General features: G+C 55.9%; 3 protein-coding genes and 3 long non-coding RNA genes across 12 annotated transcripts in view; 3 read left to right on the top strand and 3 right to left on the bottom strand.

The window, feature by feature from the left end:
• The first annotated feature begins 11,576 nt into the window (after positions 1-11,576).
• On the top strand, positions 11,577-19,857 carry LOC140845631 (ral-GDS-related protein-like). Of its 2 annotated transcripts, XM_073220257.1 has the most exons (13): positions 11,577-11,794; positions 12,501-12,691; positions 13,683-13,849; positions 13,992-14,407; positions 15,135-15,350; positions 15,687-15,790; positions 16,275-16,344; positions 17,083-17,145; positions 17,489-17,557; positions 18,087-18,110; positions 18,434-18,555; positions 18,663-18,742; positions 19,108-19,857. In XM_073220257.1, the coding sequence occupies exons 1-12, from the start codon at positions 11,657-11,659 to the stop codon at positions 18,721-18,723; spliced, it is 1,641 nt and encodes a 546-aa protein (XP_073076358.1). In that variant the 5' UTR covers positions 11,577-11,656; the 3' UTR covers positions 18,724-18,742; positions 19,108-19,857. The 2 variants fall into 2 exon arrangements, with proteins under 2 accessions (XP_073076358.1, XP_073076357.1); XM_073220256.1 differs by lacking the exon at positions 19,108-19,857 and having other exon boundaries at positions 18,663-18,800.
• Positions 19,858-22,176: 2,319 nt separating this feature from the next.
• Positions 22,177-28,223, bottom strand: LOC140845630 (uncharacterized). The gene is made up of 2 exons (XR_012124474.1): positions 27,686-28,223; positions 22,177-22,847 (listed from the first exon to the last, which is right to left on the bottom strand). It is a non-coding gene; the product is annotated as an uncharacterized lncRNA (long non-coding RNA).
• Positions 28,224-32,793: 4,570 nt separating this feature from the next.
• Positions 32,794-41,098, top strand: LOC140845627 (ral-GDS-related protein-like). Of its 4 annotated transcripts, XM_073220254.1 has the most exons (13): positions 32,794-33,035; positions 33,742-33,932; positions 34,924-35,090; positions 35,233-35,648; positions 36,376-36,591; positions 36,928-37,031; positions 37,516-37,585; positions 38,324-38,386; positions 38,730-38,798; positions 39,328-39,351; positions 39,675-39,796; positions 39,904-39,983; positions 40,349-41,098. In XM_073220254.1, the coding sequence occupies exons 1-12, from the start codon at positions 32,898-32,900 to the stop codon at positions 39,962-39,964; spliced, it is 1,641 nt and encodes a 546-aa protein (XP_073076355.1). In that variant the 5' UTR covers positions 32,794-32,897; the 3' UTR covers positions 39,965-39,983; positions 40,349-41,098. The 4 variants fall into 4 exon arrangements, 3 of the variants coding, with proteins under 3 accessions (XP_073076355.1, XP_073076354.1, XP_073076353.1); XM_073220253.1 differs by lacking the exon at positions 40,349-41,098 and having other exon boundaries at positions 39,904-40,041; XR_012124472.1 differs by lacking the exons at positions 38,730-38,798; positions 39,328-39,351; positions 39,675-39,796; positions 39,904-39,983; positions 40,349-41,098 and having other exon boundaries at positions 36,928-37,585.
• A 2,319-nt stretch (positions 41,099-43,417) lies between these two features.
• LOC140845629 (uncharacterized) lies at positions 43,418-49,393 on the bottom strand. The gene is made up of 2 exons (XR_012124473.1): positions 48,937-49,393; positions 43,418-44,088 (listed from the first exon to the last, which is right to left on the bottom strand). It is a non-coding gene; the product is annotated as an uncharacterized lncRNA (long non-coding RNA).
• A 2,124-nt stretch (positions 49,394-51,517) lies between these two features.
• LOC140845626 (uncharacterized) lies at positions 51,518-54,158 on the bottom strand. Its single transcript, XR_012124471.1, has 2 exons — positions 53,579-54,158; positions 51,518-52,970 (listed from the first exon to the last, which is right to left on the bottom strand). It is a non-coding gene; the product is annotated as an uncharacterized lncRNA (long non-coding RNA).
• Positions 54,078-60,948, top strand: part of LOC140845624 (ral-GDS-related protein-like) — an 8,282-nt gene continuing 1,411 nt past the window's right edge. The window contains exons 1-11 of one of the 3 annotated variants that reach the window (XM_073220250.1): positions 54,078-54,295; positions 55,002-55,192; positions 56,184-56,350; positions 56,493-56,908; positions 57,636-57,851; positions 58,188-58,291; positions 58,776-58,845; positions 59,584-59,646; positions 59,990-60,058; positions 60,588-60,611; positions 60,935-60,948. The exon at positions 60,935-60,948 is cut by the window's right edge and continues 108 nt beyond it. In XM_073220250.1, coding sequence (XP_073076351.1) covers positions 54,158-54,295; positions 55,002-55,192; positions 56,184-56,350; positions 56,493-56,908; positions 57,636-57,851; positions 58,188-58,291; positions 58,776-58,845; positions 59,584-59,646; positions 59,990-60,058; positions 60,588-60,611; positions 60,935-60,948 — 1,472 coding nt within the window. In that variant the 5' untranslated portion in view covers positions 54,078-54,157. Of the gene's footprint in view, positions 54,296-55,001; positions 55,193-56,183; positions 56,351-56,492; positions 56,909-57,635; positions 57,852-58,187; positions 58,905-59,583; positions 59,647-59,989; positions 60,059-60,587; positions 60,612-60,934 lie in introns of those variants that run through there. The other 2 variants (XR_012124470.1, XM_073220249.1) reach the window with 2 other exon arrangements.

Here is a 60,948-nt window from a genome sequence, read left to right as displayed (position 1 = left end):
ACCTCGTGACTCCGGCACTCTGCCTTCTTAGGGAAGTCTGGGTGACGACCCACACTTCCCAAGAAATTCCGACTCGTATACGAGTTTCCGCAGACCACCAAGGATCATCGGGGACGCCCTTTGTCTCCTTGTGGTCTGCTTCCAGTCCGAGGATCTCCGTTCATCTTCCCCTGTTTGTCTCCTTCTCTGTCCTTTAGCCATGGGAGCCTCCTCATCCCTCCCTGAAAGTTCACCTCTTGAATGCCTGCTTAAGCATCTGGCTACCCTCTCCCTGACGCCTGATATAAAACCAAAACTTCTCCATAAATATTGCTCCCAAGATTGGCCGACATACCCCCTAGACAATAAAAACCAATGGCCTGCAGGGGGAACTCTTGATCCTAACATCACTCGCGATCTTTTTAACTACTGCCAGCGCCTGAAAAAATGGAAGGAGATTCCCTATATGAAAGCTTTCCGCCTCCTCCTCTCCCCGCCCCCTTCCAAGTTCTCCTAGCCTGCAAGCCGCCGCCCCCGCAGAAGCCTCCCGTTCACTCCCTTCCCCTTCTTCTCCTACAACAGCCCTTCTCCCTTCCTCCCCAACCATCTCCTCCCCCATCTCACCTCCTCCACCTTCATTCCCTGCAGATTAAGCCTGAGCCTTTCAGCCCCCCTTTAACTAGGTCCCAAGAGCCTCCTCCGTCTTTGCCCTCATCACCTGTTTCTCCCCTGTTAGGGACCACCTTTGTCTTCTCACATGTTTGTAGGGAGAATGGGAAAGCACCTTCCCCCATGTCTGAACGCAGCATGGGAAGGCACAAGCTAGAGAACAACCGGTGCAGTCCTTAGAAATTATCTGTCCACAAAAACATATCTTGCCAAGACTCCTCACTCTGAAAATAGGGAGACCTTGAAGATGTGTAGAAATACCGCCCCTGCTTCTAAATATGCCCTTCCCCCACTTGCAGATGTGGCAGGAATGGAGAACAAAGAACATTCTGTTTACGTATTCCATAAGCAATTAACTAGAGCCCTGCTGCAGCTCAGTTAGTAGAGCATGGGACTCTTAATTCAGAGTCATGAGTTCAAGCCCAACTAGAGCGGCAGAAGTAAGCAGCTGGGCTGCTAGCTGGCGACATGTGGGTCCGATTCTATCTTTCTTTATTTTCTTTGCCCCCCTTCTGCACTTCAGGACCTGCTCGACTAGGCACGGCTAGACCGCGTCACTCCCCCACAGACTGAGCCAGAACCCTTCAGTCCCCCTCAGACTCAGTCCCGAGAGCCTCCCAAAATTATCGCCCCCCTCCAGGAGGTAGCAGGATCCAAAGGCAGCGTGCGCGTTCACGTCCCTTTCTCCTTAAGAGATTTAGCCCAACTAGAGAAACGCCTAAGTTCCTTTTCCACTGATCCCATGACATACATCAGGGAGTTTCAATAGACCCTCCAGTCTTACAGCCTCACACATCATGACATTTTCATGCTCCTGGCCAATACTCTCCTCCCTGAAGAGCGTAGACGAGTTTAGGACTTCGCCCAAATGCAGGCTACTGAAACCCACAGGACTGACCCCACTTATCCCCCTGGCCCCACTGCTGTCCCCGAACAAGACCCACACAGAAATTATAACACCGCCATGAGTCTCCGCTCTTGAGATATTTTTGCCTCCTGCTTAATAGCAGGTCTGAAAAAGGGCAGCTTGTAAAGTAGTCAATTTTCAAAAGCTCCAAGACATAATTCAAAAGAGAGATGAAATCCCCTCCGAGTTCTTAGACAGACTCACTCAAGCCCTATTACAGTATACCAGCCTGGACCCAGAAACACCTGAAGGAAGACATGTCCTTATGACATACTTCCTAGCTCAAGGCTACCCCGACATTAAAGCTAAACTCAAAAAGTTAGAACAGGGCCCCGCTATCCCACAGACTGAGATCCTAACAGTGGCCTTTAAAGTCTTCCATAAGCGGGAGGAGGAGAAAGAATGCCGTAAACAAAAGGCTGATCAGGCCAATTTCCAGATGTTGGCCCAGCTGATAAAACCACAACCTGGGCGCCCCTCTACAAACAAGCCCCCCCAAGAGCTTGTTTCAAGTGCAGAAAAGAGGGACATTGGTCAAGGGCGTGCCCCTCCCCCAGATCTCCTACCACCCCATGCCCCAGATGCCACAAAAAGGGCCACTGCGGGTCTGATTGCCCAACCACCCGAAGGGGAGGCTGGACGAACAACCCCCATCCTAAGCCCGCTGTAGTGGGGCTGGCAGAAGAAGATTGATGGGGCCCGGGGGCTTCTCGCCCGACCATTTCCATCACCAAACAGGAGCCCAGGGTTACTCTAACAGTAGACGGTCACCCCATCTCCTTCCTCCTAGATACAGGAGCCACCTTCTCAGTCTTGTGAGAATACCGGGGCCCTACCACGCCAGCCATTACTCCTATAGTCAGAGTAGGAGGTAAACAGATTTTCCCATTAAACCCCCCACCCACCCTTTTATGCACAATCCAAGACAATCCCATACCTTTCTCCCACTCCTTCCTGGTTATGCTCCAGTGTCCCATCCCTTTACTAGGACGAGACATCCTTTCCCTCCTCCACGTTTCCATAACTATATCCACTCCCACAGCCCCCAGTACTCCCTTTCTGATGGCCCTCATAGCCGACGACCCCCCTCTACCCAATGAAAACTCCGGTTCTGCCCTCATACACCCTGTAAATCCCAAAGTTTGGGACATTACAAGCCCCTCCGTGGCCCTATGTCCCCCTGCCTCTATCAAATTATGTGACCCCTCTCAGTATATCTGTCAGGCCCAATACCCCCTAACCACTTCAGCCCTCATAGGCCTCCAACCCATCATTCAAGCAGACCCACTCACTCCCCATTTAATACCCCCATATTAGCTGTTAAAAAAACCAACGGATCTTTCCGCCTTGTCCAAGACCTTCGCCTCATCAACATAGCCATTGTCCCTATCCATCCCTTAGTTCCAAATCCATACAGCCTCAGCATCCCACTTCTCAGTCCTAGATCTCAAAGACCCATTTTTCTATCCCTCTAGACCCCTGCTCCCAAGATTTTTTCATCTTCACCTGGACGGACCCATACACAAGACATTCTAAACAACTCACTTGGTCAGTTTTGCCACAAAGCTTCCGAGATAGTCCCCATATTTTTAGACAGGTCCTAGCTCAGGACCTCAAACAGTTTCATCATGATCACTCCAAGTCCACCTTATAATACATAGACAATCTTCTACTCTGCAGTCTCTCGTGGGAACAGTCTCAACTTGACACTGCCTCCCTACTTAACTTTCTAGCTTCCAGAAGTTACCAAGTATCCCCCGTCAAAGCTCAAATCTCTTCCCCTCCTTTCACTTACCTCAGATTCCTTCTATCTCAACAAAGAAAGTCCATTACCTTAGACAGAAAATGGCTCCTCTCTGACCTGCCCATTCCCAAAACCAAGACAAAAATCCTTTCCTTTCTAGGCCCTTTCTAAGCCTAGCTAGATATTTTAGAACGTAGATCCCTAACTTCTCCCTGCACCCTGTTGGCAAGACCCCTATATAACCTCAGCAAGAGCCCCCCTAAAAAACCATTATCCTCCTCACCCCGACACTCCTTCATTAAGCTCTGTCAAGCCCTTGTGGAAGCCCCAGCTCTCCATCTCCCTGATTTGTCGAAGCCCTTCTCATTATACATTCATGAGAGGTCCAGTCAAGCTCTAGGAGTCCTAGGCCAATATTATGGCCCATCCTTTGCCCCAGTAGCTTATCTCTCCAAGCAATTAGACCCCACAGTTCGGGGATGAGCCCCCTGCCTACGAGCATTAGCCGCTAGACAGCTCTTGCAGGAAGAAGCTCATAAACTGACATTCAGGGCGCCCCTTACCATTCTGTCCCCACATCACCTAAAAGATCTCTTAACTTACAAAAGTTTACAGACTCTCCCTCCCTCCAGACTCCTGACCTTACTGTCCTCTTTCCTCCAAAATCCCGTTCACCCCCTTTGCCATCCATACCCGAATCATGACTTTTTCCTCCTTTACTGCTCTCTCGCCTTTTTTTCCTCATTCCTATTGTCTTCCCCACCACCCCAGCCTCCTTTGTATGGCGATTCAAAGTCAGACAGACTTACACACAGCATCAAACAAAAGTTACTGCCCTCATTGCCACACCAGACTGCCCTCTGAAAAGCTGCTCCGAGCCTTTATACCTCCACTTTCTTCCCTCCACCGAAGTGTTCACTAGCAGCTCCCCTTATTCTCCCTACCTCTGCTTCCTCTATGACCAAAAACAAGCCTATTGCAGGCGATGGCCAGACACCTACGGGAGATGTCCCTACTAGTCTTGCGCCATTCACTACATGGGTGACTTCCAGTACCCACAGTATTACTCCTCCAACCGTTTCATGAAATATCCCAACAGCTCATTCTCCTTATCAATCCCAGATCCCTGGGATCTCGATGGGCTGCCAGAGTCACAGCCTCAGTTTACTACAGAGAGTCCTCGACCCCCCACAGTACCCTTCATATCTCTCGAAAGAATGTTCCCTCTCATTCCCAGATCTCTCAAGTTGCATCAGATAGCAGACATTCCGAAAAAGTCATTATCCAAACTCTTGACGGCACCTCTTCATCTTCTTATCCCCACCCCTCTTCCCATTTCTCCTACTCTTCATTACAGCTCATTCAGGACACCACCATCTTTCTCAACCACACCCTTAACACCGCCAATTGTTTCTTGTGCGCATCACTACAGCGCCCACTGCTGGCCGCCGTGCCCCTTAATATTTCCAACTACTCCTTCCATGCAGAAAGACAACCCCTCTGCCCCCTGGCAGACATACCCCTATGGGAGCCAGAATACGCAGATAATCTCACCATCCACCACTGTGTAGGCCCAACTCCACCCCCCTCCAGCGCACTTCACTGCCTCTCTATCTACACCCCTACCTCCGGCTCTAAGACTTTTACGCAACCGGGACACTTCTTTTAGTGTAATAGCAGTCTTTTCAACTCACTGCCTCTCAACTCCGATACACCCTGCATTCTCGTCACCCTAATCCCACAGTTTACACTTTACAGCATGGCAGAATTCCTTGAGCTCCAACCTCCCTTGCCCTCGCGCACAAAAAGAGCTGCTTTCCTTCCCATCATGGTCAGTAGCTCTTTGATCACCTCAGCCATTGGGGCAGGGTTTTCAGGAGAAGCCTTGGGTCACTCTCTATAGGCAGTTAGAGATCTCAACGCGAAACTTGAGGGAGCCCTGACATCCACTGCCGATTCTCTAGCCTCTCTCCAAAGACAGGTCACTTCGCTAGCTAAAGTCACCCTTCAAAACCGGCAGGCCCTAGATCTGCTTACAGCCGAGAAGGGCGGCACCTGCGTCTTCCTCCGGGAAGAGTGCTGCTATTACATCAACGAATCTGGCATTGTAGAAACTGACATTACCAAACTCACCGCCCTTGCCTCCAGTCTCCACTCTGCTTCCAATTCCAACCCATTCTCTTCAATACTAACAAACCCCTCCTCACCTGGCTCTGGCCCATTGCAGGCCCCATAATAATCATTCTTCTCGCCTGTCTCTTCTTACCCTGTATAATAAAGTTCATCAAATCCCAAGTCGGAAAAATCTCTAATCAAGCTTTCAACCAGCTTTTACTCAGGAACTACCAGCTTCTGGCCACAGAAGATCCCTCACCCTCACGTGACCTCCTCACCACACGCTGAGATGGACCCCTCTCTCCACTGGAAACTGTTCCTGGAAACAATAGCCGCAGACGCCTGGCTCCTGACACCCATATCCTCTTGGCCAACCTATGGTTACAGGGAACCTTCATTGATTTCCAAACCTGAAGAAGTCCACATCTACTCGTCCTTACTGCAGGGAGTCCTATCAACCCTTTCCTCCCAATCCTCAAGCCCTCACTCCCTTCTCCGCCCGTTCAGCAGGAAGCAGCCAGAGAGAAAGCAACGTCCACAAACCCATAGAGGAGAAAGGGGGGAATGAAGGGTCCCCACCAGTAAGATGGCAAACTTCCGGCTTCTCTTCGGGGTCCTCAGTTCCCGCCGGCGCCACCTGAAGCCCAATCACCTCTTGCCCCCCTCCCAATCCCAGCACCTAGCCAACAGCCACCAGCCCCGTAGAAGTGACACCTCAATCAATCATGCCCCCTCCTATATAACCCAGCACCTTTCCCTAATAAAGCGGAACTCTCCGGTGAATTGCTGCTATGTGTCGCTCCTTTCCTTTCAATCCTGGTCCTTTTAACAAAAAGAGAGAGGTCCTGGGTCAGCCCTTCGTAAACATAGCTACTTGACTGGTGGTGGGAGGAAGAATTTCTTCTGTCCCTGCAGGTTCCCTTAGCTGGTCTAAGAAACAAATTGACATGAGACAGATTAACAGGAGAAAAAGGAACACAATTTAATTAAGTACATACATGGGAGCTATAGACATGTGTTCCATAGACAGGGTGTGGGTAAAATTGCAGTAGTTTCAGAATCTCTTGGCCTGGCTTTAGTGCATGTCCGTATCAACAGGGGTTTCCAAGGGGTGGAGAGAAGTAGTCCGTCTCCATCAGTGGGTAATCACGTGGGCGAGCGAGGGCTTATCTGGACCAGAGAGCTTGGTGGGAGTATTCGCTCTCTTCTACTGTATAACAGGAGAGACGCAGGGCAACTGCTTGTAGGCAATAAACGTCTTTTAAACATTTCTCCCTTTGCTGGATTTCGGTTTCAAAGGTGTTTTGCCCTGGGATCTCCCCTCCCTGGAGTTAACGCAGGGAGAATGAGGTCTGTGTGTCATCCTGAACCAAGGAGAAGGGGTGAGGGTCTGCGACCTCAAAGGGAAAGGGAAGTAATTCACAGGAATATAAAACAGGAAACGTCTGATAAACAAAATACTTGATGGGACACAGAAACAATGAGGGGGCACAATGGGGATTTTAACAGACTAAAATGATACCAGGGTCCTTGTTCCGGGACTCAAAGAATGAACTTCGTAAACACTCAAGGCAGGAAAGAAAGCCAGGGAGGCTTTTATTTAGAGAGAAAGAGAGGAAAGAGCTCCTGGGGTATGCAGTGGGGGGTCGGGAGAGTCCGCTGCCCCCTGCCTCTCCCGCCGGCTCACCGCGGGTGCCTCCCCTCGCCCAGCCCCTTCCTGGCCCCACCGTGACCACCTGCGGCTGCCGGGCCTCATGCCCCACCCCGACACGCGTCTGGTGGCTGGGGCTGGGGCGGGGGCACACCCGCCTTCAGCCTGCCAGCCCCGCCCAGAGGCAGAGCCAACCCCCGGATGGGCTGGCAGGTCCCCCACCCCGCAGGCAGGCCTTGGGCTCCCTCCGCAGCCTGGGAGCCCCTAAGCCCTGAGCTCCACTCGCCCCCACCTGCCGGCCAGCGAAGGCCTTAGACCCCCTGTCCCCCGGCTGCGCTTCCGGAGGCAGGGCTTTTCCCGTCATGGCCACGGTAGGGAGGTAGGGCAGGCCCGGCCCCACAGGAGGGGACCACCATCCCTGGGCCCCTGGGCGCGCCCGTCGTCTGAGGCTGGTGTCCGTGGCCCCGAGCCCCGCCCCCCACCCCAGGCACGGAGCGGGCCGACCGCCCCAGGCCACGTGCCGCCCTGGGCACCCTGCTGCCGCGCGTACCACGCTGCTCTCCCATAAACAGCAGGTGCCCTCTGCAAGTGCTGGGGCGCCTGTGCCAGAGACACGCAGAGCCAGAAGGACCGGACCGCGCGCTCACACCCATCTCCAGGGCGCCTGAAACCCCGAGCAAGAGTCCCCGCACAACGAGGCGCCTCGCACCCGTGGCTGCACGGGTGACTGCGTGTTACAGGGCCTGGCCGCCTTGCCTGGAAGCAGCCCGAGCGCGACCACGGTCTCGTGTGGAAGCTGCCTCTCCAGAAGAGCCTCGTGGTGTCTCGCGGGTTGCTCTGTTTGTGTGCGCATGCGTGCGTGTGTGTAGTTCATAGTAGACTTTTCTTTTTCTCATAAACATGAGTTGTGGGAAATGAAAGTGAAAGACAAATGTAGGTGGAAAACATGAGAAAGTGTACACTAAAATGACTAAAATTAAAAACCTGAATGTAAACGTGTTGAGAAAGATGTGGGGTAACTGGAGTGTTCTTAAGGAGCTGGTAAAAAATAGCTTGGCTACATGTTTAAAAGTTATGTACACCTACACAGCGGTTTCCATCTGAGGAGCTTATACAAGAGGAATAAAAACATGTTTATGCAAAAACTTATATACAAATGCATAATAGCTTTATTTGTAGTCCATCCACAGGGGAATGGATAAACCAACCATGGTCTCATACCCCAGGGGAATAGTCTTTAGCAATGAAAAGGTATGACTTTTTAATCCATGTGACAGCAGCCATACATCTCAAAATGATGGTGCTGGGTCAAAGGAGCCCAATGAAAATGAGGGCATAGAAAACTCTAGAAAACCCAAACTCCTCTGCAGGGACCTAAAGGGGATTTAAAGGAGACCAGGCATTGCCTGGGCATGGGGATGTGTTGGCTGATGGCAGGGAAGGAGGAATTGCAAAGGGGCCTGAGGACATTGGGGGGACGGGCATTCCTCATCTTGACTGTGGTGATGGTTCTGGAGGTGATAATCACGTCCTCAGTCCTTCCCTTGGAGTGTGTGCCATTGTTTCTATGTCAGCTGTACCTCAACTAAGCTAGAGGGCATGTGGGACAGGGAGAGAAAACATGAAGGTGGTATCAGAGTACTGGGGTATTGCATGGAGAGGGGCAGCATGGTGGGATCCATACACAGCCAGCTGCGTACCCAGCCTGCTGCACAAGGCAGTAGGCACTCGTCAACAGCATCGGCTAACAGGTTCCCAGCAGGAAGGGCCAGCGCTGGTACTCACAGCACAGAATGCACTGAAGGACTGGCAGGGGCAGGGCCAGGTCAGGCTGACTCCTGGGATCTGTAGCTCACCTGTTCACTAAACTGAAATCTCAGTGAGGCCCAAGTTGCCTTTGTGTTTTTCTTGTAGATTTCTGAAGTGGTAACAAGTGTAGCAGGAGCAGGGGGAGCAGGCTGGAAGGCAAAATGGAGGCACTGGGCTTGTAAGTACTGCCCCCTTGGCTCCTGAGGCCTCTGTGGACGGAGTGGGGCAGTAGGACTGGACATAAAGGCATCTGTGGGTCCCCTCTTCTCATTTCCCCAATTTGTTCGTGTGCTAGAAATGGGGGAGGGGCTCTCGAGAAAATTCTGCATGCGAGTATTAAATGCAAGGCTGTCAGCTCCAGGCAGTTGCAAGGAGACAGTCCCTGGCTGATTCTAACAGCATTATTTGCAAAATTTGAACACATAAAACAAGTCCACTGCAAGTCTGAACTTCAGATGGCAGTTCCTGTCTTGTCAGCTGCACTGATATTACAAGAAACGCTTACAGCGGTGTTTTTCAACTTGTGGCTACCTTCAGGAAATAAAGTCAGAAACTCTCCCTAAAGGCATTTCATGATCTGTTTTGCTGCTGCTTTTAAGGGTGGAGAAGAGGGAATGTAACAGGAATAAGTGAATTTGTAGTCAGAGTAGAAAGTGAATTTGTAGTAGAGGAAAAGGGGAACCAAACCTTTGTTCAGAACTGAACACTAACATTCACTGGAAAGTGAACTCAAGCAGCCCCACAAACTTTGTAACCACTAACAGGGGTGGGGGTGGGGCAGTTTATTCTTGTTCTCCACATTTTCTGAGTGTCAGGGTCAGAGATAAAGCTGAAAGCTGATTTTGTTCAAACCCAAGCATCCAGTCCCCAGGGACTGAGGACGAGCAGAAAAGAAAACAAAAAGCTAGTGAATCGGTAGAGGAATGTGTGCTTGGATCCCTGCAAGCTGCTGCTTCATGTGTCTGCACCCCAGTACCTCTCCCACGATTTCCCCTTGAAAAGCCCTGACTGCTTGTGTGTCAGGAGGACGGTGGTTCTCTAAGGCAGGAGCCTGCCACTCCCTCGTTTGATAGCAAGTCAATAAACGATTCTTTCCTTTCCTCAAAACCTTGTCACTGTGTTTTGTGATTTGACCTCAGGGACAAGGACTGGGTTTCGGTACCAGGAGCGGCCCCCCGACCAAGTGCCCGCAGTGCCGCTCCCTCGGTGTCAGGGCCCAAGGCCGAGCTGTCCTGGAGGAACGCAGAGCTCCCGGCTTCCTCCTCGCTAGCCACAGGGGACCGTGCCGGCAGGGAATTCGTGCTGTATGGTAGCTCGAGCACAAGCCTCTAGGATTCCCTCTAAAGTACACATTGAAAGCAGTATTGCCTTCTAGGAGAGGTTACAGATTGGAGTTAGCACCAAGGATTTGAAAGATGTCAGGGTGGTGATTTCCACATACCCATGTTGAAGTCACTCACTTGGCCTACTCCGAAACAGATGAATCTTGGAGATGCCAGTGCATGATTGTCAACGTAATCACAGTGGCTCAGGTTGCAGTTACTGCTGCACATGGGGCTTCATCACTTGATCCCAAAGCACCCAGTGTGTAACTATTGGTCAGGAAAATGCTCTTTGTTCTCTTCCTGTGAGTAAAGACCAGCAGGGCAGTCAGCTTTCAGCCGGCAAGGAGAGAAAACTATCTCAGAGGCATATCAGACCTCCTGACTTAGGTTGTCACTTAGTCAGAAGGAACCTTCATCTCCTTTTCCTTCCAGAAGATGTCACACTGGCCCATCCCATTGATGGCACTCTGCTGACTGGACCCAGTGATGAGGAAGTACAACTTGTCTAAGCATATTGATAGAACACACTCCTGTCAGAAGGTGGGAAATAAAACCAACAAAAATTCAGGGGCCTTTCTTCTTAGAGAAGTTTCTAGAAGTCTATTATGTGGACATGCCAAGCTTTCCCTTCTAAGGTGATGAATAAGGTGCTGTATCTGGCCCCTCCTCCCCTCCACACACACAAAGGGCACAGCACCTGGCAAGACCACCTTGGATTTCAGAGGCAGCATAGACTTTACTTTCAGTGTGCTACCCTGACCCATTCACTCATTGGTCTAAAAGCACCTAGTTTGAGAGCAGACTGGACCTTTGGAAGGTGGAAGGCAATAGATGGCAACAGCTGGATCTCCTCTCTTTCCTGCCCTTTCAAGGTGCACACCTGAAAATGGCCTAGCATGAGACTGACTTGCCAAAGATCACAAGGCCCGGAACCCAGCCTGACTTCCGTGGTGTTCCATGCTCCGTGCTAAGCCTGGTTGCCATTCTTCCATCTCTGAGTCTGTGCATCAGACACACGTGACAACAGCCCCCTGGGGATGTCCCTAGGGAGAAATGTCTGGCATGACCCTCCCTGTGCAGGTTGGGACACTGGGCAGCTCCTGGGAGGTGCTATGGCTTCAGCAGGACAGGGAACTGCTGACAAAAAGCGGCCTGAGCTCAGCTCTTGTCTCCTCAGAGCTGGGACCCTGGTGTCATTGCCAAAGAGCAAGGGGAGGGATCTGGTGGAGATCTGTGTACTCAAGCATGGCAAGGGCCAGGAGGGTGGGCAGTCAGCAGCCCAGACGGGCATGTGGGCCAGTCTGAATTCAGGGAGCGGCCCAGGAAATGGACCCTTGAAGAAGTGATGTCACTGAAGACACGCCCATTAGAACCTGAATTGTGACCCGGACGGAACCCAGCTCCTGGTCGCAGACCCCAGTCCTGCTCACTTGACCGGAGGCGCTCGACAGAGCAACATGCGGTCTTGTTGTGTGGAGCCTTCTGAAGGCGTGGGAGTCACGGAAGCCGAGAGGGAGAGTCTTCCTGCTCGCTGTGGGCGTTGGCTGAGAGAACACTTCCAACGCCTCTGTCCCTGTCTCCCGAGGAGCCCCGAGGTAACACAGGGCAGCCCAGAGCGGGCCCCTCCAGGGCCAGGACACTGTGTGACCCATCCCCGGCTGACCTTCCCCCCGACCCCTAATGTGTGTCTGAGGTGGGCATGGGGCATGGGTGGGACTGCCGGCTGGGGAGGAGGGTCAGTCAGTGTCACAGCTCTGGTCTCATCATTCAGGACATGGAGGTGAGTGTTGGGACAAGGTACTTCCACCCATATGTTAATCCTGAGCCCAGGGGGTGTCCTCTCCTTCCCTCAGGGACTGGATGTCTAGGCAGATGGCCCTCTGTGCCTGATCTCAGGGGCACAGTTTGTGGCCCACATTGTCCCCTGAGGGGAGGTCCAGGCAGCCCCAGGTGCCTCCTCCCCAGCTACCAGGTGCCAGCTTTGCAGAGCTCCACCCTGGGGAGCGAGGAGGAGCTGGTGGATGGATTCACCTACTCCACCTCCCTGGACCTGGGGCAGGCTGCCTACACCCCAGGACCCCGTTCCAAACCTGGCAACCTTCCAGGGCCCTCCCAGGGCTGCCCCACGAGACTGGCCGACAGGCCCACTCCAGAGAGCCTGAAACCTCGCTCCCGGGGGCACCGTGTGCCTCTCCTTGCTCACACCCCAGGGGACTGGGGGCTCTCGGGTGAGCCACAAACCTCCCTCGTCCTGGTGGGTCCTGGGTTTCCCACTGACTATCTCCCTGCTGCCCCCCTCAGCGGGAACCTGAGCCAACTCTCCATGCGACTGAGGTCCCCAAGCGCAGGGCTCCCTGGACAGGCGTGAGGAGGAAGTGGAGACAGCGCACGGGACGCGTGGAACCAGCTCCAAACACCAGCTGGAGCGCTCCCCAGGCCACACTACCTCCCGAGGACGCTGACCAGCCGGCCATGGGCCAGTGGCTCCCCCGGTGAGCACCCACCCCCTCCTCGGCACAGTCGGGCCTCTGCCCACAGCCCGCGGTGTGGTGTGTCTTGAGTGTCTCCACATGTGTCTGAGCCGCAGCGTGCTCCTCTGACAGGCAGGGTGGCTGGCGGTCAGCCTGTTAGGGTGCCTTGGGGAACACGGGAGGTGCCTTAGAGGGCCTCCTCTGGCGCCCCACAGGGTAGAAAGGACTGCCAGCTAAGCTGGGCCACTTCAGGGCTTACTTGTCTGTACCCGATGAAATGCCTTTGGCCTCACCCGTCAGTGGCCTGGAGCCTGGCTCATTTGGAAAAGCACATGGGAAGCAGCCTTTGGAACGGAGGCTTGCGATTCGGCTGGGCCAGGTCCTTGTCCTCACTGTGGCCACATGAGGGACCTCTGGGGGCAGCAGAGGGTACCTGGACAGGTTCAGGTAGGGCTTCCTTCAGCAACAATAGGGAATGAAGCACCCACTTGGTGCGGACCTTTGGGGACACTTAGCATAACTCACTGAAGGAAACAGACGCAATACTGGGACCCCATCCCGGGTGGACTCAGTCAATCACTTCAGGCGTCATCCTCAGGTCATGGCCGGGGAGTGTCACAGGTGATGCCCTCTTGGCCTCTTCCAGTAACGGGGGGCATGACGAGGGGCCAGAGGAGAAATTGAAAATATAAGCATTCACTGGGTCCAGAGAGGGTGCTGCCCATCTCACAGAATGGGGGGAGGAGGCACTTGGGGCTTTCGGCAGGGGGCGCACAGCAGAGCCCAGCAGGTCACTCATCTTCAGATTCCCACGGGCGGGCTGACGGCTGGGGACTTTCTATTCAGGAGGATGGGAGAGGATGGGGTCCCAGGAGAGACACGCAGGGTCAGGAAGGGGGAGGGGCAGGTGCCTGGACAGGCAGGGGAGTGCACAGCGGCCAGGCCCACACAAGGGTGGGCCGGGAGGGCAGTGTGGTGGGTAAGACCAGGCTTCTCACTCTGTCACCCCCAGGCCGTGCCCCAGCCCCTGGATGGGACAGGCTAGGCACCTTGCCTGGGAGCCTGAGAGTGTGCCCAGCGTTCTCCATGGCAGCCAACCTTCATCCATCCTAGAGGGCCAAGTCCACCACCACTTGGTCCAGGAGGAGCACCTGGGGCCCACAGTGGCGGAGCGGGAAGGTGAGGGGCTGCAGCCAGGGGACCACCTCAGGTGGGCTTCACGGACTGAGATACCCTTCAAGGCCATGAGGTCTTTTCTGTCCTTGATAAGGTGTGGGGGTGATCAGGCCCGGGGTGACCCTTTCTCTGTGTCCTGCTCCAGCACTACGTTGGAAGAGACCGAGGCGGCACGCCTGGTATATCTTGTACAACCACTGTCCACAGACAGTTCAGGAGCTCCGTGAGACCCCTGTGCTGGAGCTATGGCCAGTGTCACCTGCCTCAGCCCCTGCACAGCCAGAGGATGTCCCAGCAGTGGCCTCAGTCCCAGTGCTAGCTGTGAGCACCTGGGACATCCCAGGAGTGGTCTCAGGTCCCCAGCTGGAGCCCCATGATCCCTCGGGCCCAGGGCCCAGGGCACCTGCCAGAATGGCACCAGATCAAGGAGAGCCAGACGTGGGCCTTGAACCCACCAGCCCCTGTGCTGCGAGCACCCAGGACATGTGGAGGAAGGAGGAGCCGAACATCCTGGCGTTTCCTCCCTGCCTGGTGGCTGAGCAGCTGACCCTGATGTGTGCGGTGAGCGGAGCGGGCTCTCGGGGTCGGGGGTAGGCCTTCCCTGTGTCACGGGCTGCCCCAGACTTGCCTCCCCTGACGTGGACTCCTGTGATCTGGGCCCACGTCCCAGCTTCCCCACGGACTCACCATGTGCCCTGAGAGACTCTCCTCACCCCCAAGCCCCCACTGACCACACGGGGACAGTAGGGCCGGTCCTTAGGGATCCTTGCAGACCAATGAGGAGGAGCGGAGGGAAGGTGGGCAGGGCCTGGCCGGGCTGCGAGGGGCGGGGCAGGGCAGGGGAGGGGTGCTCAGGGAGGTGCTGCCAGGGCCTTAGGTCCTCGGGCCATTGGCCTAGCAGGCCTCCGCAGCCTCCGCACTTCAGAGGCCCCTGCCATGGACCTGATTGTGTGGGAGACACAGACACCAACAAAGGCCCTGGGTGGAGTTGTTTCAGGGGAAACTGCACCTGAGTGGGGAGTAGGATCCAGGGGGTGGCAGAATGGGAGGCAGATGCCCCAGGATGGGTAGGTGTGAGCTACCTTGTGCTGCAGGGAGGAGGTGAGTGAGGGTGCCTGCGAGCAGAGGCCCTCTGTTCCCCACCATCCTGTGCATCCAGTTCTCGGTGCCTCAGTGGATGCGGTCCAAAGCCCAGATGGCCACACCCCCAGCTGCCTGGGCTCCAGCTCTGAATGGTGACTGCCTGGCACAGGGGCATAGCTGGATGACCCCTGCTTCTCATCCCCAGGAGCTGTTCACGCATGTGCTCTATTCTGAATGCGAGATCTACCTTTGGCACCGGCCACAAAGAGGAATCATTGAGCACATGGTCCCCACCATCTATAACGTCATGAGGCAGTTTGAAGCCATGGTTAGGTTGGTCACCACCACCTGCCTCAGGACCCCGAGCATGACAGCCCAGGACAGGGCCCGAGTGGTGGAGTTCTGGATCCGGGTGGCCAAGGTGTGTTATGGGACGGCCCCCGGGGTCCATCCTGGCGTCTTGGGAGCTGCTCCCCTCCTTGGCCAGCTCTCAGGATGGGTGCCTGCAGTCTGCCCTGCACGGTCCCTGGGCCCTCCTGCCAGGGGCGTGCGGACCTGGACTCACAGACCCCGGGGGTGGGACAGCCATCCCTGGCCCCTTCCTTGGGTTGAGCTACAGTCCTCCACCCAGGAGGGCTGCTCAGCAGGTACCAGGTGTGCTGGGCTCCCTGGGTGTCTGTCTCCTTAAGGACAGGAGTTCATGGGGGGATAGAAGCAGAGAAGCAGGCCACGCTCTCAGCTCTGTCGTCCCTCCCAGGAGTGCCTGTACCTCAGGAACTACGCTACCCTCCATGCCATTGTCTTGGCCCTGCAGAGCCCGGCTATTCGTCATCTGGACAGCACCTGGGGTCATGTCTCCTGGTGGGTAGTCCTGTCCCCGGGACCAGGGCACCTGAGTGAACAGGGACACCACTGGGTCTGGCAGTGTCCCCTCAGTGGGCTGGGACTTCCTGGGAGGTGGCAGAGCCTACAGACAGGGATGGCAGGCTCTTGGGGCCCCCTGTGGGTTAGGTCACGGGTACCTCTGCAGGAATCAGTTTCCTGCAATGTCAGGTGTGGGTTGAACTTGAAGCCCACTGGAGATCTTCAGCTTGTGCTCTGCAGCAGGAGGTCTCTCCCCCAAGGACAGAGACCTGGCCCAAAGGGATTCGTCCCTGGGAGAACTGGGAATGGAGGCCCTGGGTGGAAACATGCCACGCCCACCCCCAGCCACAGATTCCCCAGGGCTGTGGTGGAAAGCCTCATGCAGGCTAGTGGACCTCGTGGATGCCCCAGGAAAAGGGGTCTGCCCCAGAACTCTCCACCTACGGCCATGTGTCTCCCTCCTCCTCTCCCCTCCCCTTAGGAAGAGGTACAGGATGTATAAGAAACTTAAAAAGACCGACAAGGGGATTAACAGAGAGTGGCTCTTCGAGGTAAATGGGGGCTGGAGGTCTGGAAGGGAGGGGTCCTTAGGGCAAGTCCTCTGCCGCACTGTGGCACAGCTTTGGGGAGGACTCCAGGTGTGTGGGGTGGGAGGGGGAAGCTGATGGGGAAAGTAGGGTCCCCCAGGCCCCCGAGGGCCTCGTCTGTCTCCCTCCCTGGCTCCACTTGACTGGGGGCCTGGCATCCAGTGAGGAACCAGAGGACAGACCCAGGGGCGTCAGGGCTGGGGATGGCCTGGGGTCGGCAGCAGGGATGGGGCCTGTGGCTGAGCAAGGTCAGCTTCTCCCCTGGGTCCCCTGAGCCAGTCACTGCCCCTCTGTGACCTCGGGCTCTTCATGTGGACATGGAGGGTTGCCGTCACCCTGGGGTGTGGGCCTCCCTGGTGACCAGGGTCCAGGGAGCACAAGATGCGCTTCAGCTGTGTGCCCCCACGCCAGCCTGGTCATGTGAGGGGAGCCGTGCTGATAGCCGGGTGACAGTGAGTGCTCAGGGCACCCTGGGAGGCAGAGGGACCTCCCCTGACCCTCTCAGGGCGGTGGCCATGGCCCAAGGACACGCATGAGTATGAGTGTGTGCTGGAGCTGGGGTCCCTCTGGGCTGAGAGCCTGCTGGAGGTGGGGACAGCGTAGGTGCCAGGAGGCTCGGGCAAGGCATCCGTCCACCACGGTCTGGCTGTGGGAGGCACGTGGGAGGGGAGCAGGAGCACCTGAGTGTCCTGGGCCTTGCAGGAGGCGAGGGCCATGGTGAAGGAACAGATGTGCGACCTCAGCGCATGCCAGTGTACGAAGCAGGTGAGAGTGGCGTGGCGCGGGTCACGGGCAGTGGGGGCGACCGTGTACCTGCTCCTGGTGCCACCAGCCCTGCGTTGCCGGCACTGGGGGGACCAGGAGGAGGGCGAGAGCAGCTGGGTACAGGGAGAAGTTGGAGGACAGCTGCAGGGCCCACAGGTCCTGGGAATGGCCAAAAGCCAGCCCTGGGAGGGACCAGGAGGGGAGAGCTGGGCGAAGGGAGGGGGGGAGGCCGCACAGGGTGGTCCAAGGGAGCTGGGGGCTGCGGGTGTGGGGTTCAGGGGAGGCTCTGTGGGTGCCCCTAAGGCAGGCGGGGACTCATCACCTCCCCACCCCGGTGGCACAGGGCATGGTCCCGTTCCTTGGACTGATCCTGCGTGATGCCTTAGAGAAACAACAGGAACATCATGTGGATGTGAGTGACCCAGCAGGGCTCAGGGGGGCAGGATGGTGAGCTTTAGGGAGGGGAGATCCCCCAGTGAGCCTGGACCTCTCAGCACCGGGCCACCCCCATTCCTGAGAGTCTCCCCTCCACCCCAGGGCCTGGGCTTCTTGGAGAGGACTGCCAGAAGGACCCACCTAAGCCCCGGTCCTGGCCCCAGGGCTGGTGGGGCTGAGGGCTCCAGGGGGCAGCATCGGGGCAGGACTGGTCTCTCCCTCAGGCCTTGCGCATGCACGGGGAGGGATGCTGCTCCTTCAGGGCAGGAAGCACATGGGGGGCTGGCAGTGCCTTCCCGCCTGAGGCCTCAGCTCCCCGGTGCAGTCCCGGCTTCTCGGTAGCCCCGAGCCTGGGCCAGGTCCGGGTGCTATTTCTGGGCAAGCCTTCACCTTGGAGGACCCTGGAGGTCCTCCACTTTGAGAAAGGCTGGGGACGTTCCGGCCTCATTTTGGGCTCAGGGGACTGACTGTTTCTGATGCACTTTGGTTGCCTTCCTGCCTTCCAGGGTGACGGGATGAGAGAGAGAGTGGTGAGTGCCCAGCCAGCAAAGGTGAGGGATAGAGTCTAGACCCCCTGGGCAGGACCCTGTCTGGGCCATCCCCTGCGTCAAACATGTCGCGACAGAGTTAAGACATGCGGAGCTGAGGACACTAAAGGCTTTGTCAGGTGGCGGTTGGGGGTGGCATCAAGGCCGCTTTCCTGGAGGAGCTGGAGACCCAACAGTGGGAACAGGCAGGGCTGGTTGGCATTGGAGGGAAGGTGGGTTCCTATGTGAGCAAAGATCTGGGACAAGCCCAGTGCCCCACTCCTCACCCCCCTTCTTGTCTGCATCCTGTCCTTCCTTGGCCCCAGGACTCTCACATCCTACATCAGATCATGCTACACAGGAGGGTGGCGACGCAGTATGACCTGGAGACTGATGAGCTCTTCGAGTCCTTTCTCCAGGCCGTGGAGCTCCTGGACGAGGAGCAGAGGTGAGGCCGGCCGGAGGCAGGCGTGGGCTGCAGCTGCCGGCAGGCTCTGGGAGAAGGGACCCTGACACGTGGCCCCAGGGGCTCACAGGTGTCCCTCTGTCCTGCAGCTACACCCTGTCCTGCCAGCTGGAGCCCCCAGTGTTGCAGTCCTTCAGGTCCCACGTTTAAACTTCCTGGCCAGGGCCAGGTGAGTTTCTGGGCTGGGGCGATCGCCAGGGGGTGGGCTGCTCCTCAGCCTCAGGGAAGCTTCGGGCCATGCTGGTTGTTGGGGCGTCCTAAAGACCGGTGGGGCTGGGGTCCCAGCTCCACTGCTGACCAGTCCTGTCAGACTGAAGGGTGTTTCCCCTCCACCTCTGGGACCCAGCCTCCTCCTCTGTGAGTAGATGATGCTCAGGAGCCTTCCTGTGACAGGGACCCCCCGGGTGCTCGTGATTGACAGGACCCTATGCACAGAGCCCGGAGCCCAGAGGGCAGTGGGGACGGGGTGGAAGCAGGATAATGGGGGGAACCCGGGATAACCTGCCTCTTCTGCTCACCCGCGGGGCCCTGTAGCTGCTGTCATCGGGCCCTCGGCCCTGCTGGTGTCCTGGCTGCATGTGGAGGAGAGCTTCTTCCCCTTCGGGCAGGCGGCACCTGGCTCCCCAGGACCCCAGTCTGCCTGCTGCTCCTCCTCCTCCCGCTGCTCATCCCGAGCCTCTGCCGGGGCAGCTGCTCTGGCACCTCCTCCGTCGGCCGACTCGGGCAGCTCCCCAGGCTGCCGCTGCATCCTCTAGGACCCGTATGTAGCTGCGGCGCACCTGGCCACCTTCGTGCTGTGTCGTCCCCTCTGCTTGTGGCCCGTTGGACAGAGGCGAGCCGCCCCACCGTGTGGAGGATGTTCCCCTTCGGCAGGTGGCCTCCAACCGTGACACCAACTCCTGCCTGGGCGCCGTCAGCCACTGAGTCGTAGCCACAAGGTTCCAGGAATAGGTGGGCGCTGTCCTCACCAGGCCCGGCCTTTCCCGGGATGGACATAGACACGGCGCAGTGCTGCGAGGGACCACAGCCTCCTGGTGCCCAGCGGAGGCATCGGAGGGTGCAGGGGTGGCCGTCTGTTGCACGGTCCTGGGGCTTGCTTACAGGGGAGCCGCCTGTACAACTTCCTACCCTCATCCCTGAGAATTAGCCTCCGCAGGCGCAGTGTGCTCTGGGTGTTGTGTCTGAGGTTTATGGTTCCTGGGGGTTGGGGTCATCCCTGTGCAGAATGTAATAAATGCTGAACGGATTGCCACCACACGGCTCTTTCTTCTCAAAGCTCTGCCCCTCCTGCGGACATCGTGTGCCCCAGCCCACCCCACCCCAGCCTCAAACTCTCTGATGCAGGGTGGCCCTGACCTCCGCCAGGTTGTCCTCCATCCTCTGTCCTCCCCCCATAAGGTGCTGAGGAAGAGCGGGGCGCTCCAAGCCCCAGGGTGGCACACCTCGGCAACACTGGGGAGGGCTGTTCAAACAGAAACTGAACCTTATTTCCTATCACCGATAGATTATGATCAGACACCAAAACTTGTTGATTAGAAGCCACAGGTTGTCTCTTCACGTCTTGAACACCACTGCAGATGTACCCAAGTAGATCTCAGGGCTGCAGGGTGCCAGTCTAGCACTGTCCCATTTAATGAGACACAGCTGTTCCACACATTACAGAAAATTCCTTTGTGAAAAACTTGGAACTTGGTCTCTCAAAACACCTCCAAGAGGTGCACGCCTTCCACTGGGGGGGCTTTGTCTGAGCCCAATTTCTCCACGCTTCACACTTCAGAGCACCCCCCAAAGCTCCTGGGTTCCCAGTCCTCCCCCATGGTGCCCCTCAGCCGCCCATCCCCAGGCCTGGCTGGTGTGAGGCCCCTGGTGTCCCGCTCCTGGGTCCTGGCTGAGAGGCCTGACATCTGCGACAAAAGGCTGGGGAGGCTGAGTGGAGGCACTTGGCTCTGATTCTCCCCACACACTCCCCCAGGACTCTCAAGATGTGTTCACCTTCCCAGGAGGGGAGGCCTGGCCTGGAGGGGAGTTCCACGATCAGCACAAACACCCCCTTGGGGGGCTCCAGGATGGAGAGAGTCTCCAGGCCTTATGCTGCAGGTGGAGCTCCAGATTGGGACTGGGGAAGCGGACGGACGTGGGCCCTCCTGACAGCCTCAGGTGACCAGGTGACAGGAGGTAACATCGGGACACCCAGGCCACCCCACCCTCCTTCCCCTGGCCCTGCCCACAGCACCCTAAGAGCCATCTGCCTACATGGTGGTCCCAAGGGACGACCTCAGGCTCCCCGGCCACATAGGGTGGTAGGTTTGGGCAGGAGGAGGGTAGGCGGGCGCCTGGCAGGGCTGTGGCACAGGTCAGACCTGTCATCCTGCATGTCTCACCAGCCTCAACCTGACACAGAAGAGCTTCTGGGCCCCAAAACAAAGCAGCAGCTGTGGGCCTGCTGGGTGGTCACTGGGCCAGCGGTCCGTCCTCCCCGGGTGTGTGCAGGGGCCCCAAGCGCAACACGGCCTGGGCTGCTGGTGCTGAGACACCAGGCTCACACGGCGGCATGGCCACCCTGACTGCGGGTTGCAGCGCACCTTCTCCACCAGGCGTGTGCTGGGGCGGTGGCAGGGCCCTCTGGCCCGTGGTGCGATACTCTGCACCCAGGCACGGGCTCTGGGGGCTCCCCGTCTTCGGGCTCTTCAGAGAAGCTGATGATGGAGTTCTTGTTCACAGGCTCAGAGAATGAACTTTGCAAACACTCAAGGTAGGAGAGCATGTGCAAGGCTTTTATTTAGAGATAAAGCAGAGGACACAGCTCCTGGCTTGTCCCTGCCCAGAGGGGACAAGACAGCCCCGGGGTGATCCACTGTCTAGGGGATTTATAGGCAGGTGAGAGACAAAGGGCCAGGGATGTAGATCTGCTAAATGGTCCCCGAATGCTTATCTTTGAAGAGACTCTAAGTTTCTTATTAGTCTTCCAGATTATTTTGCTTACTTGCCATTATTACTTGCCTACATTGCGTATCATTTGATTAGGGCTAGAGGAAGAAAAGCAGCATCTGGGTAAAGTTAAAGAAAATAAGTCAGGCCTTTTATCAGGCTACGGTACATTTTACAATAACCCCCTTTAATTGACACAGTGAAGACGTGGGCTATGCTGCGGTCTTTTCTTACGTGGGGGATATTCAAACATTTCAGGCCAAGATACTCCCGTATTTTTAGTTTCAATTAATCTCACACAAGAATGCTTATATTACTTTAGAGAATGAATGTGACTGACTTTGCTTACTTGTTTAATATGGAGTTTCAGTAGGGGTTTTATTCCGGAGGCCCTCACCCTGCTCTGTCTGCGCCCACGGTCCCTGCCTCACCAGCACCGAGGCTCCGCGGCTTCCCTCCCCAGCTGCCATTCCCTCCCAGTTCCTCCTCCAGGCTTCCCTTCCACACTCCCCAAGCTCTCTGCTCCCATGCTCGCACCCCTCTCCCCCAGCCCTCCCAGCCTTCTCCTTCCCCCACTCCTCCCCTGGGCTGGGACTCCTGTTAGGAGGGCGTTGTGCATTCTCCTCGGTTCTTGTCCCCGCAGCAGCAAAGAACTGAGGGGCAGAGACACAGCAGTCAAGTAGAGTAAAGGTTTTATTTACAGAGAGAAAGTGCACACTCAGAGAGAGGGGAGTGTGGGCTACCTCAGAGAGGGAGGTGCACTGAAAGGGTGGGGGCTCCCCCTTGGAAGGATTTCTCAGGAATGTGACAAAGGGCTAGGGGTGTGGACCTGTGAAGTGGTCTCAAGATGAGACATGAAGTTTCTTATCAGTCCTCCCGGTCATTATGCAAAATTAGCTTAACACAAGAAATACACTGTACGGATTCCCTCGAGGAGAGCAGCTTCCTGGCTGGGGACCATATCAGTTAAGACTGCCCTCCCTGCCTCCAAGGTGGGCTGAGTTATTGTGTGTTCGCTAAAGACTGTGCTAAGTGTGGATAAAATGAAAGTTCCTGTGGCCAGGATTCTCACCTCGGCCTAGTCGGCTAGCTCACCACTCATGTGGGCAATAGGTTGCTATTGACTCTATAGAAAGAGCTCCACCCAGTGCTCTGGTTGACACAGTGACACAGCTGCGAGGCTGTAGGAGAGCAGAGCAGAGGCTGGAGTGGTGGCAGCGCTGAGGTCGGAGGCCCAGAGGATGGCTGTGTGGGATGGCTGTGTAGGCACAGTTCCAGAGGGAGAGACTTGCTTGCTGCATGCAGACTCGCTCTGACTGGACGGGATGTTAGTGATTGACCTGCCACTGTGGAAACATAGTTGGGTATAACCCTTTCACCCCAAGAACGTTTTACTGTCATTTCTTTGGTCACACTGAATCCATACTGAACTTGCCCAGGGCTGAAACCCATCGGCAGTGCATTAAAAATCTTACTTCTTAACTTCCTGGGTTTTGAAATGCAATCTTAGCTTTAAGATAGAATCTTTCCTGTCTTCACTGTGCTGTTTATGGCTGGGCTGGCTTGCTAAGTGAACTGTGCAGTCCGCAAATTACTTGATTAGGGGATGGAGAAGGAAAAACCGCATATAGGTAAAGTTAGAAAAATAAGCTGGGCCTTTTAGCAGGGTAAGTGAGTCTTACCTTAGTCAATGACATGATTTACAAAACACAATAAAGACAAGGGTATGCTGAGAGGCTTTCCTTTATCTGGGGAATATTCAAGCATTCCAGGCCACTTACTCCTGGCTTCTTGAACTTTAACTGATCTCACTGAAGAATGCCTACATTCTTAGTTTGCTACTTTTACCCTAGAGAAGGGACAAGCAGAACGTGCCAAAGAGCCCCGTGCACCTTATTAAGAAGTGCAGACTGTATTCCATAGGCAATACAGGGCCCGAGAAGGATTTTGAGCAGGGAAACATGATCACTCTCTTACAGGTAGGTCATCTAGCAGTAGTGAGGGGAAAGAATTTAAGTGGGCAGCACTGAAGGACTGGGGGTCAAGTAGGAGGCCACTGCACAGTTTAGGTGAGAGACAGTGAGGGCTTGGAAACCCAGTGTGGTGGTGAGAACTGAGAGGAGACACAGACGTGAGAAAGAGCAAAGCCCGCAGAACCCGGGCCTGACTCGCTATGCGCAGGATGGATGGGGAAGGCATCCCCTGGTCCTGGGATGGCTGGGGTCAGGTAACGATACTGGTAAGAAAGTTGTGGGCAGAGGAAGATAACAGACTAAGTTTGGAAGACTTTAGGTTTGGGATACGTGTGAGTAAGCTAGGAAGAATTAACATTGTCAAAATGGCCATCCTACCTAAAGCAATCTACAGATTAAAATGTAATCCCTATAAAAATACCAACAGCATTCTTCAACGAACTGCAACCAATAGTTCTAAACTTCATAGGGAACCAAAAAAGATCCCAAATAGCCAAATCAATCCTGAGAAGGAAGAATAAAGCCGGGGGGATCTTGCTTCCCAACTTGAAGATGTACTACAAAGACACAGTAATCAAGACAATTTGTTACTGGCACAAGAACAGACCCACAGACCAGTGGAACACAATAGAGAGTCCAGATATTAACCCAAACATATACGGTCAATTAATCGACGATAAAGGAGCCATGGATTTATAGTGGGGAAATGACAGCCCCTTCAACAGCTGGTGTTGGCAGAACTGGACAGCTACATGTAAGAGAAGGAAACTGGATCACTGTCTAACCCCACACACAAAAGGAAAGTCAAAATGGGTCAAAGATCTGAATGTAAGTCATGAAACCATAAAACTCTTAGAAAAAAACATAGGAAAAAATCTCCTGGACAGAAACAGGAGCAACTTCTTCATGAACATATCTCCTCAGGCAAGGGAAACAAAAGCAAAAATGAACAAGTGGGACTACATCAAGCTGAAAAGCTTCTGTACAGCAAAGGACACCATCAACAGAACAAAAAGACATCCTACAGTATGGGACAATATGTTCATAAATGACAGATCCGATAAAGGGTTGACATCCAAAATACATAAAGACCTCACGAACCTCAACAGACAAAAAGTAAATAATCCATTTAGAAAATAGGCACAGGATTTGAACAGACACTTCTCCAAAGAAGAAATTCAGATGGCCTACAGGCACATGAAAAGATGCTCCGCATCACTAATCATCAGAGAAATGCAAATTAAAACCACAATGATACATCACCTCATACCAGTAAGGATGACCACCATCCAAAAGACAAACAACAAATGTTGGCGAGGATGTGCAGAAAGGGGAACCGTCTTACACTGCTGTTGGGAATGTAAATTAGTTCCACCACTGTGGAAAGCAGTATGGAGGTTCCTCAAAAATCTCCAAATACAAATACCATTGACCCCGGAATTCCACTCCTAGGAATTTACCCTAAGAATGCAGCAGCCCACTTTGAACAAGACACATGCACCCTTGTTTATCGCAGCACAATTTACAATAGCCAAGGAATGGAAGCAACCTAAGTGTCCCTCAGTAGATGAATGGATAAAGAAGATGTGGTACATATACACAATGGAATATTATACAGCCAGAAGAAGAAGAAAATCCTACCATTTGCAACAACATAGACGGAGCTAGAGGGTATTATGCTCAGTGAAATAAGCCAGGCAGAGAAAGACAAGTACCAAATGATTTCACTCATCTGTGGAGTATAACACCAATGAAAAAAAACCTGAAGGAACAAAACAGCAGCAGACTCGCAGAACCCAAGAATGCACTAACAATTACCAAAGGGAAAGGGACTCGGGAGGATGGGTGGGAGGGGAGGGATCAGTGGAAGAAAAGGGGCATTACTATTAGCAGACAATATAGGGGGGCCACAGGGAGGGCTGTACTGTACAACACAGAGAAGACAAGTAGGGATTCTATAGCATCTTACTACGCTGATGGACACTGACTGTAATTGGGTATGTGGGGGGGACTTGATGATGGGGGGAGTCTAGTAAACATAATGTTGCTCATGTAACTGAAGCTTGATACCAAAAAATAATAATAACAACAACTTAATAAAAAATCGGAAAAAGAGATTATCATTTAAATTTGAAGGAGGGATTAAACAATTTCTAGATAAGCAAAAGCTGAGAGAATTTAGCTCCCACCAACCATCTCTACAGTGTATTTTCGAGGGACTGCTACAGATGGAAGTGTTCCTAACATTAAATAGCTGTCACCAGAAGTAACAAAAGGGGATAGACAAAGAGTACAGAATATGACACCTAATATATAAAGAATGAGGAGGGAAAATTTAAAAAACAGCCTCCTTTAGATTGTTTGTAATAGCATACTTAACTGAGTTAAGATAGATTCTTAGATAGTGAGGAAGGTACCCTTGAACCTTTGGGTACCATGAACCTAAAGCCTGCAGTGGCAATAAAGACATACCTATTGATAATCACCCTAAATGTAAATGGTCTGAATGCACCAATCAAAAGACACAGAGTCACTGAATGGATAAAAACACAAGACCCATCTATATGCTGCCTACAAGAGACGACTCACTTCAAACCCAAGGACGTACAAAGACTAAAAGTCAAGGGATGGAAAAAGATATTTCATGCAACTAATAGGGAGGAAAAAGCAGGTGTAGCAGTACTTGTATTAGACAAAATAGACTTTAAAACAAAGAAAGTCACAAGAGACAAAGACAGACACCACATAATGATAGAGGGGTCAATCCAACAAGAGGATATAAGCATTATAAATATCTATGCACCCAACACAGGAGCACCTACATATGTGAAACAAATACAAACAGAATTAAAAGGGAAAACAGAATCATGCATTCATTTTAGGAGACTTCAACACTCCACTCACTCCAAAGAACAGATCAACCCGACAGAAAATAAGTAAGGAGACAGAGGCACTGAACAACACATTGGAACAGATGGACCCGACAGACATCTACAGAACTCTCCACTCAAAAGCAGCAGGATACACATTCTTCTCAAGGGCACATGGCACAGTTTCAAGAACAGATCATATACTAGGCCACAAAAAGAGCCTCAGTAAATTCAGAAGGACTGAAATTGTACGAACCAGCTTCTCAGACCACAAGGGTATGAAACTAGAATTAAATCACACACAGACGACGAAAAAACGTTCAATCACGTAGAGGCTTAACAACATGCTCCTAAATAACCACTGGCTCAATGATCAAATAAAAACAGAGATCAAGCAATAGATGGCGAGAAATGACAACAATAATTCAACAACGCAAAATCTGTGGGATGCAGCAAAGACACCGCTGAGAGGGAAGTATACTGCACCACAGGCCTACCTCAGGAAAGAAGGACAATCCCATATGAACACTCAAAACTCACAATTAACCAAACTAGACAAAGAAGAAAACTTGAGGCCCAAAGTCAGTAGAAGGAGGGACATAAGAAAGAGTTGAGCAGAAATAAAATAGAGAAGAATAAAACTATTTAGAATCAATGAAAGCAGGAGCTGGTTCTTCGAGAAAATAAACAAAATATAGTAAACCCCTAGCCAGACTTGTCAAGAAAAAAAGAGAGTCAAAGCACATGAACAGAATCAGAAATGAGAAAGGAAAAATCAGAACTGACAGACACCACAGAAATATGAAGAATTATGAGAGAATACTCTGAAAAATTATATGGAAAGAAACTGGATAACCTAGAAGAAATGGTCAACTTTAGAGAAAAACGCAACCTCCCACGGCTGAGCCAGGAAGAAACAAAACCTGAACAGACCAGGGACCGGCAGGGACACTGACCCGGGAATCCCCGACGGCAAGGACGACAGGCACCTCGGGAAACACTTCTAATTCCGAAGGCGCGGCGCCCGGCCGCCCGACCCCCGCCGCCCCGCCGCGGGTCCCGCCGGGCGCCTCAGCTCGCCCGACCCTCGCCTTCGAGGCCGCCGCCGAGGACCTCCACACGCGGCAGGACACCCTCCGGCCTCCCGCCTGCGCGGCCCCCGGACCCCCGTCCCGGGCGGCGGCGGCAGGGCGGCGGCGCGACCCCCGGCCGGGCCCAGCGAGGACCCACCACCCGCGCCGCCCGCCGAGCCCTCGCACGGCCGCACCCTCACCGGCTCCCCCGCGCCCGCAGGCGGAGGCACAGGTCCCCGCGCCCCGTCCGGGCCCCGCCGCCACCTACCTTCCGGCCCGCAGAGCCGTCGCTGTCGCCTTCACCCCTGAAGCGGGGCGCGCCAGGGACGCTCGGCCGCAGGTCCGCCGGGAGGAAGGCGCAGCCGAGCACAGCGCGTGTCCACCCTCACGCGGTGTCCGCGGGGCCCGCTGTGCGGACGGGACGGCGGCCCGGAGCGTGGACGGAGCCGCGGGAGCTGCCTCTGCCTACGGCGCTCGCGAGGCCACCGACTCTTGAATGTGGGGGCGGCGGCGCCTGCAGCTACTCAGCAGCCGCCGGGCTCACTGGTTCCGCGCGCTCGCCCAATGGCTGCCTGCTCCGCGGCGCCGCCTTGCTTACTGGCCACGAGTGCCGTCAGTCGGAGGCGGGCCTGCGGGCGACCTGCGCGCTCATTGGCCGCGAGGGCCGTCAGGCGCGGGCTGTCACTTTCTTCGATATACTTTCTGATTTTTCATGAGATGACCGACGCGTTAGTTTTTTAAAAAATTAATCAATTAACTTATTTAGGTGTACTTAATACACAATCGCATTAGCAACAATGTGGTTACTAGGTTCCCCCCATTATCCAGTCCCCCCCCACCCCATTACAGTCACTGACGATCCGCGTAGTGAGACGCTGTAGAGTCACTACTTGTCGTCTCCGTGTTGTACCGCCCTCCCCACGCCCCCCCTGCCTTATGTGTGCTGACCCTGATGCCCCTCATTCCCCTTGTCCCTCCCTCCCTCCCCACCCACCCTCCCGAGTCCCTTTCCCTTTGGTAACTGTCAGTCCATTCTTGGGTTCTGTGCGTCTGCGGCTGTTCTGTTCCTTCAGTTTTTGCTTTGTTCTTATTATGCTCCACACGAGTGAAATCATTCGGTGCTTGTCCTTCTCCGCCTGGCTTATTTCACTGAGCATAATACCGTCTAGTTCTGTCCATGGTGTTGCAAATGGTAGGACTCGTTTTCTTCCTATGGCTGAATAATATTCCATTGTGTATATGCACCACATCTTCTTTACCCATTCATCTACTGAGGGACACTTAGGTTGCTTCCATTTCTTGGCTATTGTAAATAACTCACCTGTTATTAAGTTATTTAATTTTCAAGGGATTGGGGATTTTCTACATATCTTTGTATTACTGATTTGTAATTTAATGCACTACGGTCAGAGAACAAACATATTTTGTATGATTTCAATTCTTTGAAATTTAGTTCAGTTTTGTGACCTATGTGATCAATATGTTATATGCTCCTGAAAATTCTGTTGTTGTGGAGTGGAATGTTCTATTAGTGTTAACTAGATCTAGTTGGTGGATACCACTCAGTTTTTCTGCATCTTTGCTGAGTTTTTTATCTACTTGTCCTGTCAGTTACTGAGAAAAAAAGTGTTGACATATCCAAGTAGATTGATGGACTTGTCTGTGCTTTCCCTTTAGTTATATTAGTTTTTCTTTTCTTTCTGTTAGCATTTTGGGGTGCTTTTAGTAGGTGCTTTAATATATCTTCTTGGTGAGTTTATACTTTCATCATTATGTATGGAGATGGGTGTGAGCGCGGCCCGGTTCCTCTGCCTCTGCGTGTCTTCGGCGCGGGCGCCCCGGCACATGCAGAGCGCACCTGCTGTTGCGGGAGAGCAGCGCGGGACGCGCGGCAGCAGGGTGCCCAGGGCCGCACGTGGCCTGAGGCATTCGGCCCGGTCCGTGCCAGGGGGGATGGGGGCGGCGGGGCTCGAGGCCACGGACACCACCCTCGGACGACGGGCGCGCCCAGGGACGGTGGTCCCCTACTGTGGGGCCGGGCCTGCACTACCTACCTACCGTGGCCAGGAGGGGAAAAGCCTTGCCTCCGGGAGCGCAGCCCGGGCCCGAGGACGGGGGGGGGGTCTAAGGCCGGCGCTGGCCGGCGGGGCAGGGGCGAGTGGAGGCGATCGGAGCGCAGGGCTTAGGGGCTCCGGCGCTGCGGGGGGAGCCCACGGCCTGCCTGCGGGGTGGGGGACCCGCCGGCCTGCCCGCGGGTTGGCCCTGCCTCTGGGCGGGGATGCCAGGCTGAAGGCGGGTGTGCCCACCGCCACCCCCAGGTCCCGGACGCCTGTGGGGCTTGGGGACGAAGCCCGGCAGCTGCAGGTGGTCACGGTGGGGTGGGGAAGGGGCTGGGCGAGGGTGGGCAGCCGCGGTGAGCGGGCAGGAGGGGTAGGCGGCCGCGGACTGTCTTGTCGTCCCCACTTCCCCCCCGCATGCCCCAGGAGCTCTTTTCTCCCACTTTCTCTCTAAATAAAAGCCTCCCTGGCTTTCTTTCCTACCTTGATCAGTGTTTGCGAAGTTCATTCTTTGACTCTGGGAACAATAACCCCGGTATCATTTCAGCGTGTTAAAATTCCCCGTTCTGCCCCCTCATTGTTTCTGTGTCCCATCAAGTATTTTATCAGACCTTTCCTGTTTTATATTCCTGTGAATTACTTCCCTTTCCCCTTGAAGTTGCAGACCCTCACCCCTTCTCCTTGGTTCAGGATGACACACAGACCTCATTCTCCCTGCGTAACTCCAGGGAGGGGAGATCCCAGGGCAAAACACCTTTGCAAGCGAAATCAGGCAAAGGGAGAAATAGTGTTCAAAAGCCGTTTATTGCCTACAAGCAGTCGCCCTGCGTCTCCCTCTCTCTCTCTCTCTCTCCTGCTGCAGTAGAAGAGAGCCAATACATCCACCAAGCTCTCTGGTCCAGGGAAGCCCTCGCCCGCCCACGTATTCACCCACTGATGGAGACGGACTACTTCTCTCCAGCCCTTGGAAACCCCTGTTGATACGGACCTGCACTAAAGCCAGGCCAAGAGAGTCTGCAAATATTGCAATTTTACCCACACCCTGTCTGTGGAACAGATGTGTATGGCTTCCCTGTATGTACTTAATTAAATTTTGTTACTTTTTCTTCTGTTAATCTGTCTCATGTCAATCTGTTTCTTACTCCAGCTAAGGGAACCTCGGGGATGGAAGAAATTCTTCTGCCACCACCGGTCAAGTAGCTATGTTTACGAGGGGCTGACCCAGGACCTCCATCTTTTTGTTGAAAGGAGCAGGATCCTGTGGAGAAACTGGAAATTATAGCCAGGATTCCTGCCTGGGTGTCACACACTGTAGACCTGAAGGGCCTGTTAGCTCGTGTATGGGATGTTTACAGAGAGGCTGGTCAGTCTTGGGAGTGTTAGGCAGAAAAATAGATATGAGCGGGATGAGAGAGAATTAAGGCCAGTAAAGTTCACTAAAAACGGGACTCAAAAAGCATTCTGTCCCAGGGGACTGAGGAGGAGCAGAAAAGAGAAACAAAACCCTAGTGAATTGGCGCAGGAATGTCTGCTTTGGACCCTTGCAAGCTGCTACTTCATGTGTCTGCACCCCAGTACCTCTCCTACCATTTCCCCTTGAAAAGCCCTGACCGCTCGCGTGTCAGGAGGACGGTGGTTCTCTAAGGCAGGAGCCTGCCACTCCCTCGTTTGCTAGCAAGTCAATAAACTATTCTTCCCTTTCCTCAAAACCTTCTCACTGTGTTTTGTGATTTGACCTCAGGGACGAGGAGCGGGTCTTGGCATCAGGAGCAGCACCCCCGCACCCTGACCAAGTGCCCGCAGGGCCGCTCCTTCAGTGTCTGAGCCCACAGGGCCGAGCTGTCAGGGACGCAGAGCTCCCGGCTTCCTCCTTGCTAGCCACAGGGGACTGTGCCGGCCAGGAGTGCCTGCTGTGTGGCGGGTCAAGCACAAGCCTCTAGAACTCCATCCAAAGTATATATATTGAAAGCAGTACTGCCTTCCAGGAGAGCTTACAGACTGGAGTGACCACCAAGGACTTGGAAGATGTCGGCGTGGTGATTTCCACAGACCCTTATTGAAGTCACTCACTTGGCCTACTCAGAAAACGGACGAATCTTGGAGATGACAGTGCATGATCGTCACCGTGATCGGAGTGTCTCAGATTGCAGTTACTGCTGCACATGGGGCTTCATCTCTCGGTCCCCAAGCACCCAGTGTGTAAGTATTGGTCAGGAAAATGCTCTTTGTCCTCTTCCTGTGAGTAAAGACCAGCAGGGCAGTCAGCTTTCAGCTGGCAAGGAGAGAAAACTACCTCAGAGGCATATCAGACCTCCAGACTTAGGCTGTCACTTAGTCAGAAGGAACCTTCATCTCCTTTTCCTTCCAGAAGCCGTCACACTGGCCCATCCCATTGAGTGCACTACGCCGATTGGACACAGTGATCAGGGAGTACAACCTGTCTAAGCACATTGATAGAGCAGTCATGTGTCAGAAGGTGGGAAATCAATCCAACAAAAATTCAGGGGCTTTTCGTCTTTGAGAATTTTCTAGAAGTCTATCGTGTGGGCATGCCTAGCTCTCCTAAGGTGATGAATGAGGTGCTGTACCTGGACCCTCCTCCACCCCCCACACACAAAGGGCACAGCAGCCTGGTAGACCACCTCGGATTTCAGAGGCAGCATAGACCTCATTTCCAGTGTGCTACTCTGACCCATTTACAGATTGGTCTGAAAAGCACCTGGTTTGAGAGCAGCCTGGATGGACCTTTGGAAGGTGGATGCCAGTAGATGGCAACACCTGGATCCCCTCTCATTGCTGCCCCTTCCAGGTGCACACCTGCAAACGGCCTACCGGGGGACTGACCTGCCCAAGATCACAAGGCCTGAACCCAGGCCTGACTTGTGTGCTGTTCCACGCTCTGTGCCAAGACTGGTTGGCATTCTGCCATCTCTGAGTCTGTGCATCAGACTCACGTGACACCAGCCCCCAGGAGCTGGAGGGGTCATCCATGTATCCCTGGGGATGTCCCTAGGGAGGAATGTCTGGCATGACCCTCCCTGTGCAGGTTGGGACACTGGGCAGCTCCTGGGAGGTGCTATGGCTTCAGCAGGACAGGGAACTGCTGACAAAAAGCAGCCTGAGCTCAGCTCTTGTCTCCTCAGAGCTGGGACCCTGGTGTCATTGCCAAAGAGCAAGGGGAGGGATCTGGTGGAGATCTGTGTACTCAAGCATGGCAAGGGCCAGGAGGGTGGGCAGTCAGCAGCCCAGACGGGCATGTGGGCCAGTCTGAATTCAGGGAGCGGCCCAGGAAATGGACCCTTGAAGAAGTGATGTCACTGAAGACACGCCCATTAGAACCTGAATTGTGACCCGGACGGAACCCAGCTCCTGGTCGCAGACCCCAGTCCTGCTCACTTGACCGGAGGCGCTCGACAGAGCAACATGCGGTCTTGTTGTGTGGAGCCTTCTGAAGGCGTGGGAGTCACGGAAGCCGAGAGGGAGAGTCTTCCTGCTCGCTGTGGGCGTTGGCTGAGAGAACACTTCCAACGCCTCTGTCCCTGTCTCCCGAGGAGCCCCGAGGTAACACAGGGCAGCCCAGAGCGGGCCCCTCCAGGGCCAGGACACTGTGTGACCCATCCCCGGCTGACCTTCCCCCCGACCCCTAATGTGTGTCTGAGGTGGGCATGGGGCATGGGTGGGACTGCCGGCTGGGGAGGAGGGTCAGTCAGTGTCACAGCTCTGGTCTCATCATTCAGGACATGGAGGTGAGTGTTGGGACAAGGTACTTCCACCCATATGTTAATCCTGAGCCCAGGGGGTGTCCTCTCCTTCCCTCAGGGACTGGATGTCTAGGCAGATGGCCCTCTGTGCCTGATCTCAGGGGCACAGTTTGTGGCCCACATTGTCCCCTGAGGGGAGGTCCAGGCAGCCCCAGGTGCCTCCTCCCCAGCTACCAGGTGCCAGCTTTGCAGAGCTCCACCCTGGGGAGCGAGGAGGAGCTGGTGGATGGATTCACCTACTCCACCTCCCTGGACCTGGGGCAGGCTGCCTACACCCCAGGACCCCGTTCCAAACCTGGCAACCTTCCAGGGCCCTCCCAGGGCTGCCCCACGAGACTGGCCGACAGGCCCACTCCAGAGAGCCTGAAACCTCGCTCCCGGGGGCACCGTGTGCCTCTCCTTGCTCACACCCCAGGGGACTGGGGGCTCTCGGGTGAGCCACAAACCTCCCTCGTCCTGGTGGGTCCTGGGTTTCCCACTGACTATCTCCCTGCTGCCCCCCTCAGCGGGAACCTGAGCCAACTCTCCATGCGACTGAGGTCCCCAAGCGCAGGGCTCCCTGGACAGGCGTGAGGAGGAAGTGGAGACAGCGCACGGGACGCGTGGAACCAGCTCCAAACACCAGCTGGAGCGCTCCCCAGGCCACACTACCTCCCGAGGACGCTGACCAGCCGGCCATGGGCCAGTGGCTCCCCCGGTGAGCACCCACCCCCTCCTCGGCACAGTCGGGCCTCTGCCCACAGCCCGCGGTGTGGTGTGTCTTGAGTGTCTCCACATGTGTCTGAGCCGCAGCGTGCTCCTCTGACAGGCAGGGTGGCTGGCGGTCAGCCTGTTAGGGTGCCTTGGGGAACACGGGAGGTGCCTTAGAGGGCCTCCTCTGGCGCCCCACAGGGTAGAAAGGACTGCCAGCTAAGCTGGGCCACTTCAGGGCTTACTTGTCTGTACCCGATGAAATGCCTTTGGCCTCACCCGTCAGTGGCCTGGAGCCTGGCTCATTTGGAAAAGCACATGGGAAGCAGCCTTTGGAACGGAGGCTTGCGATTCGGCTGGGCCAGGTCCTTGTCCTCACTGTGGCCACATGAGGGACCTCTGGGGGCAGCAGAGGGTACCTGGACAGGTTCAGGTAGGGCTTCCTTCAGCAACAATAGGGAATGAAGCACCCACTTGGTGCGGACCTTTGGGGACACTTAGCATAACTCACTGAAGGAAACAGACGCAATACTGGGACCCCATCCCGGGTGGACTCAGTCAATCACTTCAGGCGTCATCCTCAGGTCATGGCCGGGGAGTGTCACAGGTGATGCCCTCTTGGCCTCTTCCAGTAACGGGGGGCATGACGAGGGGCCAGAGGAGAAATTGAAAATATAAGCATTCACTGGGTCCAGAGAGGGTGCTGCCCATCTCACAGAATGGGGGGAGGAGGCACTTGGGGCTTTCGGCAGGGGGCGCACAGCAGAGCCCAGCAGGTCACTCATCTTCAGATTCCCACGGGCGGGCTGACGGCTGGGGACTTTCTATTCAGGAGGATGGGAGAGGATGGGGTCCCAGGAGAGACACGCAGGGTCAGGAAGGGGGAGGGGCAGGTGCCTGGACAGGCAGGGGAGTGCACAGCGGCCAGGCCCACACAAGGGTGGGCCGGGAGGGCAGTGTGGTGGGTAAGACCAGGCTTCTCACTCTGTCACCCCCAGGCCGTGCCCCAGCCCCTGGATGGGACAGGCTAGGCACCTTGCCTGGGAGCCTGAGAGTGTGCCCAGCGTTCTCCATGGCAGCCAACCTTCATCCATCCTAGAGGGCCAAGTCCACCACCACTTGGTCCAGGAGGAGCACCTGGGGCCCACAGTGGCGGAGCGGGAAGGTGAGGGGCTGCAGCCAGGGGACCACCTCAGGTGGGCTTCACGGACTGAGATACCCTTCAAGGCCATGAGGTCTTTTCTGTCCTTGATAAGGTGTGGGGGTGATCAGGCCCGGGGTGACCCTTTCTCTGTGTCCTGCTCCAGCACTACGTTGGAAGAGACCGAGGCGGCACGCCTGGTATATCTTGTACAACCACTGTCCACAGACAGTTCAGGAGCTCCGTGAGACCCCTGTGCTGGAGCTATGGCCAGTGTCACCTGCCTCAGCCCCTGCACAGCCAGAGGATGTCCCAGCAGTGGCCTCAGTCCCAGTGCTAGCTGTGAGCACCTGGGACATCCCAGGAGTGGTCTCAGGTCCCCAGCTGGAGCCCCATGATCCCTCGGGCCCAGGGCCCAGGGCACCTGCCAGAATGGCACCAGATCAAGGAGAGCCAGACGTGGGCCTTGAACCCACCAGCCCCTGTGCTGCGAGCACCCAGGACATGTGGAGGAAGGAGGAGCCGAACATCCTGGCGTTTCCTCCCTGCCTGGTGGCTGAGCAGCTGACCCTGATGTGTGCGGTGAGCGGAGCGGGCTCTCGGGGTCGGGGGTAGGCCTTCCCTGTGTCACGGGCTGCCCCAGACTTGCCTCCCCTGACGTGGACTCCTGTGATCTGGGCCCACGTCCCAGCTTCCCCACGGACTCACCATGTGCCCTGAGAGACTCTCCTCACCCCCAAGCCCCCACTGACCACACGGGGACAGTAGGGCCGGTCCTTAGGGATCCTTGCAGACCAATGAGGAGGAGCGGAGGGAAGGTGGGCAGGGCCTGGCCGGGCTGCGAGGGGCGGGGCAGGGCAGGGGAGGGGTGCTCAGGGAGGTGCTGCCAGGGCCTTAGGTCCTCGGGCCATTGGCCTAGCAGGCCTCCGCAGCCTCCGCACTTCAGAGGCCCCTGCCATGGACCTGATTGTGTGGGAGACACAGACACCAACAAAGGCCCTGGGTGGAGTTGTTTCAGGGGAAACTGCACCTGAGTGGGGAGTAGGATCCAGGGGGTGGCAGAATGGGAGGCAGATGCCCCAGGATGGGTAGGTGTGAGCTACCTTGTGCTGCAGGGAGGAGGTGAGTGAGGGTGCCTGCGAGCAGAGGCCCTCTGTTCCCCACCATCCTGTGCATCCAGTTCTCGGTGCCTCAGTGGATGCGGTCCAAAGCCCAGATGGCCACACCCCCAGCTGCCTGGGCTCCAGCTCTGAATGGTGACTGCCTGGCACAGGGGCATAGCTGGATGACCCCTGCTTCTCATCCCCAGGAGCTGTTCACGCATGTGCTCTATTCTGAATGCGAGATCTACCTTTGGCACCGGCCACAAAGAGGAATCATTGAGCACATGGTCCCCACCATCTATAACGTCATGAGGCAGTTTGAAGCCATGGTTAGGTTGGTCACCACCACCTGCCTCAGGACCCCGAGCATGACAGCCCAGGACAGGGCCCGAGTGGTGGAGTTCTGGATCCGGGTGGCCAAGGTGTGTTATGGGACGGCCCCCGGGGTCCATCCTGGCGTCTTGGGAGCTGCTCCCCTCCTTGGCCAGCTCTCAGGATGGGTGCCTGCAGTCTGCCCTGCACGGTCCCTGGGCCCTCCTGCCAGGGGCGTGCGGACCTGGACTCACAGACCCCGGGGGTGGGACAGCCATCCCTGGCCCCTTCCTTGGGTTGAGCTACAGTCCTCCACCCAGGAGGGCTGCTCAGCAGGTACCAGGTGTGCTGGGCTCCCTGGGTGTCTGTCTCCTTAAGGACAGGAGTTCATGGGGGGATAGAAGCAGAGAAGCAGGCCACGCTCTCAGCTCTGTCGTCCCTCCCAGGAGTGCCTGTACCTCAGGAACTACGCTACCCTCCATGCCATTGTCTTGGCCCTGCAGAGCCCGGCTATTCGTCATCTGGACAGCACCTGGGGTCATGTCTCCTGGTGGGTAGTCCTGTCCCCGGGACCAGGGCACCTGAGTGAACAGGGACACCACTGGGTCTGGCAGTGTCCCCTCAGTGGGCTGGGACTTCCTGGGAGGTGGCAGAGCCTACAGACAGGGATGGCAGGCTCTTGGGGCCCCCTGTGGGTTAGGTCACGGGTACCTCTGCAGGAATCAGTTTCCTGCAATGTCAGGTGTGGGTTGAACTTGAAGCCCACTGGAGATCTTCAGCTTGTGCTCTGCAGCAGGAGGTCTCTCCCCCAAGGACAGAGACCTGGCCCAAAGGGATTCGTCCCTGGGAGAACTGGGAATGGAGGCCCTGGGTGGAAACATGCCACGCCCACCCCCAGCCACAGATTCCCCAGGGCTGTGGTGGAAAGCCTGATGCAGGCTAGTGGACCTCGTGGATGCCCCAGGAAAAGGGGTCTGCCCCAGAACTCTCCACCTACGGCCATGTGTCTCCCTCCTCCTCTCCCCTCCCCTTAGGAAGAGGTACAGGATGTATAAGAAACTTAAAAAGACCGACAAGGGGATTAACAGAGAGTGGCTCTTCGAGGTAAATGGGGGCTGGAGGTCTGGAAGGGAGGGGTCCTTAGGGCAAGTCCTCTGCCGCACTGTGGCACAGCTTTGGGGAGGACTCCAGGTGTGTGGGGTGGGAGGGGGAAGCTGATGGGGAAAGTAGGGTCCCCCAGGCCCCCGAGGGCCTCGTCTGTCTCCCTCCCTGGCTCCACTTGACTGGGGGCCTGGCATCCAGTGAGGAACCAGAGGACAGACCCAGGGGCGTCAGGGCTGGGGATGGCCTGGGGTCGGCAGCAGGGATGGGGCCTGTGGCTGAGCAAGGTCAGCTTCTCCCCTGGGTCCCCTGAGCCAGTCACTGCCCCTCTGTGACCTCGGGCTCTTCATGTGGACATGGAGGGTTGCCGTCACCCTGGGGTGTGGGCCTCCCTGGTGACCAGGGTCCAGGGAGCACAAGATGCGCTTCAGCTGTGTGCCCCCACGCCAGCCTGGTCATGTGAGGGGAGCCGTGCTGATAGCCGGGTGACAGTGAGTGCTCAGGGCACCCTGGGAGGCAGAGGGACCTCCCCTGACCCTCTCAGGGCGGTGGCCATGGCCCAAGGACACGCATGAGTATGAGTGTGTGCTGGAGCTGGGGTCCCTCTGGGCTGAGAGCCTGCTGGAGGTGGGGACAGCGTAGGTGCCAGGAGGCTCGGGCAAGGCATCCGTCCACCACGGTCTGGCTGTGGGAGGCACGTGGGAGGGGAGCAGGAGCACCTGAGTGTCCTGGGCCTTGCAGGAGGCGAGGGCCATGGTGAAGGAACAGATGTGCGACCTCAGCGCATGCCAGTGTACGAAGCAGGTGAGAGTGGCGTGGCGCGGGTCACGGGCAGTGGGGGCGACCGTGTACCTGCTCCTGGTGCCACCAGCCCTGCGTTGCCGGCACTGGGGGGACCAGGAGGAGGGCGAGAGCAGCTGGGTACAGGGAGAAGTTGGAGGACAGCTGCAGGGCCCACAGGTCCTGGGAATGGCCAAAAGCCAGCCCTGGGAGGGACCAGGAGGGGAGAGCTGGGCGAAGGGAGGGGGGGAGGCCGCACAGGGTGGTCCAAGGGAGCTGGGGGCTGCGGGTGTGGGGTTCAGGGGAGGCTCTGTGGGTGCCCCTAAGGCAGGCGGGGACTCATCACCTCCCCACCCCGGTGGCACAGGGCATGGTCCCGTTCCTTGGACTGATCCTGCGTGATGCCTTAGAGAAACAACAGGAACATCATGTGGATGTGAGTGACCCAGCAGGGCTCAGGGGGGCAGGATGGTGAGCTTTAGGGAGGGGAGATCCCCCAGTGAGCCTGGACCTCTCAGCACCGGGCCACCCCCATTCCTGAGAGTCTCCCCTCCACCCCAGGGCCTGGGCTTCTTGGAGAGGACTGCCAGAAGGACCCACCTAAGCCCCGGTCCTGGCCCCAGGGCTGGTGGGGCTGAGGGCTCCAGGGGGCAGCATCGGGGCAGGACTGGTCTCTCCCTCAGGCCTTGCGCATGCACGGGGAGGGATGCTGCTCCTTCAGGGCAGGAAGCACATGGGGGGCTGGCAGTGCCTTCCCGCCTGAGGCCTCAGCTCCCCGGTGCAGTCCCGGCTTCTCGGTAGCCCCGAGCCTGGGCCAGGTCCGGGTGCTATTTCTGGGCAAGCCTTCACCTTGGAGGACCCTGGAGGTCCTCCACTTTGAGAAAGGCTGGGGACGTTCCGGCCTCATTTTGGGCTCAGGGGACTGACTGTTTCTGATGCACTTTGGTTGCCTTCCTGCCTTCCAGGGTGACGGGATGAGAGAGAGAGTGGTGAGTGCCCAGCCAGCAAAGGTGAGGGATAGAGTCTAGACCCCCTGGGCAGGACCCTGTCTGGGCCATCCCCTGCGTCAAACATGTCGCGACAGAGTTAAGACATGCGGAGCTGAGGACACTAAAGGCTTTGTCAGGTGGCGGTTGGGGGTGGCATCAAGGCCGCTTTCCTGGAGGAGCTGGAGACCCAACAGTGGGAACAGGCAGGGCTGGTTGGCATTGGAGGGAAGGTGGGTTCCTATGTGAGCAAAGATCTGGGACAAGCCCAGTGCCCCACTCCTCACCCCCCTTCTTGTCTGCATCCTGTCCTTCCTTGGCCCCAGGACTCTCACATCCTACATCAGATCATGCTACACAGGAGGGTGGCGACGCAGTATGACCTGGAGACTGATGAGCTCTTCGAGTCCTTTCTCCAGGCCGTGGAGCTCCTGGACGAGGAGCAGAGGTGAGGCCGGCCGGAGGCAGGCGTGGGCTGCAGCTGCCGGCAGGCTCTGGGAGAAGGGACCCTGACACGTGGCCCCAGGGGCTCACAGGTGTCCCTCTGTCCTGCAGCTACACCCTGTCCTGCCAGCTGGAGCCCCCAGTGTTGCAGTCCTTCAGGTCCCACGTTTAAACTTCCTGGCCAGGGCCAGGTGAGTTTCTGGGCTGGGGCGATCGCCAGGGGGTGGGCTGCTCCTCAGCCTCAGGGAAGCTTCGGGCCATGCTGGTTGTTGGGGCGTCCTAAAGACCGGTGGGGCTGGGGTCCCAGCTCCACTGCTGACCAGTCCTGTCAGACTGAAGGGTGTTTCCCCTCCACCTCTGGGACCCAGCCTCCTCCTCTGTGAGTAGATGATGCTCAGGAGCCTTCCTGTGACAGGGACCCCCCGGGTGCTCGTGATTGACAGGACCCTATGCACAGAGCCCGGAGCCCAGAGGGCAGTGGGGACGGGGTGGAAGCAGGATAATGGGGGGAACCCGGGATAACCTGCCTCTTCTGCTCACCCGCGGGGCCCTGTAGCTGCTGTCATCGGGCCCTCGGCCCTGCTGGTGTCCTGGCTGCATGTGGAGGAGAGCTTCTTCCCCTTCGGGCAGGCGGCACCTGGCTCCCCAGGACCCCAGTCTGCCTGCTGCTCCTCCTCCTCCCGCTGCTCATCCCGAGCCTCTGCCGGGGCAGCTGCTCTGGCACCTCCTCCGTCGGCCGACTCGGGCAGCTCCCCAGGCTGCCGCTGCATCCTCTAGGACCCGTATGTAGCTGCGGCGCACCTGGCCACCTTCGTGCTGTGTCGTCCCCTCTGCTTGTGGCCCGTTGGACAGAGGCGAGCCGCCCCACCGTGTGGAGGATGTTCCCCTTCGGCAGGTGGCCTCCAACCGTGACACCAACTCCTGCCTGGGCGCCGTCAGCCACTGAGTCGTAGCCACAAGGTTCCAGGAATAGGTGGGCGCTGTCCTCACCAGGCCCGGCCTTTCCCGGGATGGACATAGACACGGCGCAGTGCTGCGAGGGACCACAGCCTCCTGGTGCCCAGCGGAGGCATCGGAGGGTGCAGGGGTGGCCGTCTGTTGCACGGTCCTGGGGCTTGCTTACAGGGGAGCCGCCTGTACAACTTCCTACCCTCATCCCTGAGAATTAGCCTCCGCAGGCGCAGTGTGCTCTGGGTGTTGTGTCTGAGGTTTATGGTTCCTGGGGGTTGGGGTCATCCCTGTGCAGAATGTAATAAATGCTGAACGGATTGCCACCACACGGCTCTTTCTTCTCAAAGCTCTGCCCCTCCTGCGGACATCGTGTGCCCCAGCCCACCCCACCCCAGCCTCAAACTCTCTGATGCAGGGTGGCCCTGACCTCCGCCAGGTTGTCCTCCATCCTCTGTCCTCCCCCCATAAGGTGCTGAGGAAGAGCGGGGCGCTCCAAGCCCCAGGGTGGCACACCTCGGCAACACTGGGGAGGGCTGTTCAAACAGAAACTGAACCTTATTTCCTATCACCGATAGATTATGATCAGACACCAAAACTTGTTGATTAGAAGCCACAGGTTGTCTCTTCACGTCTTGAACACCACTGCAGATGTACCCAAGTAGATCTCAGGGCTGCAGGGTGCCAGTCTAGCACTGTCCCATTTAATGAGACACAGCTGTTCCACACATTACAGAAAATTCCTTTGTGAAAAACTTGGAACTTGGTCTCTCAAAACACCTCCAAGAGGTGCACGCCTTCCACTGGGGGGGCTTTGTCTGAGCCCAATTTCTCCACGCTTCACACTTCAGAGCACCCCCCAAAGCTCCTGGGTTCCCAGTCCTCCCCCATGGTGCCCCTCAGCCGCCCATCCCCAGGCCTGGCTGGTGTGAGGCCCCTGGTGTCCCGCTCCTGGGTCCTGGCTGAGAGGCCTGACATCTGCGACAAAAGGCTGGGGAGGCTGAGTGGAGGCACTTGGCTCTGATTCTCCCCACACACTCCCCCAGGACTCTCAAGATGTGTTCACCTTCCCAGGAGGGGAGGCCTGGCCTGGAGGGGAGTTCCACGATCAGCACAAACACCCCCTTGGGGGGCTCCAGGATGGAGAGAGTCTCCAGGCCTTATGCTGCAGGTGGAGCTCCAGATTGGGACTGGGGAAGCGGACGGACGTGGGCCCTCCTGACAGCCTCAGGTGACCAGGTGACAGGAGGTAACATCGGGACACCCAGGCCACCCCACCCTCCTTCCCCTGGCCCTGCCCACAGCACCCTAAGAGCCATCTGCCTACATGGTGGTCCCAAGGGACGACCTCAGGCTCCCCGGCCACATAGGGTGGTAGGTTTGGGCAGGAGGAGGGTAGGCGGGCGCCTGGCAGGGCTGTGGCACAGGTCAGACCTGTCATCCTGCATGTCTCACCAGCCTCAACCTGACACAGAAGAGCTTCTGGGCCCCAAAACAAAGCAGCAGCTGTGGGCCTGCTGGGTGGTCACTGGGCCAGCGGTCCGTCCTCCCCGGGTGTGTGCAGGGGCCCCAAGCGCAACACGGCCTGGGCTGCTGGTGCTGAGACACCAGGCTCACACGGCGGCATGGCCACCCTGACTGCGGGTTGCAGCGCACCTTCTCCACCAGGCGTGTGCTGGGGCGGTGGCAGGGCCCTCTGGCCCGTGGTGCGATACTCTGCACCCAGGCACGGGCTCTGGGGGCTCCCCGTCTTCGGGCTCTTCAGAGAAGCTGATGATGGAGTTCTTGTTCACAGGCTCAGAGAATGAACTTTGCAAACACTCAAGGTAGGAGAGCATGTGCAAGGCTTTTATTTAGAGATAAAGCAGAGGACACAGCTCCTGGCTTGTCCCTGCCCAGAGGGGACAAGACAGCCCCGGGGTGATCCACTGTCTAGGGGATTTATAGGCAGGTGAGAGACAAAGGGCCAGGGATGTAGATCTGCTAAATGGTCCCCGAATGCTTATCTTTGAAGAGACTCTAAGTTTCTTATTAGTCTTCCAGATTATTTTGCTTACTTGCCATTATTACTTGCCTACATTGCGTATCATTTGATTAGGGCTAGAGGAAGAAAAGCAGCATCTGGGTAAAGTTAAAGAAAATAAGTCAGGCCTTTTATCAGGCTACGGTACATTTTACAATAACCCCCTTTAATTGACACAGTGAAGACGTGGGCTATGCTGCGGTCTTTTCTTACGTGGGGGATATTCAAACATTTCAGGCCAAGATACTCCCGTATTTTTAGTTTCAATTAATCTCACACAAGAATGCTTATATTACTTTAGAGAATGAATGTGACTGACTTTGCTTACTTGTTTAATATGGAGTTTCAGTAGGGGTTTTATTCCGGAGGCCCTCACCCTGCTCTGTCTGCGCCCACGGTCCCTGCCTCACCAGCACCGAGGCTCCGCGGCTTCCCTCCCCAGCTGCCATTCCCTCCCAGTTCCTCCTCCAGGCTTCCCTTCCACACTCCCCAAGCTCTCTGCTCCCATGCTCGCACCCCTCTCCCCCAGCCCTCCCAGCCTTCTCCTTCCCCCACTCCTCCCCTGGGCTGGGACTCCTGTTAGGAGGGCGTTGTGCATTCTCCTCGGTTCTTGTCCCCGCAGCAGCAAAGAACTGAGGGGCAGAGACACAGCAGTCAAGTAGAGTAAAGGTTTTATTTACAGAGAGAAAGTGCACACTCAGAGAGAGGGGAGTGTGGGCTACCTCAGAGAGGGAGGTGCACTGAAAGGGTGGGGGCTCCCCCTTGGAAGGATTTCTCAGGAATGTGACAAAGGGCTAGGGGTGTGGACCTGTGAAGTGGTCTCAAGATGAGACATGAAGTTTCTTATCAGTCCTCCCGGTCATTATGCAAAATTAGCTTAACACAAGAAATACACTGTACGGATTCCCTCGAGGAGAGCAGCTTCCTGGCTGGGGACCATATCAGTTAAGACTGCCCTCCCTGCCTCCAAGGTGGGCTGAGTTACTGTGTGTTCGCTAAAGACTGTGCTAAGTGTGGATAAAATGAAAGTTCCTGTGGCCAGGATTCTCACCTCGGCCTAGTCGGCTAGCTCACCACTCATGTGGGCAATAGGTTGCTATTGACTCTATAGAAAGAGCTCCACCCAGTGCTCTGGTTGACACAGTGACACAGCTGCGAGGCTGTAGGAGAGCAGAGCAGAGGCTGGAGTGGTGGCAGCGCTGAGGTCGGAGGCCCAGAGGATGGCTGTGTGGGATGGCTGTGTAGGCACAGTTCCAGAGGGAGAGACTTGCTTGCTGCATGCAGACTCGCTCTGACTGGACGGGATGTTAGTGATTGACCTGCCACTGTGGAAACATAGTTGGGTATAACCCTTTCACCCCAAGAACGTTTTACTGTCATTTCTTTGGTCACACTGAATCCATACTGAACTTGCCCAGGGCTGAAACCCATCGGCAGTGCATTAAAAATCTTACTTCTTAACTTCCTGGGTTTTGAAATGCAATCTTAGCTTTAAGATAGAATCTTTCCTGTCTTCACTGTGCTGTTTATGGCTGGGCTGGCTTGCTAAGTGAACTGTGCAGTCCGCAAATTACTTGATTAGGGGATGGAGAAGGAAAAACCGCATATAGGTAAAGTTAGAAAAATAAGCTGGGCCTTTTAGCAGGGTAAGTGAGTCTTACCTTAGTCAATGACATGATTTACAAAACACAATAAAGACAAGGGTATGCTGAGAGGCTTTCCTTTATCTGGGGAATATTCAAGCATTCCAGGCCACTTACTCCTGGCTTCTTGAACTTTAACTGATCTCACTGAAGAATGCCTACATTCTTAGTTTGCTACTTTTACCCTAGAGAAGGGACAAGCAGAACGTGCCAAAGAGCCCCGTGCACCTTATTAAGAAGTGCAGACTGTATTCCATAGGCAATACAGGGCCCGAGAAGGATTTTGAGCAGGGAAACATGATCACTCTCTTACAGGTAGGTCATCTAGCAGTAGTGAGGGGAAAGAATTTAAGTGGGCAGCACTGAAGGACTGGGGGTCAAGTAGGAGGCCACTGCACAGTTTAGGTGAGAGACAGTGAGGGCTTGGAAACCCAGTGTGGTGGTGAGAACTGAGAGGAGACACAGACGTGAGAAAGAGCAAAGCCCGCAGAACCCGGGCCTGACTCGCTATGCGCAGGATGGATGGGGAAGGCATCCCCTGGTCCTGGGATGGCTGGGGTCAGGTAACGATACTGGTAAGAAAGTTGTGGGCAGAGGAAGATAACAGACTAAGTTTGGAAGACTTTAGGTTTGGGATACGTGTGAGTAAGCTAGGAAGAATTAACATTGTCAAAATGGCCATCCTACCTAAAGCAATCTACAGATTAAAATGTAATCCCTATAAAAATACCAACAGCATTCTTCAACGAACTGCAACCAATAGTTCTAAACTTCATAGGGAACCAAAAAAGATCCCAAATAGCCAAATCAATCCTGAGAAGGAAGAATAAAGCCGGGGGGATCTTGCTTCCCAACTTGAAGATGTACTACAAAGACACAGTAATCAAGACAATTTGTTACTGGCACAAGAACAGACCCACAGACCAGTGGAACACAATAGAGAGTCCAGATATTAACCCAAACATATACGGTCAATTAATCGACGATAAAGGAGCCATGGATTTATAGTGGGGAAATGACAGCCCCTTCAACAGCTGGTGTTGGCAGAACTGGACAGCTACATGTAAGAGAAGGAAACTGGATCACTGTCTAACCCCACACACAAAAGGAAAGTCAAAATGGGTCAAAGATCTGAATGTAAGTCATGAAACCATAAAACTCTTAGAAAAAAACATAGGAAAAAATCTCCTGGACAGAAACAGGAGCAACTTCTTCATGAACATATCTCCTCAGGCAAGGGAAACAAAAGCAAAAATGAACAAGTGGGACTACATCAAGCTGAAAAGCTTCTGTACAGCAAAGGACACCATCAACAGAACAAAAAGACATCCTACAGTATGGGACAATATGTTCATAAATGACAGATCCGATAAAGGGTTGACATCCAAAATACATAAAGACCTCACGAACCTCAACAGACAAAAAGTAAATAATCCATTTAGAAAATAGGCACAGGATTTGAACAGACACTTCTCCAAAGAAGAAATTCAGATGGCCTACAGGCACATGAAAAGATGCTCCGCATCACTAATCATCAGAGAAATGCAAATTAAAACCACAATGATACATCACCTCATACCAGTAAGGATGACCACCATCCAAAAGACAAACAACAAATGTTGGCGAGGATGTGCAGAAAGGGGAACCGTCTTACACTGCTGTTGGGAATGTAAATTAGTTCCACCACTGTGGAAAGCAGTATGGAGGTTCCTCAAAAATCTCCAAATACAAATACCATTGACCCCGGAATTCCACTCCTAGGAATTTACCCTAAGAATGCAGCAGCCCACTTTGAACAAGACACATGCACCCTTGTTTATCGCAGCACAATTTACAATAGCCAAGGAATGGAAGCAACCTAAGTGTCCCTCAGTAGATGAATGGATAAAGAAGATGTGGTACATATACACAATGGAATATTATACAGCCAGAAGAAGAAGAAAATCCTACCATTTGCAACAACATAGACGGAGCTAGAGGGTATTATGCTCAGTGAAATAAGCCAGGCAGAGAAAGACAAGTACCAAATGATTTCACTCATCTGTGGAGTATAACACCAATGAAAAAAAACCTGAAGGAACAAAACAGCAGCAGACTCGCAGAACCCAAGAATGCACTAACAATTACCAAAGGGAAAGGGACTCGGGAGGATGGGTGGGAGGGGAGGGATCAGTGGAAGAAAAGGGGCATTACTATTAGCAGACAATATAGGGGGGCCACAGGGAGGGCTGTACTGTACAACACAGAGAAGACAAGTAGGGATTCTATAGCATCTTACTACGCTGATGGACACTGACTGTAATTGGGTATGTGGGGGGGACTTGATGATGGGGGGAGTCTAGTAAACATAATGTTGCTCATGTAACTGAAGCTTGATACCAAAAAATAATAATAACAACAACTTAATAAAAAATCGGAAAAAGAGATTATCATTTAAATTTGAAGGAGGGATTAAACAATTTCTAGATAAGCAAAAGCTGAGAGAATTTAGCTCCCACCAACCATCTCTACAGTGTATTTTCGAGGGACTGCTACAGATGGAAGTGTTCCTAACATTAAATAGCTGTCACCAGAAGTAACAAAAGGGGATAGACAAAGAGTACAGAATATGACACCTAATATATAAAGAATGAGGAGGGAAAATTTAAAAAACAGCCTCCTTTAGATTGTTTGTAATAGCATACTTAACTGAGTTAAGATAGATTCTTAGATAGTGAGGAAGGTACCCTTGAACCTTTGGGTACCATGAACCTAAAGCCTGCAGTGGCAATAAAGACATACCTATTGATAATCACCCTAAATGTAAATGGTCTGAATGCACCAATCAAAAGACACAGAGTCACTGAATGGATAAAAACACAAGACCCATCTATATGCTGCCTACAAGAGACGACTCACTTCAAACCCAAGGACGTACAAAGACTAAAAGTCAAGGGATGGAAAAAGATATTTCATGCAACTAATAGGGAGGAAAAAGCAGGTGTAGCAGTACTTGTATTAGACAAAATAGACTTTAAAACAAAGAAAGTCACAAGAGACAAAGACAGACACCACATAATGATAGAGGGGTCAATCCAACAAGAGGATATAAGCATTATAAATATCTATGCACCCAACACAGGAGCACCTACATATGTGAAACAAATACAAACAGAATTAAAAGGGAAAACAGAATCATGCATTCATTTTAGGAGACTTCAACACTCCACTCACTCCAAAGAACAGATCAACCCGACAGAAAATAAGTAAGGAGACAGAGGCACTGAACAACACATTGGAACAGATGGACCCGACAGACATCTACAGAACTCTCCACTCAAAAGCAGCAGGATACACATTCTTCTCAAGGGCACATGGCACAGTTTCAAGAACAGATCATATACTAGGCCACAAAAAGAGCCTCAGTAAATTCAGAAGGACTGAAATTGTACGAACCAGCTTCTCAGACCACAAGGGTATGAAACTAGAATTAAATCACACACAGACGACGAAAAAACGTTCAATCACGTAGAGGCTTAACAACATGCTCCTAAATAACCACTGGCTCAATGATCAAATAAAAACAGAGATCAAGCAATAGATGGCGAGAAATGACAACAATAATTCAACAACGCAAAATCTGTGGGATGCAGCAAAGACACCGCTGAGAGGGAAGTATACTGCACCACAGGCCTACCTCAGGAAAGAAGGACAATCCCATATGAACACTCAAAACTCACAATTAACCAAACTAGACAAAGAAGAAAACTTGAGGCCCAAAGTCAGTAGAAGGAGGGACATAAGAAAGAGTTGAGCAGAAATAAAATAGAGAAGAATAAAACTATTTAGAATCAATGAAAGCAGGAGCTGGTTCTTCGAGAAAATAAACAAAATATAGTAAACCCCTAGCCAGACTTGTCAAGAAAAAAAGAGAGTCAAAGCACATGAACAGAATCAGAAATGAGAAAGGAAAAATCAGAACTGACAGACACCACAGAAATATGAAGAATTATGAGAGAATACTCTGAAAAATTATATGGAAAGAAACTGGATAACCTAGAAGAAATGGTCAACTTTAGAGAAAAACGCAACCTCCCACGGCTGAGCCAGGAAGAAACAAAACCTGAACAGACCAGGGACCGGCAGGGACACTGACCCGGGAATCCCCGACGGCAAGGACGACAGGCACCTCGGGAAACACTTCTAATTCCGAAGGCGCGGCGCCCGGCCGCCCGACCCCCGCCGCCCCGCCGCGGGTCCCGCCGGGCGCCTCAGCTCGCCCGACCCTCGCCTTCGAGGCCGCCGCCGAGGACCTCCACACGCGGCAGGACACCCTCCGGCCTCCCGCCTGCGCGGCCCCCGGACCCCCGTCCCGGGCGGCGGCGGCAGGGCGGCGGCGCGACCCCCGGCCGGGCCCAGCGAGGACCCACCACCCGCGCCGCCCGCCGAGCCCTCGCACGGCCGCACCCTCACCGGCTCCCCCGCGCCCGCAGGCGGAGGCACAGGTCCCCGCGCCCCGTCCGGGCCCCGCCGCGCCCCGCGGCCACCTACCTTCCGGCCCGCAGAGCCGTCGCTGTCGCCTTCACCCCTGAAGCGGGGCGCGCCAGGGACGCTCGGCCGCAGGTCCGCCGGGAGGAAGGCGCAGCCGAGCACAGCGCGTGTCCACCCTCACGCGGTGTCCGCGGGGCCCGCTGCGCGGACGGGACGGCGGCCCGGAGCGTGGACGGAGCCGCGGGAGCTGCCTCTGCCTACGGCGCTCGCGAGGCCACCGACTCTTGAATGTGGGGGCGGCGGCGCCTGCAGCTACTCGGCAGCCGCCGGGCTCACTGGTTCCGCGCGCTCGCCCAATGGCTGCCTGCTCCGCGGCGCCGCCTTGCTTACTGGCCACGAGTGCCGTCAGTCGGAGGCGGGCCTGCGGGCGACCTGCGCGCTCATTGGCCGCGAGGGCCGTCAGGCGCGGGCTGTCACTTTCTTCGATATACTTTCTGATTTTTCATGAGATGACCGACGCGTTAGTTTTTTAAAAAATTAATCAATTAACTTATTTAGGTGTACTTAATACACAATCGCATTAGCAACAATGTGGTTACTAGGTTCCCCCCATTATCCAGTCCCCCCCCCCACCCCATTACAGTCACTGACGATCCGCGTAGTGAGACGCTGTAGAGTCACTACTTGTCGTCTCCGTGTTGTACCGCCCTCCCCACGCCCCCCCTGCCTTATGTGTGCTGACCCTGATGCCCCTCATTCCCCTTGTCCCTCCCTCCCTCCCCACCCACCCTCCCGAGTCCCTTTCCCTTTGGTAACTGTCAGTCCATTCTTGGGTTCTGTGCGTCTGCGGCTGTTCTGTTCCTTCAGTTTTTGCTTTGTTCTTATTATGCTCCACACGAGTGAAATCATTCGGTGCTTGTCCTTCTCCGCCTGGCTTATTTCACTGAGCATAATACCGTCTAGTTCTGTCCATGGTGTTGCAAATGGTAGGACTCGTTTTCTTCCTATGGCTGAATAATATTCCATTGTGTATATGCACCACATCTTCTTTACCCATTCATCTACTGAGGGACACTTAGGTTGCTTCCATTTCTTGGCTATTGTAAATAACTCACCTGTTATTAAGTTATTTAATTTTCAAGGGATTGGGGATTTTCTACATATCTTTGTATTACTGATTTGTAATTTAATGCACTACGGTCAGAGAACAAACATATTTTGTATGATTTCAATTCTTTGAAATTTAGTTCAGTTTTGTGACCTATGTGATCAATATGTTATATGCTCCTGAAAATTCTGTTGTTGTGGAGTGGAATGTTCTATTAGTGTTAACTAGATCTAGTTGGTGGATACCACTCAGTTTTTCTGCATCTTTGCTGAGTTTTTTATCTACTTGTCCTGTCAGTTACTGAGAAAAAAAGTGTTGACATATCCAAGTAGATTGATGGACTTGTCTGTGCTTTCCCTTTAGTTATATTAGTTTTTCTTTTCTTTCTGTTAGCATTTTGGGGTGCTTTTAGTAGGTGCTTTAATATATCTTCTTGGTGAGTTTATACTTTCATCATTATGTATGGAGATGGGTGTGAGCGCGGCCCGGTTCCTCTGCCTCTGCGTGTCTTCGGCGCGGGCGCCCCGGCACATGCAGAGCGCACCTGCTGTTGCGGGAGAGCAGCGCGGGACGCGCGGCAGCAGGGTGCCCAGGGCCGCACGTGGCCTGAGGCATTCGGCCCGGTCCGTGCCAGGGGGGATGGGGGCGGCGGGGCTCGAGGCCACGGACACCACCCTCGGACGACGGGCGCGCCCAGGGACGGTGGTCCCCTACTGTGGGGCCGGGCCTGCACTACCTACCTACCGTGGCCAGGAGGGGAAAAGCCTTGCCTCCGGGAGCGCAGCCCCGGCCCGAGGACGGGGGGGGGGGGGGGTCTAAGGCCGGCGCTGGCCGGCGGGGCAGGGGCGAGTGGAGGCGATCGGAGCGCAGGGCTTAGGGGCTCCGGCGCTGCGGGGGGAGCCCACGGCCTGCCTGCGGGGTGGGGGACCCGCCGGCCTGCCCGCGGGTTGGCCCTGCCTCTGGGCGGGGATGCCAGGCTGAAGGCGGGTGTGCCCACCGCCACCCCCAGGTCCCGGACGCCTGTGGGGCTTGGGGACGAAGCCCGGCAGCTGCAGGTGGTCACGGTGGGGTGGGGAAGGGGCTGGGCGAGGGTGGGCAGCCGCGGTGAGCGGGCAGGAGGGGTAGGCGGCCGCGGACTGTCTTGTCGTCCCCACTTCCCCCCCGCATGCCCCAGGAGCTCTTTTCTCCCACTTTCTCTCTAAATAAAAGCCTCCCTGGCTTTCTTTCCTACCTTGATCAGTGTTTGCGAAGTTCATTCTTTGACTCTGGGAACAAGAACCCCGGTATGATTTCAGCGTGTTAAAATTCCCCGTTCTGCCCCCTCATTGTTTCTGTGTCCCATCAAGTATTTTATCAGACCTTTCCTGTTTTATATTCCTGTGAATTACTTCCCTTTCCCCTTGAAGTTGCAGACCCTCACCCCTTCTCCTTGGTTCAGGATGACACACAGACCTCATTCTCCCTGCGTAACTCCAGGGAGGGGAGATCCCAGGGCAAAACACCTTTGCAAGCGAAATCAGGCAAAGGGAGAAATAGTGTTCAAAAGCCGTTTATTGCCTACAAGCAGTCGCCCTGCGTCTCCCTCTCTCTCTCTCTCTCTCTCCTGCTGCAGTAGAAGAGAGCCAATACATCCACCAAGCTCTCTGGTCCAGGGAAGCCCTCGCCCGCCCACGTAATCACCCACTGATGGAGACGGACTACTTCTCTCCAGCCCTTGGAAACCCCTGTTGATACGGACCTGCACTAAAGCCAGGCCAAGAGAGTCTGCAAATATTGCAATTTTACCCACACCCTGTCTGTGGAACAGATGTGTATGGCTTCCCTGTATGTACTTAATTAAATTTTGTTACTTTTTCTCCTGTTAATCTGTCTCATGTCAATCTGTTTCTTACTCCAGCTAAGGGAACCTCAGGGATGGAAGAAATTCTTCTGCCACCACCGGTCAAGTAGCTATGTTTACGAGGGGCTGACCCAGGACCTCCATCTTTTTGTTGAAAGGAGCAGGATCCTGTGGAGAAACTGGAAATTATAGCCAGGATTCCTGCCTGGGTGTCACACACTGTAGACCTGAAGGGCCTGTTAGCTCGTGTATGGGATGTTTACAGAGAGGCTGGTCAGTCTTGGGAGTGTTAGGCAGAAAAATAGATATGAGCGGGATGAGAGAGAATTAAGGCCAGTAAAGTTCACTAAAAACGGGACTCAAAAAGCATTCTGTCCCAGGGGACTGAGGAGGAGCAGAAAAGAGAAACAAAACCCTAGTGAATTGGCGCAGGAATGTCTGCTTTGGACCCTTGCAAGCTGCTACTTCATGTGTCTGCACCCCAGTACCTCTCCTACCATTTCCCCTTGAAAAGCCCTGACCGCTCGCGTGTCAGGAGGACGGTGGTTCTCTAAGGCAGGAGCCTGCCACTCCCTCGTTTGCTAGCAAGTCAATAAACTATTCTTCCCTTTCCTCAAAACCTTCTCACTGTGTTTTGTGATTTGACCTCAGGGACGAGGAGCGGGTCTTGGCATCAGGAGCAGCACCCCCGCACCCTGACCAAGTGCCCGCAGGGCCGCTCCTTCAGTGTCTGAGCCCACAGGGCCGAGCTGTCAGGGACGCAGAGCTCCCGGCTTCCTCCTTGCTAGCCACAGGGGACTGTGCCGGCCAGGAGTGCCTGCTGTGTGGCGGGTCAAGCACAAGCCTCTAGAACTCCATCCAAAGTATATATATTGAAAGCAGTACTGCCTTCCAGGAGAGCTTACAGACTGGAGTGACCACCAAGGACTTGGAAGATGTCGGCGTGGTGATTTCCACAGACCCTTATTGAAGTCACTCACTTGGCCTACTCAGAAAACGGACGAATCTTGGAGATGACAGTGCATGATCGTCACCGTGATCGGAGTGTCTCAGATTGCAGTTACTGCTGCACATGGGGCTTCATCTCTCGGTCCCCAAGCACCCAGTGTGTAAGTATTGGTCAGGAAAATGCTCTTTGTCCTCTTCCTGTGAGTAAAGACCAGCAGGGCAGTCAGCTTTCAGCTGGCAAGGAGAGAAAACTACCTCAGAGGCATATCAGACCTCCAGACTTAGGCTGTCACTTAGTCAGAAGGAACCTTCATCTCCTTTTCCTTCCAGAAGCCGTCACACTGGCCCATCCCATTGAGTGCACTACGCCGATTGGACACAGTGATCAGGGAGTACAACCTGTCTAAGCACATTGATAGAGCAGTCATGTGTCAGAAGGTGGGAAATCAATCCAACAAAAATTCAGGGGCTTTTCGTCTTTGAGAATTTTCTAGAAGTCTATCGTGTGGGCATGCCTAGCTCTCCTAAGGTGATGAATGAGGTGCTGTACCTGGACCCTCCTCCACCCCCCACACACAAAGGGCACAGCAGCCTGGTAGACCACCTCGGATTTCAGAGGCAGCATAGACCTCATTTCCAGTGTGCTACTCTGACCCATTTACAGATTGGTCTGAAAAGCACCTGGTTTGAGAGCAGCCTGGATGGACCTTTGGAAGGTGGATGCCAGTAGATGGCAACACCTGGATCCCCTCTCATTGCTGCCCCTTCCAGGTGCACACCTGCAAACGGCCTACCGGGGGACTGACCTGCCCAAGATCACAAGGCCTGAACCCAGGCCTGACTTGTGTGCTGTTCCACGCTCTGTGCCAAGACTGGTTGGCATTCTGCCATCTCTGAGTCTGTGCATCAGACTCACGTGACACCAGCCCCCAGGAGCTGGAGGGGTCATCCATGTATCCCTGGGGATGTCCCTAGGGAGGAATGTCTGGCATGACCCTCCCTGTGCAGGTTGGGACACTGGGCAGCTCCTGGGAGGTGCTATGGCTTCAGCAGGACAGGGAACTGCTGACAAAAAGCGGCCTGAGCTCAGCTCTTGTCTCCTCAGAGCTGGGACCCTGGTGTCATTGCCAAAGAGCAAGGGGAGGGATCTGGTGGAGATCTGTGTACTCAAGCATGGCAAGGGCCAGGAGGGTGGGCAGTCAGCAGCCCAGACGGGCATGTGGGCCAGTCTGAATTCAGGGAGCGGCCCAGGAAATGGACCCTTGAAGAAGTGATGTCACTGAAGACACGCCCATTAGAACCTGAATTGTGACCCGGACGGAACCCAGCTCCTGGTCGCAGACCCCAGTCCTGCTCACTTGACCGGAGGCGCTCGACAGAGCAACATGCGGTCTTGTTGTGTGGAGCCTTCTGAAGGCGTGGGAGTCACGGAAGCCGAGAGGGAGAGTCTTCCTGCTCGCTGTGGGCGTTGGCTGAGAGAACACTTCCAACGCCTCTGTCCCTGTCTCCCGAGGAGCCCCGAGGTAACACAGGGCAGCCCAGAGCGGGCCCCTCCAGGGCCAGGACACTGTGTGACCCATCCCCGGCTGACCTTCCCCCCGACCCCTAATGTGTGTCTGAGGTGGGCATGGGGCATGGGTGGGACTGCCGGCTGGGGAGGAGGGTCAGTCAGTGTCACAGCTCTGGTCTCATCATTCAGGACATGGAGGTGAGTGTTGGGACAAGGTACTTCCACCCATATGTTAATCCTGAGCCCAGGGGGTGTCCTCTCCTTCCCTCAGGGACTGGATGTCTAGGCAGATGGCCCTCTGTGCCTGATCTCAGGGGCACAGTTTGTGGCCCACATTGTCCCCTGAGGGGAGGTCCAGGCAGCCCCAGGTGCCTCCTCCCCAGCTACCAGGTGCCAGCTTTGCAGAGCTCCACCCTGGGGAGCGAGGAGGAGCTGGTGGATGGATTCACCTACTCCACCTCCCTGGACCTGGGGCAGGCTGCCTACACCCCAGGACCCCGTTCCAAACCTGGCAACCTTCCAGGGCCCTCCCAGGGCTGCCCCACGAGACTGGCCGACAGGCCCACTCCAGAGAGCCTGAAACCTCGCTCCCGGGGGCACCGTGTGCCTCTCCTTGCTCACACCCCAGGGGACTGGGGGCTCTCGGGTGAGCCACAAACCTCCCTCGTCCTGGTGGGTCCTGGGTTTCCCACTGACTATCTCCCTGCTGCCCCCCTCAGCGGGAACCTGAGCCAACTCTCCATGCGACTGAGGTCCCCAAGCGCAGGGCTCCCTGGACAGGCGTGAGGAGGAAGTGGAGACAGCGCACGGGACGCGTGGAACCAGCTCCAAACACCAGCTGGAGCGCTCCCCAGGCCACACTACCTCCCGAGGACGCTGACCAGCCGGCCATGGGCCAGTGGCTCCCCCGGTGAGCACCCACCCCCTCCTCGGCACAGTCGGGCCTCTGCCCACAGCCCGCGGTGTGGTGTGTCTTGAGTGTCTCCACATGTGTCTGAGCCGCAGCGTGCTCCTCTGACAGGCAGGGTGGCTGGCGGTCAGCCTGTTAGGGTGCCTTGGGGAACACGGGAGGTGCCTTAGAGGGCCTCCTCTGGCGCCCCACAGGGTAGAAAGGACTGCCAGCTAAGCTGGGCCACTTCAGGGCTTACTTGTCTGTACCCGATGAAATGCCTTTGGCCTCACCCGTCAGTGGCCTGGAGCCTGGCTCATTTGGAAAAGCACATGGGAAGCAGCCTTTGGAACGGAGGCTTGCGATTCGGCTGGGCCAGGTCCTTGTCCTCACTGTGGCCACATGAGGGACCTCTGGGGGCAGCAGAGGGTACCTGGACAGGTTCAGGTAGGGCTTCCTTCAGCAACAATAGGGAATGAAGCACCCACTTGGTGCGGACCTTTGGGGACACTTAGCATAACTCACTGAAGGAAACAGACGCAATACTGGGACCCCATCCCGGGTGGACTCAGTCAATCACTTCAGGCGTCATCCTCAGGTCATGGCCGGGGAGTGTCACAGGTGATGCCCTCTTGGCCTCTTCCAGTAACGGGGGGCATGACGAGGGGCCAGAGGAGAAATTGAAAATATAAGCATTCACTGGGTCCAGAGAGGGTGCTGCCCTTCTCACAGAATGGGGGGAGGAGGCACTTGGGGCTTTCGGCAGGGGGCGCACAGCAGAGCCCAGCAGGTCACTCATCTTCAGATTCCCACGGGCGGGCTGACGGCTGGGGACTTTCTATTCAGGAGGATGGGAGAGGATGGGGTCCCAGGAGAGACACGCAGGGTCAGGAAGGGGGAGGGGCAGGTGCCTGGACAGGCAGGGGAGTGCACAGCGGCCAGGCCCACACAAGGGTGGGCCGGGAGGGCAGTGTGGTGGGTAAGACCAGGCTTCTCACTCTGTCACCCCCAGGCCGTGCCCCAGCCCCTGGATGGGACAGGCTAGGCACCTTGCCTGGGAGCCTGAGAGTGTGCCCAGCGTTCTCCATGGCAGCCAACCTTCATCCATCCTAGAGGGCCAAGTCCACCACCACTTGGTCCAGGAGGAGCACCTGGGGCCCACAGTGGCGGAGCGGGAAGGTGAGGGGCTGCAGCCAGGGGACCACCTCAGGTGGGCTTCACGGACTGAGATACCCTTCAAGGCCATGAGGTCTTTTCTGTCCTTGATAAGGTGTGGGGGTGATCAGGCCCGGGGTGACCCTTTCTCTGTGTCCTGCTCCAGCACTACGTTGGAAGAGACCGAGGCGGCACGCCTGGTATATCTTGTACAACCACTGTCCACAGACAGTTCAGGAGCTCCGTGAGACCCCTGTGCTGGAGCTATGGCCAGTGTCACCTGCCTCAGCCCCTGCACAGCCAGAGGATGTCCCAGCAGTGGCCTCAGTCCCAGTGCTAGCTGTGAGCACCTGGGACATCCCAGGAGTGGTCTCAGGTCCCCAGCTGGAGCCCCATGATCCCTCGGGCCCAGGGCCCAGGGCACCTGCCAGAATGGCACCAGATCAAGGAGAGCCAGACGTGGGCCTTGAACCCACCAGCCCCTGTGCTGCGAGCACCCAGGACATGTGGAGGAAGGAGGAGCCGAACATCCTGGCGTTTCCTCCCTGCCTGGTGGCTGAGCAGCTGACCCTGATGTGTGCGGTGAGCGGAGCGGGCTCTCGGGGTCGGGGGTAGGCCTTCCCTGTGTCACAGGCTGCCCCAGACTTGCCTCCCCTGACGTGGACTCCTGTGATCTGGGCCCACGTCCCAGCTTCCCCACGGACTCACCATGTGCCCTGAGAGACTCTCCTCACCCCCAAGCCCCCACTGACCACACGGGGACAGTAGGGCCGGTCCTTAGGGATCCTTGCAGACCAATGAGGAGGAGCGGAGGGAAGGTGGGCAGGGCCTGGCCGGGCTGCGAGGGGCGGGGCAGGGCAGGGGAGGGGTGCTCAGGGAGGTGCTGCCAGGGCCTTAGGTCCTCGGGCCATTGGCCTAGCAGGCCTCCGCAGCCTCCGCACTTCAGAGGCCCCTGCCATGGACCTGATTGTGTGGGAGACACAGACACCAACAAAGGCCCTGGGTGGAGTTGTTTCAGGGGAAACTGCACCTGAGTGGGGAGTAGGATCCAGGGGGTGGCAGAATGGGAGGCAGATGCCCCAGGATGGGTAGGTGTGAGCTACCTTGTGCTGCAGGGAGGAGGTGAGTGAGGGTGCCTGCGAGCAGAGGCCCTCTGTTCCCCACCATCCTGTGCATCCAGTTCTCGGTGCCTCAGTGGATGCGGTCCAAAGCCCAGATGGCCACACCCCCAGCTGCCTGGGCTCCAGCTCTGAATGGTGACTGCCTGGCACAGGGGCATAGCTGGATGACCCCTGCTTCTCATCCCCAGGAGCTGTTCACGCATGTGCTCTATTCTGAATGCGAGATCTACCTTTGGCACCGGCCACAAAGAGGAATCATTGAGCACATGGTCCCCACCATCTATAACGTCATGAGGCAGTTTGAAGCCATGGTTAGGTTGGTCACCACCACCTGCCTCAGGACCCCGAGCATGACAGCCCAGGACAGGGCCCGAGTGGTGGAGTTCTGGATCCGGGTGGCCAAGGTGTGTTATGGGACGGCCCCCGGGGTCCATCCTGGCGTCTTGGGAGCTGCTCCCCTCCTTGGCCAGCTCTCAGGATGGGTGCCTGCAGTCTGCCCTGCACGGTCCCTGGGCCCTCCTGCCAGGGGCGTGCGGACCTGGACTCACAGACCCCGGGGGTGGGACAGCCATCCCTGGCCCCTTCCTTGGGTTGAGCTACAGTCCTCCACCCAGGAGGGCTGCTCAGCAGGTACCAGGTGTGCTGGGCTCCCTGGGTGTCTGTCTCCTTAAGGACAGGAGTTCATGGGGGGATAGAAGCAGAGAAGCAGGCCACGCTCTCAGCTCTGTCGTCCCTCCCAGGAGTGCCTGTACCTCAGGAACTACGCTACCCTCCATGCCATTGTCTTGGCCCTGCAGAGCCCGGCTATTCGTCATCTGGACAGCACCTGGGGTCATGTCTCCTGGTGGGTAGTCCTGTCCCCGGGACCAGGGCACCTGAGTGAACAGGGACACCACTGGGTCTGGCAGTGTCCCCTCAGTGGGCTGGGACTTCCTGGGAGGTGGCAGAGCCTACAGACAGGGATGGCAGGCTCTTGGGGCCCCCTGTGGGTTAGGTCACGGGTACCTCTGCAGGAATCAGTTTCCTGCAATGTCAGGTGTGGGTTGAACTTGAAGCCCACTGGAGATCTTCAGCTTGTGCTCTGCAGCAGGAGGTCTCTCCCCCAAGGACAGAGACCTGGCCCAAAGGGATTCGTCCCTGGGAGAACTGGGAATGGAGGCCCTGGGTGGAAACATGCCACGCCCACCCCCAGCCACAGATTCCCCAGGGCTGTGGTGGAAAGCCTGATGCAGGCTAGTGGACCTCGTGGATGCCCCAGGAAAAGGGGTCTGCCCCAGAACTCTCCACCTACGGCCATGTGTCTCCCTCCTCCTCTCCCCTCCCCTTAGGAAGAGGTACAGGATGTATAAGAAACTTAAAAAGACCGACAAGGGGATTAACAGAGAGTGGCTCTTCGAGGTAAATGGGGGCTGGAGGTCTGGAAGGGAGGGGTCCTTAGGGCAAGTCCTCTGCCGCACTGTGGCACAGCTTTGGGGAGGACTCCAGGTGTGTGGGGTGGGAGGGGGAAGCTGATGGGGAAAGTAGGGTCCCCCAGGCCCCCGAGGGCCTCGTCTGTCTCCCTCCCTGGCTCCACTTGACTGGGGGCCTGGCATCCAGTGAGGAACCAGAGGACAGACCCAGGGGCGTCAGGGCTGGGGATGGCCTGGGGTCGGCAGCAGGGATGGGGCCTGTGGCTGAGCAAGGTCAGCTTCTCCCCTGGGTCCCCTGAGCCAGTCACTGCCCCTCTGTGACCTCGGGCTCTTCATGTGGACATGGAGGGTTGCCGTCACCCTGGGGTGTGGGCCTCCCTGGTGACCAGGGTCCAGGGAGCACAAGATGCGCTTCAGCTGTGTGCCCCCACGCCAGCCTGGTCATGTGAGGGGAGCCGTGCTGATAGCCGGGTGACAGTGAGTGCTCAGGGCACCCTGGGAGGCAGAGGGACCTCCCCTGACCCTCTCAGGGCGGTGGCCATGGCCCAAGGACACGCATGAGTATGAGTGTGTGCTGGAGCTGGGGTCCCTCTGGGCTGAGAGCCTGCTGGAGGTGGGGACAGCGTAGGTGCCAGGAGGCTCGGGCAAGGCATCCGTCCACCACGGTCTGGCTGTGGGAGGCACGTGGGAGGGGAGCAGGAGCACCTGAGTGTCCTGGGCCTTGCAGGAGGCGAGGGCCATGGTGAAGGAACAGATGTGCGACCTCAGCGCATGCCAGTGTACGAAGCAGGTGAGAGTGGCGTGGCGCGGGTCACGGGCAGTGGGGGCGACCGTGTACCTGCTCCTGGTGCCACCAGCCCTGCGTTGCCGGCACTGGGGGGACCAGGAGGAGGGCGAGAGCAGCTGGGTACAGGGAGAAGTTGGAGGACAGCTGCAGGGCCCACAGGTCCTGGGAATGGCCAAAAGCCAGCCCTGGGAGGGACCAGGAGGGGAGAGCTGGGCGAAGGGAGGGGGGGAGGCCGCACAGGGTGGTCCAAGGGAGCTGGGGGCTGCGGGTGTGGGGTTCAGGGGAGGCTCTGTGGGTGCCCCTAAGGCAGGCGGGGACTCATCACCTCCCCGCCCCGGTGGCACAGGGCATGGTCCCGTTCCTTGGACTGATCCTGCGTGATGCCTTAGAGAAACAACAGGAACATCATGTGGATGTGAGTGACCCAGCAGGGCTCAGGGGGGCAGGATGGTGAGCTTTAGGGAGGGGAGATCCCCCAGTGAGCCTGGACCTCTCAGCACCGGGCCACCCCCATTCCTGAGAGTCTCCCCTCCACCCCAGGGCCTGGGCTTCTTGGAGAGGACTGCCAGAAGGACCCACCTAAGCCCCGGTCCTGGCCCCAGGGCTGGTGGGGCTGAGGGCTCCAGGGGGCAGCATCGGGGCAGGACTGGTCTCTCCCTCAGGCCTTGCGCATGCACGGGGAGGGATGCTGCTCCTTCAGGGCAGGAAGCACATGGGGGGCTGGCAGTGCCTTCCCGCCTGAGGCCTCAGCTCCCCGGTGCAGTCCCGGCTTCTCGGTAGCCCCGAGCCTGGGCCAGGTCCGGGTGCTATTTCTGGGCAAGCCTTCACCTTGGAGGACCCTGGAGGTCCTCCACTTTGAGAAAGGCTGGGGACGTTCCGGCCTCATTTTGGGCTCAGGGGACTGACTGTTTCTGATGCACTTTGGTTGCCTTCCTGCCTTCCAGGGTGACGGGATGAGAGAGAGAGTGGTGAGTGCCCAGCCAGCAAAGGTGAGGGATAGAGTCTAGACCCCCTGGGCAGGACCCTGTCTGGGCCATCCCCTGCGTCAAACATGTCGCGACAGAGTTAAGACATGCGGAGCTGAGGACACTAAAGGCTTTGTCAGGTGGCGGTTGGGGGTGGCATCAAGGCCGCTTTCCTGGAGGAGCTGGAGACCCAACAGTGGGAACAGGCAGGGCTGGTTGGCATTGGAGGGAAGGTGGGTTCCTATGTGAGCAAAGATCTGGGACAAGCCCAGTGCCCCACTCCTCACCCCCCTTCTTGTCTGCATCCTGTCCTTCCTTGGCCCCAGGACTCTCACATCCT

Source organism: Manis javanica, chromosome 13 (assembly GCF_040802235.1).
Source record: "Manis javanica isolate MJ-LG chromosome 13, MJ_LKY, whole genome shotgun sequence".
Classification (NCBI taxonomy): Eukaryota; Metazoa; Chordata; class Mammalia; order Pholidota; family Manidae; genus Manis; species Manis javanica.
The sequence above is the reverse complement of the archived record's forward strand: the minus strand, read 5'-3'. Positions and strand labels throughout refer to the sequence as shown.

What these genes read in the sequence shown, in the direction of transcription:
- LOC140845631 (XM_073220257.1), top strand. Translation starts at nt 11,657, where the DNA reads ATGCGGTCTTGTTGTGTGGAGCCTTCTGAAGGCGTGGGAGTCACGGAA. An exon ending in AGCTGACCCTGATGTGTGCG is followed by an intron (nt 14,408 to 15,134) that starts GTGAGCGGAGCG and finishes TCTCATCCCCAG; the next exon opens with GAGCTGTTCACGCATGTGCT. An exon ending in ACGGGATGAGAGAGAGAGTG is followed by an intron (nt 18,111 to 18,433) that starts GTGAGTGCCCAG and finishes CCTTGGCCCCAG; the next exon opens with GACTCTCACATCCTACATCA.
- LOC140845627 (XM_073220252.1), top strand. Translation starts at nt 32,898, where the DNA reads ATGCGGTCTTGTTGTGTGGAGCCTTCTGAAGGCGTGGGAGTCACGGAA. An exon ending in ATGGGCCAGTGGCTCCCCCG is followed by an intron (nt 33,933 to 34,923) that starts GTGAGCACCCAC and finishes TGTCACCCCCAG; the next exon opens with GCCGTGCCCCAGCCCCTGGA. An exon ending in AGCTGACCCTGATGTGTGCG is followed by an intron (nt 35,649 to 36,375) that starts GTGAGCGGAGCG and finishes TCTCATCCCCAG; the next exon opens with GAGCTGTTCACGCATGTGCT.